The sequence below is a fragment of the Trichosurus vulpecula genome, chromosome 9, assembly GCF_011100635.1.
Source record: "Trichosurus vulpecula isolate mTriVul1 chromosome 9, mTriVul1.pri, whole genome shotgun sequence".
Taxonomy (NCBI): domain Eukaryota; kingdom Metazoa; phylum Chordata; class Mammalia; order Diprotodontia; family Phalangeridae; genus Trichosurus; species Trichosurus vulpecula.
Window position 1 is genome coordinate 8,195,767 of NC_050581.1, and position 72,089 is coordinate 8,267,855.

The window sequence follows — 72,089 nt, forward strand, 5'->3', positions numbered from 1 at the left end:
GCAGTAAATGTCAGAGGTAAGATTTGAACCCAAGTGCTCCGATTCCAGAGCTAGCATTTTTTCCACCTCTCTGCACTGTCTAGTTGGCGCACTCCTTGCCCCTCGTTGCCGTTTCAAGATCTTCCATCTGCCTCCATCACTCTACGGTCTCTCAGCCTCGTTCCGTCATTTACATCTCTTGACCAAGATCCTTGTTGTATGTTTTGTTTTTGTGCCATTCTTTCCCAAGCACTAGGCTGGGCTCCAGATGATTTCTGACTATTATAAAAAAAATCAAATTTGCCTCAAAAGAATAAAAATGGAGGATATTTTTTTTAAAGACTATGCCACAGCTCTGTAGCTAATTCTACATGAAGAGGTTCAGATGTGCTCGGAGCAACGGTAGGATCATGGGACCAAGTACTTGGCCTCCCAAGGATTCCTTTGGAGAGAACAACCCTCATTTGAATGTACAAAATAATCCAAAAGATGATAATAAATGGTCACATTATAAATACCTTGTATTTGATTAAAAAACAACCACCAAAAAACAAACCCACAGAGTTCTTGTATGAATCCTAATTAAAGACAACATCACGTTCAGAATGACCACACTTATAGTTACAACGTTCAGAAACCAAGATCGCTTCTTTCCTCATCCTTTTGAGTGGAGGTGGTCATAGATAAAGGAGTCAGACAGGGGGCGAGTTGGGCGTGCTATCTGAACGTACTCTCAGAAAAGTCACTACTTCCAATTGATTCAGACACTTAACTGGTCTCATTCCAACTTTGCAGATTCATAGATTTATCTCCCCCATCCTTCCCCCCAACACCTTAGTCAAACGTGAATTCACGCATGTGTTCCCTGTCCTCTATGGTGAGTTGGGGAAGGGCCTGTTAAAGGACGACACAGGCCACTCCTTGGTGAACGTTTGCAGTTTCCTCTCCCAGTACATCTTCTTTTTGTTCAGAACCTCCATTTTTATCCTGTGCTCCTCTTCTGCCATTTCACACTCTCTTTCAATCTGCTGGATTTTGGCCACGTGCACTTCGTTCATCTGGATCAGCTGCAGCTGCAAGATGGACATTTGCTGATGGTGTTCTTCTTCGTGCATTTTTCTCAAAGCGCTTTCCTGAGACGCTCTGCTCCGGTAGTTCTTATTGGTGGTTATTCTGACAGCTGAACATGAAGGTTCAGGCTGAGAGGTCCCTTCGCAAACTGGGAAGTGAATTAGTTCCTTCTCCTCCTCGCAGAGTTCTCGATTTGAAACAGGAAAAGGTTCTGAAAGACAGGAACAGAAAACAGACATTCAAAGGCTGCTCTCCCGTATCAATGGGCTATAGATGCAGAGTCCAGAGTGGGAAGGGCCATACCAGAATGCCCTGGGAGAGACGTGGGACAAAGCGAATGGAAGGAATGATGGCAATTCCAAACCATAACAACCAGATCAAATGGATCTCCATAGAGTCTTTCCTTCCTGATATCGAATGCACTTTCGCCAGGAGGAGAAAGTTTAGGGTTTGTTTTTGTGAGTGTAAGGTTTTAGAGTAGAAACAGCTTTCACTGATGCAACTCAGCAACATCTATAATTTATAGTTTTCCCTAAGACACTGAAAAGTTAAGGGGTTTATCCATAGTGACAGGATGCGTCAGGGGCAAGATTGGCACCCAGGTCTTCCTATGGCCAAGGCCAGTCTTGTATCCGTAACACTGCCGTTCATCTTAAATTTTTAACAACCACCACAACGTAACTAAGATTTATACAGAACTTTAAGGACTGCAAAGCACTTTACAGGCGATCTCTTTATAAAGATGCTCACAGCATCTCTGTAAGGTAAGTTATTATCCTCATTTTACAGGTGATGGAATGAAAGGTGAGAGAGGTAAAGTGTCTCACAGAACTAGGAAGTATCTAAGGTAAGGATGAGAACTCGGGTCCTCTACGGGCCAGGCACACCGCTCTATCCATTATGCCGCCTAATGGCCAATCTAAGATGCATTCATTATTTCAAGCTATTAACTAGACGGCCATTTTCTTAATGAAGTAATGAAACAACCTTGGTGGCCTAGAAAAGTTAATACACATTTCAAACATGCGAAATAGCTTCCCGATCATGAGTTATATGACATTGCTATTTGTGAGCAGAATGTCCTAGTGAGAGAGGAAGGAGGAGAGGAAGAAGAGAAATACGTAGACACCACCTATCATATTCAAGATAATGCAGGAAGTCAATAGCAGAGAGGGGTCTTCTTTCCAGCTCCTAATTCCTGGTATATTGAGCTATATCCAATCTAAGCCTAAAATATCAGGAGATGATATAAAAAATGCAGCCCAGTTATTCTCTCGCTACATAGTGGCAGGAGGATCGAGGGTACCCTGTAGTTAAAGAAAAGGGGGGAGGGGAAGAATACAGCCTTTGTGATGTTTGACAACTAAGGAAATAGTAATAGATTAGATCAAAGTTAAAAAAATTACAATTGAACCAAGATATCGCACTATGTACCACAAACAGATACACGACCTAGATAGAAAAGGTCCATCATAAACAATTTAGAAGAGGATAGAGGAAGAAAATTTTTACAATTTACAATTTTCCCTATCCAGGAGGATAAGGGGAAAAAGTCATGACTTAGACAAGGGATGGAGAGGATTACAGAAAATAAAAAGGGGCAAATCTGATTGCATAAAAACTTGTTTTACACAAACAAAATCAATGAAATTAAAGTGAGAAGAGAAACAGTTAAGCGGGGGGAAAAATCTTTACAGAGTTTCTCCAAAAACAGTCTGATATCTAAGATAGAGGGCAGCCAAGTGATGCCATAGTGCATACAGCACCAGGCCTGGAGTTAGGAAGATTCTTTTTCCTGAGTTCAAATCCGGCCTCAGACATTTACTAGCTGTCTGACCCTAAGCAAGTCATTTAACCCTTTTTGCCTCAGTTTCCTCATCTGTAAAATGAGCTGGAGAAGGAAATGGCAAACCATACTGGTATCTCTACTAAGAAAACCCCAAATGGGGTCACAAAGAGTCAGACACAACTGAAAATGGCTCAACAACATCTAAGATGGAACTGATTATAAAATAGAAATAAAACAAACCCCTTATAAATAAATAAAAATACATAAAATATATAAATATATTCTCCTAGCAAGTAGTCAGAGGATATGAAAAGGCAATTAGTTCCCAAAGGAAGATATCCATGTAATCAACAGTCATAAGGAGAAAAACATGTTCCAAATCACTAATAATCAAAGAGATTCACATTAAAACAATTCTTCTATTTCTCAGATTGGCAAAGATGGCAAAAAAGAGAAATGACAATTGTTGGAAGGACTTTGAGAAGACTGACATTTTATTGAATCATTAGTGGTCCAGCCATGCTGGTCAATATTTGCAAGTATGCACAAAAAGCCACTAACTCTGAACTAGAGATACACTAAGCATGTAATCCAAAGAGATCAAAAAAGAGGGAAAGGATCCTTATATACAAAAATATTTGTACAAGCTCTTTTTGCTGTAGCAAAACACACATGCCCCCAAACTGGAAACAATGGAGATGCCCATTAATTGAAGAACAGCTGACCAAATTATGGTATATGGCTGTAGTGGGTTGTTAGCGAGACGTGAGAAATAGTGAAAGGGATAGTTTCAGAGAAACCTGGGAAGAAAACTGATGCAGAGTAAAGTAAGCACAACCAAGAGAACTTGTTTATACAATGACAACACTGTAACAACAGACAACTTTGGAAGACCTAAGAACTCAGTCAATATGATGACCCACCAGAATTCTAGAGGGTTGATGATGGAACATACTACCCACCCCCTGTCAGAGAAGCCCTGGATTCATGAGATGAGACATGTATTTTTGGATAAGGCAAATGTGTGGATTTGTTTTTCTTTATCATTTGGTACAAAGATTGTGTTTTTATTATTTTTTAACTGGGGTAGAGAGAGGAGAGATCTGAGGGACAAAGGAACCTTCCAATAGTTTTGACAAAAAAGAAAAGAAAGAAGGTTCTATGAAGCCTTTTTTAAACTGCCCAGAAGAAAACAGAAAGAAGTTCAGAAGGAAACAGAGGCAGGGCAGCTTTGAAAGTAACATGCTAAATTAATTATAGATTTTTAAAAGCAGGCTATACATAATAAAATCATGATTTCATATGTAATACTCTTTTTGTGTTCTATTTTATACATGGAAATGTTCTTGGGGGTGGGGAGAGAGGAGGGTGTTTGTCAAGTACAGAATAAAAATAAATTCTGACCAAGCACTTTAAAGAGAAAATAAAGAAAAATACCAAAGGAGAACTTTTCAAGTCCATCACAGAAAACGTGCTGAGGAAAAGATTCACCTGTGCGGCAAAGAGTATTATGCTCTTACAGATAAACTAGGGATTCTCCTAGAAGAGGAGAACAAAAGACCTTGTGGACCATCTCTATCCGGTCACTCCCTGCTCTTTGTGAACGGCCATTGTTGACCAATGAAATCACGAGGGTAACATCATGACTTGCCCATGAACTGGATTTAAGTGAGGCAGGTAAAGTCACTAGCCTCATTTTCTCCTCTAGAGTCACTAAAATCCAATGACAAGCAGAAGGCAAGACTACTGGCAATGGCTGGAGATAGGAATACAGTCTTGGGAAGGGGTGAGAGGTCACAAGAAAGCCCAGTTCCTCCATACCCTCCTCAGACACAGTAAGCACTTTGCAAATCTCAAAGCGCTCCATAAATTCTTTTTTTTGTAATTCTTTTTTTCTTATTTATTTAATATTTTGAGTTTTCAGCATTGATTTTCACAAGAGTTTGAATTACAAATTTTCTCCCCATTTCTACCCTCCCCCCACTCCAAGATGGCGTATAGTCTGGTTGCCCTGTTCCCCAGTCAGCCCTCCCCTCTATCACCCCCCTCCCCTCTCATCTCCTTTTCCCTTCCTTTCTTGTAGGGCAAGATAGATTTCTTGCCTGTATACCTTATTTCCCAGTTGCACGCAAAAACTTTTTTTTTGAACATCTGCTATTAAAACTTTGAGTTCCAAATTCTCCCCCCTCCTCCCTTCCCACCCACCCTCCCTAAGAAGGCTTGCAATTCAACATAGGCCACACGTGTATCATTATGTAAAACCCTTCCACAATACTCATGTTGTAAAAGACTAACTATATTTTCCTCCATCCTATCCTGTCCCCCTTTATTCAATTTTCTCCCTTGACCCTGTCACTTTTCAAGTGTTTGCTTTTGATTAGCTCCTCCCCCCATCTGCCCTCCCTTCTATTGTCCCCCTTTTTTATCCCCTTCCTCCTTCTTTCCTGTGGGGTAAGATACCCAACTGAGTGTGTATGTTATTCCCTCCTCAAGTCAAATCCGATGAGAGCAAGATTCACTCATTCCCCCTCACCTGCCCCCTCTTCCCTTCCAACAGAACTGCTTTTTCTTGCCACTTTTATGTGAGATAATTTACCCCATTCTATCTCTCCCTTTCTCCCTCTCTCAATATATTCCTCTCTCATCCCTTAATTTAATTTTTTTTAGATATCAGCCCTTCATATTCAACTTACCCTGTGCCCTCTGTCTATATATATATATATATATATATATATATATATATATATATATATATATATACACACACACACATATATATGTATGTATGTATGTATATATATATGCATATTCCCTTCAGCTACCCTACAACTGAGGTCTCATGAATTACACACATCATCTTTCCATGTAGGAATGTAAACAAAACAGTTCAACTTTAGTAAGTCCCTTATGATTTCTCTTTCTTGTTTACCTTTTCATGCTTCTCTTGATTCTTGTGTTTGAAAGTCAAATTTTCTTTTCAGCTCTGGTCTTTTCACTGAGAAAGCTTGAAAGTCCTCTATTTTGTAGAAAATCCATATTTTGCCTTGGAGCATGATACTCAGCCCTGCTGGGTAGGTGATTCTCGGTTTCAATCCTAGCTCCCTTGACCTCCAGAATACCGTATTCCAAGCCCTTCAATCCCCCAATGCAGAAGCTGCTAGATCTTGTGCCACTCTGATTGTGTTTCCACAATACTCAAATTGTTTATTTCTGGCTGCCCGCAGTATTCTCTCCTTGATCTGGGAGGCCCGGAATTCGGTGACAACATTCCCAGGAGTCTTCTCCTTGGGATCTTTTTGAGGAGGTGAACTGTGGATTCCTTCAATTTCCATTTTACCATCTGGCTCTAGAACATCAGGGCAGCTCTCCTTGATAATTTCTTGAAAGATGATATCCAGGCTCTTTCTTCAATCATGGCTTTCAGGTAGTCCAACAACTTTTAAATTATCTCTCCTGGATCTATTTTCCAGGTCAGTGGTTTTTCCAATGAGATATTTCACATTGTCTTCCACTTTTTCATTCCTTTGGTTCTGTTTTGTAATATCTTGATTTCTCATCAAGTCACTAGCTTCCACTTGCTCCAATCTAATTTTTAAAGTAGTATTTTCTTCAGTGGTCTTTTGGACTTCCTTTTCCATTTGGCTAATTCTGCCTTTCAAGGCATTCTTCTCCTCATTGGCTTTTTAGAGCTCTTTTGACATTTGAGGTAGTCTGCTTTTAAGGTGTTATTTTCTTCAGTATTTTTTGGGGTCTCCTTTAGCAAGTGGTTGACTTGTTTTTCATGGTTTTCTTGCATCACACTCATTTCTCTTCCCCATGTTTCCTCTACTTCTCTAACTTTATTTTCCAAATCCTTTTTGAGCTCTTCCATGGCCTGAGACCAATTCATATTTTTCTTGGAGGCTTTTGATGTAGGTTCTTTGACTTTATTGACTTCTTCTGGGTGTATGTTTTGGTCTTCTTTGTCACCAAAAAAAGATTGCAAAGTCTGAGTCTGAATCTGAGTCTGTTTTTGCTGCCTGTTCATGTTCCTAGACAACTACTTGACCCTTGAGTTTTTTATTGGGGTATAACTGCTTGTAGAGTAGAGAGTACTTTGTCCCAAGCTTGAGGGGCTGCGCTGCTATTTTCAGAGCTACTTCTACACGGCAAGCTCCGCCACAGCAGTGCTCCTCCTCCCCCAAGAACTGCCAACCAGGATCGCAACCCAGATCCAGGCAGGGTAAAGCAGGCTTTGCACTCCCGCTTTAATCCGCCACTTAATTCCTCCCACCAGGTGGGCCTGGGCCAGAGGCCACTGCAGCTGTAGCTCTGGAAGCAGCCTCAGAGGTGCACCACCACCTCTGCCACCCCCGGGGCAGTGGCTGACTGCGAACTCCTTTCACTCTGTCCCAGCAGCTTTTCCCACTAACCTTCTCTGTTGTCTTTGGCGTTTGTGGGTTGAGAAGTCTGGTAACTGCCACAGCCCACTGATTCAGGGCACTACTGCTGTTCCACCTGGCTCCCAGTCTGGTTGGTCCTGGCACGGCCCATGCTGGGCTCTGCTCCGCTCCCAGCTCTGTGCAATAGACCCTTCCCAGCGACCATCCAGGTTGTCCTGGGCTAGAGCGCTTCCCTTTGCTATTTCGTGGGTTCTGCAGCTCTAGAATTGTTCAGAGCTATTTTTATAGGTGTTTGGAGGGACCTGGAGGGGGGTAGGGCTTAAGCAAGTCCCTGCTTTCCAGCTGCCATCTTGGCTCTGCCCCTCTACTATATAAATTCTAATCTCAGTCAATGTGGTTTTTATTCCCACACCAGAAAAGGGCAATGCACCCACTTACCCACACAGAAAAGCTATATGAAACTAGATTCAATAATCCTATAAGAAATCTTAGCAAACATTAAGAGTTATTCCCTGGGACCAATGAAAAGTAGGTATGACACAAAGAAAAGTTATCGATGTTTCATATTAAGTATAAGACAAAGAAAAACTCCCATAATTATTTTAGTACACAAGTGGCAAGACTGTATCCACTACCATTCTTAAAATAGATAGGAATAATTTTATTAATATAGCAAAGAGATCATATTTAAAACCAAGAATTAACATCATACTGCCTAGAAAAGTTCCCCTTTAAAAATAACTACAACTAATGCCTACTAAATACAGTAAAGAAATGTTGATCACAATTATCAGAAGCGAAAAAGAAATGTCATAAATGTAGAAAGAAATAAAAACTTCACATTCTAAAGACAACATTAATATAAACTTGGAAAATCCAAGAGGATAACTTAAAATGACAAATTCAAAATAAATTTAGCATTCTATGTCATTATAATGATTGAGTTTGACTCTAGAAGAGATAAAAATTTGCACTTCCTTTCCTTCTTTGCAGAATAGGGGGGACAGTGGGTGTGGAACCTTGCACAGATCAGACTCACTTGATGTGTTAGGCTGGCACTGCTAAGCTGCCTTCTGTTTTATTATTTGTTAGAAAGGATAGTGAGGGATGGATTTAATATATTTGAAAATGAAGGTGATGTAAAAACAAGAGATATCACTTAAGAAAATTTTAATGAGCAGCAAGGTTGTGATATATAATTAAAAATCAACTGTATTCCAACACACTAACAGCACTTGGATAGAAAATACAATGGAAAAAAATAAATTGGGTGATAGGAAAGATTTAATACTTAGATATTAAATCCAGTAATAAGCTTTTTATGTAAATAGAAACATTAAATTCCAGTGGGAGCACTAAAAGAAAGGATTATTAAATGGAGGACTTACTTTATTATGCCTGGGAAGACTAAATTATTGGCGATTTAATCCAATATCAACTTAAGTCCCTGTGGGAAATTTTAAAGAATATGAAAAATTGATAGTGAAAATTATCTAGAAGGAATAAGAATGCTAAGGAATTTAAAAAGAAAATAATTATGTCCTTGCCCTACCAGACTTCTTAAAATTCTTCAGTGGTTCCTATTGCCTCTAAGATAGAAAAAAAAACTCATCAGCCTAGAATTTAAGACCCTCTATAGTCCATCCCTCACATTTTCAACCTTACTTCACAGTTTTTCCCTTCTTCATTGTCTGATGCCTTTTGACTTTGTTCCTGGAATCTGACAAGCATGCCATCTATGTTGGTATTTATGTTGGCATCTGGGTGGCGCAGTAATAGAGTGCTGGGCTTGGAGTTTGGAAGCTCTGGGTTCAAATATGACCTCAGATGTTTGCTTCCTCCTTGTGTGACCCTTGGCAAGTCATTTAACTTGCCTGCCTTGGTTTCCCCAAATGTAAAATAGGGATAACAGCGCCCACCTCACAGGGCTGCTGTGAGGAACAAAGGAGACAACATATAAAGCACTTAGCACAGAGCCTGGCACATAGTCTATACGTTAATAAATGCATGTTGCTCCGCTCCCACCCCCACGCCTTCAAATCATTGATAAAAACACTGAAGAATATAATATTCAACTACAGACCTCTCTAAAGGTTGATGTCAACCATAGAGAAGGCTTGTTTCCATACTTCGTAGCATATGCAATACACTGCAGATGGGCCAAAGAAAACCACTTTAAAGAATTCTCTCTAAAAGGTAGAGGAAAACATAAACAGCTGGCATTTACGTAACACCTTAAGGTTTGCAAAGTACTTTATCAATATTATCTGATCCTCACAACAATCCTCGGAGGTAAGTACTGTGATTTTTCCCATTTTGCAGATGGGGAAGTTGAGGCAGGCAACCATTAAGTGATTTGCCCAGGGGCACACAGCCAGTGAGTGTCTCGGGTCACATAGGAACCCAGGTCTCCCTGCTTCCAGGCCCAGCTCTCCTCCATCCACTGCACCACTTAGGCTGCCTATTTTATCCCAGCTTAAGGGGGGAAAGATAAATTCATGACTACTAAAAATATGTCGGATGTCTGATAAGCATATTTGGATGGACGTTTCTTCAGTGCTTTGAGAGATGTGTGACCATTCTTACTGTCTAAATCAATGCGCATCACAGCCTCATTATAGCTTAGTAACCAGTTTCAGGATTTACCCTGGTCAAAAAAAATTCAACATTTAGTAAGGTTTCTTTTTTTCTTTAAATTTGGCTAGGCTGGTGATGAGATGGTGGATTCTTGGTCTGTTTGCCAAGTCCACTCTATTAGCATTTCTAGCTTGCCAGAGGCTTCTCCCTATTCACAGGAAGATAAAGTCACCTCTGTGTCAGGACGACGTATTACAGCTGCACTTGAGTTATTTTGTTTTGTATTTTGGGGGGGGCAGGGCAATTGGGGTTAAGTGACTTGCCCAAGGTCACACAGCTAGTAAGTGTGTCAAGTGTCTGAGGCCGGATTTGAACTCAGGTCCTCCTGACTCCAGGGCCAGTGCTCTACTCACTGCACCACCTAGCTGACCCTGAGTTATTTTAACATATACAAAGAAAAACATGGGGGAAAATGGGAAACATATATATATATATATAATCAAAAATACTAATGATCTGTTGGTTTCACTTAACAGTTTGTTATAAGGGATATTTCAAGGCTAGGGTGGGGGGTGGAGTGGGAGGAATATGTTGGCAAATGAATTTAATATACCAAAGCCCCAGTAGGCATCAATTTTAAAAATTGCTTTAAAAATGCCAATAAAAGCTTACTGTCCAAACATGTAAAGTGATATGCTCAATGCTGCCAATTCTGTTTGCTAAGTGGTCAAAGAAAATCCCCTCCTTAGCAGAGAGGTGATGGGTTGGAGGTACTGAATGAGACATACAAATTAAGATAGGAAAATAAGTGGATTTGATTTGTTTGACTATACTTATTTGCTACAAAGAGAGCTTTTATTTTGGTGAGGGGGTTAAGAATTGAGGGAAATGGCAAATTAGTGATAGAGGCACTATAAAAAGGAAGAAAAGAACATCAATGAATCATTAAAAAATAAAGAGAAGAAGAAAGAAGTTCAGAAGGCACCAGATAAGGAGGGCCATATTGGATCTACCATATAAAATTTAAAATATATAAAAGCACACCTACGTAACTATTTAAAAAAACAAAATAAATGAAAACTATGAAACCTAATATTAGTGAGGTATTGCTGGAAGCCATTAACATCAGTTCAGTCTAAGTGACTAGGTTATAGTGATTTATAAACAACAGATGTATAATAAACATTTGTTGGACTGATTCCATAGGAAAATGTGTTCCAGGTTCTAAATAACTGACTTACAAATAACTTTAATTAAAAAAAAAACCCAATACCTAAGTTGAGGCTTTCCAAAACTACATATAAATATTTTCTGACATTATCCTAAAGAGGAAGGCATCTCTGCATAGCTATTTTTTGCTTGTTATTTATCTATAGATATTATATTTTTTAAAAATTTATTTATTTTCAGTTTTCAACATTCACTTCCATAAGATTTTGAGTTCCAGATTTTCTCCCCATCTCTCCCCTCCCCCCACCCCAAGATGGTATATAATTTCATATAGGCTCTATGAATACATTCATATTGAACTTATTTTCACATTTTTCATGTTGTAAAGAAGATTAGAACTGATGGGAGAAACCATGGGAAAGAAGAAACAAACAAAAAAAGAGAGACAGAGGACAAATAATGTGCTTCAATCTGCATTCAGACTCCATAGGTCTTTTTCTGGACGTGGATAGCATTTTCCATCATGGGTCCTTTGGAGTTATCTTGGACAATGGTATTGCTAAGAAGAGATAAGTCTATCAAAGCCAGTCATCGTACACTGCGGCTGTTACTGTGTACAATGTTGTCCTGGTTCTGCTCACCTCACTCAGCATCAGTTCATTCAAGTTTTTCCAGGTTTTTCTGAAGTCTGTCTCCTCATCATTTCTTATAGCACAATAGTATTCCATTACATTCATATACCACAACTTGTTCAGCCATTCCCCAACTGATGGGTATCCTCTCAATTTGCAATTCTTGGCCACCACAAAAAGAGCTGCTATCAATATTTTTATACATGTGGGTCCTTTTCCCATTTGCATGATCTCTTTGGGATACAGACCTAGAAGTGGTATTGCTGGGTCAAAGGGTATACACATTTTAATAGCCCTTTGGGCGTAGTTGCAAATTGCTCTCCAGAATGGTTGGTTCAGTTCACAACTCCACCAACAATGCATCAGTGTTCCAATTTTCCGACATCTTCCCCAGCATTTATCATTTTCCTGTTTTGTCATGTTAGCCAATCTGATAGGTGTGATGTGGTACCTCAGAGTTGTTTTGATTTGCACCTCTCTAATCAATAGTGATTTAGAGCATTTTTCACATGACTATAAATAGCTTTAATTTCTTCCTCTGAAAACTGTTCATATCCTTTGACCATTTATCAATTGGGGAATGACTTGTATTCTTGTAAATTTGACTCAATTCTCTATATATTTTAGAAATGAGGCCTTTATCAGAGACACTGGTTATAAAAATTCTTTCCCATTTTTCTGCTTCCCTCCTAATCTTGGTTGCATTGGCTTTGTTTGTGCAAAAACTTTTCAATTTAATGCAATCAAAATTATCCATTTTGCATTTCATAATGTTCTCTATCTCTTGTTTGGTCATAAATTCTTTCCTTTTCCATAGATCTGACAGGTAAACTATTCCTTGCTCTCCTAGTTTGCTTATAGTGTCAGCCTTTATATCTAAACTGTGAACCCACTTTGACTTTATTTTGGTATACAGCGTAAGATGTTAGTCTATGCCTAGTTTCTGCCATACTATTTTCCAATTTTCTTAGATGTTTTTGTCAAATAGTGAGTTCTCATCCTAGAAATTGGAGTTTTGGGGTTTATCAAGCAGTAGATTACTGTAGTCATTGACTACTGTGTCTTGTGTACCTATCCTATTCCACTGATCCATCACTCTATTTCTTAGCCGGTGCCAAATAATTTTGATGATTGCTGCTTTGTAATACAATTTAAGATCTCATATAGCTAGGCCACCTTCCCCAGCATTTCATTTCATTAATTCCCTTGATATTCTGGACCTTTTGTTCTTCCAGATGAATTTTGTCATTATTTTTTCTAGTTCTTCTATAGATATTTTAATAGCTCAGTGATTACTACTAGCCTTTTGCATTGTGATACCCAGACATTGTTTTGTTGTTTTTTTCCCCAACAATCCTTCCTTCTCCTTAAATGAATTCTTTATCACATACTTGTCGAACAGTTATAATTCTTGGAATTGGGAAGACCTGAATTTAAATCTAGACTCAGACATTTACTAGCTGTGTGTCCCTGGGGAAGTCATCTAACCTATCTACCAGTTTCCTCATCTGTAAAATGCAGATTATAGCATCTACTTCACAATATTGTTGTGAGGATCAATTGAGATCATATTTGTAATATTTGTAAAGCATTTCAAAACCCTTAATGTGCTATGTAAACACTAGAATTGTTATTTCTTTTTAAAAATTTAAAATTAATTTTCTTTTGAGAATTTTTGAGATCCCTAGGGTATTGCTAAAGGTTGGGATTCACTGGTATAAGAACCATTGCAATAAATTTTTAGAAATTTTATTTTGCACCATTTATTAACAGGTATCACTGCAAATCCTCCTTGACAAATGCCCATTTCCATGCCCAGAATGCATTCTGACCCAGTGTACTGAATGATAAAATCACCAGCAGTCCTTGGGTAATTAAATAAAAAATTCTCCCATTTTTGGAAGTGTCTGTAGGCCCTGTAATAAGATGTCACAAAGATAAAGGGCTGCAAACATATAAATCAATACCTTATTCTAGCGTCTGATTCTTTCCCTCTATACAACTACATGGTCCCCAACTCTCAATGGGGAAAATCAAGAACCAATATCATAGTTTATGTAAAAATTGGGAACATTACACAAACAATGCAGATGGCACCCAATGAACAGAGCAAGGGGTAGCAGGAGCATTTATACCTTGGTTTGCTGTGTCAGGATGGTATTCTGACTCTTCCTCCGGAGGACTCTGTAAAAAGTAAATTTGCTCAGGTAGCATGCTGGCAATCTTCTCTCTTCCTATTACCTGTGTGCTTAGAAGTGGACTAACGCTCCTTTTTACCTTCTCTCTCCTTTCATGGGCCATTATCTTTTTGGTCCGGGCCTTGATGTTTTCCCAACACTTCTTCAGTTGTTTGAAATCTCGGAGTGAGACACTCGGTTGAGAATTGTATTCATGGGCGAGGGCTTGCCAGGTCCTCTGCTTAAGTGCAATCGTCCTGGCATCACTTTTCTTACATTCAAGCACATATTTATACTTTTCCACTAATGCAAGCAAGATACTCTTTTCCAATTCAGAAAAGTATTTGGCAGGTTTTATGATTTCGTTGTTTTGCATTTTCTACTCTTTCTCCAGGCGGTAAGAATCCTGTAAAAGGAAGTTTTAAACAATAATTATATGCTCAACTAAATCTTCAACAAATTATTTTAGCCTAATCACAAGTAAAGACCTAAATTTATTATTTTATTTTTAAAATTATTTTTTATTTATTTCACTAAATATTTCCCAATTAAATGTAAAAAAGTTTTTTTAACAATCTTTTAAAAAGTTTTTGAATTCCAAATTCTCTCCTTCCCCCCTCCTTGAGAAGGCAAACAATTTGATATAGATTATATATGTGGAGTCATGTAAAGCCCATTTCCATATAAGTCATACTGCAAATGAAAACACAATAAAATAAAACAATAAAAATAAAGCAAAAAACTATTCTTCAATATGCAGAGTTTATCAGTTCAACTAAATCTTCAACAAATTATTTTAGCCTAATCACAAGTAAAGATCTAAATTTATTATTTTATTTTTTAAATTATTTTTATTTCATTAAATATTTTCCAATTAAATGTAAAAAAATTTTTTTAACAACATTTAAAAAATTTTTTGAGTGCCAAATTCCCCCCTTCTTGAGAAGGCAAGCAACTTGATATCAATTATATATGTGGAGTCATATAAAGCATATTTCTCTATGAGCCATATTGCAAAAGAAAACAGAACAAAATAAAACAATAAAAATAAAGTAAAAAAAAGTGTGCTTCAATATGCATTCAGAGTTTATCAGTTCTCTCTCTGTAGGTGGATAGCACTTTTCATCTTCAGTCCTTTAGAATTGTCTTGGGTCACTGTCTTGATCAGAGTAGCTAAGTCTTTGATCATCCTTACAATACTGTAAAGCCCTAAATTTAAATGTTTTCTTCTCTGCTAAAGCTTCTATTAAATAAGAAAATATATGATATTTTAAAATGTATCCATGTTCAAAATATATCTTTTTAATTAACAATGATAACTTGGCATATGGGGTTTTAAGGTTTATGAAGAATTTTACACAGAACTCATTTTACATACATTTCTTTTCATGTATACAAGAACACTCTAAATTAGGCGCTGATTGACTCGCCAGTAAGTGTCAACAGGAGAGATGTGAACCCAGGTCTTAGTGATTCCAAGCCCAGCAATCTATCTTCTACACTATACCGCATCATCTTGGATTAGTCTTTGTCTGATGAAAATTATTCCTCACATATTACAGCAAATAAAATCAAAGAAGATTCTCTATAATCTTACTAGACCACAACTTTTTTTTAAAAAGAGAGATCATTTTGTGTCATGAGAGACCACTGAATTTAGAATCCCAACACCTAGTTTCAATTCCCAGGTCCCTCCAGAGAGGACATGGGAGTTCCAAAGTTGCTCTAATATGGAAGGATGATGAGTTTTCTGATGACAAGGTTTCTTGAGGATATGATGGAGTAAAGGAAAATAAGTAAACCCGATGGGACATGAAGAAATGGCTGTCCTGGTAGCCCCCCTGTGATGGCAAGCAAAGTGGGACTTTTGGCTATTTTTTCTTTTGGAGTGCTTCTCAGCATGCAGGCAATCAAATGCCTTTGATTGAATCTTGCCTTTGTTTGAATCAAGAGTCTTTGATTGAATCAAGTAACACTGTTGGTATACCCCCTTAAATGGAGGCTTTGAAAGGCTTTTTAAAATTTTTTATCTTCCAGTCATTCAGTCCTTGATCAAGGAGCCAGGGTGTAGTGAATATACCAATAAGATGGGAGGCTTCAGACACTTACCAGTTGTGTGACCTTGGGCAAGTCACTTAACCCTGTTTGCTTCAGCTTCGTCATCTATAAGATGAGCTGGGGAAAGAAACGGCAAACCACTCTAGTATCTTTGCCAAGAAAACCCCCAATGGGGTCATGAACAGTCAGACCCAACTGAAATGACTGAACAACAACCACAACCGATGCTGGCATATGTCTATATATCTATATTTATAGCATCTATATCTATATCTATAGTTACATACATGCATACACACGTGACATGTAACCAATATAAAACATTGTAACATACCATTTGTGACACCTACATAATATAAAACATGAATATAACACACATATAACATATAACAAAACAGGTAAAACAAAATATAGCATCGATAGCGTGAGCATGTGTGATAAGTGGGCAGCACGCATGTGTAATATGTCACTTATTACATGTAGGTAATATGCTACATGTAACTCACGGCTGATAATATGTAAATAATATAGGTGGCAAGGTGGCTGTCCTGGGAGCCCTCTTAAAATGCTGGCTTTGGAAGGAGCTCTCTGTCTTGCATTCAGGTACTCCAGCATTCCTAGCAGAGGGTAACATGGTGTAACACTGACCTTTTCCTTTCTTTGCACTCTCCCTGCAATTCTACAATGTATACTTATCAACCGCTTGACCTGTCTTTTTCCACAGTGGCTATTGCAGATATTTTTGTTTTTTCCCAAACCCTCCACAGCAGCACCCTTTCCCCCCATCCTCAGGCCCTCAGCTCATTCTATACACACACACACACACACACACACACACACACACACACACACACACACGGGCTATTCACTGAGAGCTTCCTCTTCTCCCCTCCTCCTCATCTCACATAATTCAGCCATCTTTTCCCTCCCACTGTCTCCGTCTTTACCCCTGACTCACCCCTTTTCCTTGCCAAGGCAAACTATTCTGTATGACCCCTTGACTCCATCTCTTCTATCTCTCTCTACTGACTCCTTTCTTTTTCCCCACAAACACTCCTATGTCTCCCCACATCCTTAAGAAGCCCTAACTTCATCAAAGCCATACCAAACAGCTACCATCCTGGGACTCTCCTTCCCTTCTTGGCTAAACTCTTTGAGAAAGCTGCCTACATTCCCTGCCTCTATTTTCCCTTCTTGTACTCTCTTCTAAACCCTCTGCAGTTTGGTTTCATCATTCAAATGAAACTGCTTTTTCCAAAGATGCCAGGGATCTCTTAATTGCCAACTCTCATGGCCTTTCCTCAATTCCCAGCCTTGAACGGTCTGCAGCATTTTGACACTATTAATCAGCCACTACTCCCGGATACCCTCTTCTTTCTGGGTTTTCATGGCATTGCTTTCTCCTGGTCTTCTCTTACTGTCTGACTGCTTTTTCTTAGTCTTCTTTGCTAGAGCTCATCCAGATCATGCCAACCAACCGTGGGTGTCCTCCAGTGCTGTGACCTAGGCCCCTTTCTCTTTTTGCCCTATAGAATATTACCTGGTGATCTCATCAGCTCCCATGAGTTCCATTATAATCTGTGCAGATGATTCCTTTATCTATACGCTCAGTCCTGTCTCCCTCCTGAGTTATAGTTCCACATCACTGACTGTCTTTTAATGTCTTAAACTGGATGTCCCATAGGCATCTCAAATTCAGCATGTCCAAAACAGAATTCATTATCTTTTCCCCTTCCAAACTTCTCCATTACTGTCAAGAGACCCACCATCATCCTGAGTCATTGTCTCAAAATCTCTCTCGACTCCTCACTCTCATTTGCTCGCTCCCCCTAGCAAATCCACTGCCAAACCTTTTTATTTCTACCCCCACAGCACTTTTTGTATATCTAGGACCTCATCACCTCACACCTGAAAAGGCCTTTCCACTGGCTTTCCTCTGTGCCTGCAATGTTCTCGCTCTTCATCTCCTCCTCCTGGTTTCCCTCAAATTCCACCTAAAATCACACCTTCTACAAGAAGCCTTTCCTGATTTCCCTTTAATTCTATCGCCTTCCCTCTATTTCCAGTTTATCCTGTGCTCATTTGTGTATTGTCTCCCCTATTAGACAGTGATGAGATCAGGGACTGTCTTTTGTCTCATTTTGTATCCCCAGCATAATTCAGCACAGTAGCTGGCATACAGTAGGCACTTAATAGATGCCTTTTCATTTATTCATTCATTTTTCAGTAGAAGAAGTATCTCATAGATGAAATCACAGGGTCCTGAAGTACTGAAATATAGTATTAATACAAAATGGAAGTGGGAGGAAGTTTAACCACCTCCATATTTTAAAATGTTATAAAGCAACAACTATCAAAACTACCCAATTAAAAAACAGACCAGTGGAACGAAATAAGGATCCCAGAAGTGGGTCCAAATAAATTAAAAGTTTAATATATGGGAAACCTGATGAAAACAAAATTTGATGAAATAATATATAATAAAATGAACCAACTCATGATATTCCTTAAATTAGAAAAATAAGTTAAAATATTAAAACCCACAGCCATGGGAAGAGGTATAAGAAATAGGTATAGTCAGATACTATTGGTAGCAATACAAATTGGTCAAATGTTTCTGTAGAACATGGGTTTTTAATTGCTTTTTGTGTCAAGGATCCCTTGGCTGGCTGACAAAGCCCATGAACCTGTTCTTACAATAGTTTTAAAATTCATTGGAATAAAATACCCAAGATCCCAAAGGAAGCCAATTATTGAAACTGTTAAAACAACCACCACCACCAAGTTCATGGATGGACCTAGGTTAAATACTCCTGCTGGAGAATAACCCAGCAAGTGGTAGAAAAAAGCTATGAATTGGTCATATCCTTTGCCCCAGTAATCTCACTACTGGCTATATATCCCAGGGAAAGTAGCCAAAGGAAAAGGCCCTATTTGTTCAAAGGTGTTTATAGTAGTGCTATTTATCGGACCAAAACCTGGAAATATCCCAGACACCCAACAGTGACAAAATGACTGAACACACTGGTCACGGCCGTAACGCACCTACTAAACTACCACCGAGAACGACAAATGCACCGTCATATGGAAAGGTCTGTGGAATAACGCAAAGTGAACAGAGTAGAACAAAGAACTCTATGTACACAACGACTGCAACCATATAAAAATGCCATTAGCTAAGAAGATGTTGTAGAGTTAGTTAAGAGTTGCTATTGATATTTGAAAGTATGTTTATTTTTTCATTTTAAAGGTCACTAAGTGCAAAAAAAAATCATTTAAAATATCAGAAGCAGAGAAGAAGGAAAAGTTTAAAACAAAGGTAAGGATCATGAGAACATATAATCAAAATAGGGAGGCTTCTTAAGTAACAGAAAGCGAAGAGAGACATAAAAGCTGAGAGACAGACAGAAAGAGAGAAAGAGGGAGAGGGAGAGGGAGAGGGAGAGAGAGAGAGAGAGAGAGAGAGAGAGAGACAGGCAGGCCGAGAGAGAGAGAGAGAGAGAGAGAGAGAGGGAGAGAGAGAGAGAGAGAGAAAGAGAGAGAGAATTACAAAGCCTCTTCCATGTGCCAAGCACTGTGCTAAGCCCTCGGGATACAACTACAAGCACAAAGAATTCCAGCATCTACCCTCAAGGAGCTTATTTTCTTGTGGGAGAAGACAATGAGGGAGCTGAAGAGTGTGTGTGTGTGTGTGTGTGTGTGTGTGTGTGTGTGTGTGTGTGTGAAGGGGAGGTGGGTGGATGGGAAAGAAGGGGGAATAGTTGCAAAGTCAGGAGAGTGGAGTGCAGCTGATCTGGTCCCTTTATCGAAATGGAACTCACCAATGGGAGAGGGCCGCCAGAGGTAGAGGGAAAAAGCAGCTGAAGTTTGGAGGACACAAAAGGGAAAGATCAGGTAAAACAATCCTGAAACAACCAGAACACCTAAAACGTCATCGTGAATGAGAAGAAAATCTCACTTTGTAACCCCAGGTGCTGAAAATCAGAGCAGGCCTTTGTTTTAGGAATTCAACACTGGAAAACACTCAACACTAGCCACTGGGAGGCAGGGGTCCTGACAGGGCAGCCTCACTCTAAAATCAGCAACATCTGCTTTGCATCAAGTAGGTACTTTAATTATGGTTTATTTGCAGGAATATTTAGTATTATATTAACTTAGGGTCGTAGATCCGCCAGAAAGGAAAGACTAAATGAAATGTATTTACTGTCTAGATTTCAATATGGATTGGAATAGGCAATCTATAGATCTTGTCCATCAACACTGGTAAATATATAAGACAGATAATACAATGACAGGGACCCAGAAATGAAAAGAAAAAAAAGGAGTGGGCTGCATTGCTTTTAGGAAACTAGCTTCTCATAATAGCTAAGGCTGATATTATCATTATAAGCACTTTATTGGTGTCATTGTATAGCAGTGAGACCCGGAACACCATTGCTTCAGAAAAATTAAAGATACACATCACACAGACAGCGATGGCAAAGCACATGGCGGGTACGGGCAGGCTGCATAATATGAACAATGAGGAAGCATGAATGAGAACAAGAAGGAAGGATGTCATCAAAGAGACAGAAAGTGACAGAAAGAGATGATAAGCTGGTCACCTAGCAAGTGGGGGTGATGAGAGGCAGGTAGCCAGAGGGATCCACAGGTATCCTCACAATATCAGAAGAAATGGAGGAAGCACACTGGGTGCGCTAGATCTTTGGGAAAACATGGAAGAACCATGCAGAGAAGGCAAGGGAAAATGGGTTGTTGGCTGAATATCGTGACAACATCATGAATCCACAAGGTCATGAATCCATTTGATTATTTACACATAGATTTGGTGTCCGAAGAGATCTTTAAGACAGTCTAGTTTGGAATCGTTTTACAGATGAGGAAACTGAGGCCCAATCAGATCAACCCTCAACAAGGGTTATACAGCTTACTAGAGCAGTAATGAGAATTCTGCGCACAAGAACAGAAGTTTTATCTCTGTATTGAGTTCAGTGACACAAAGCGACTGATTGCCATAGGGTGGTTAAAATGACTAACTCCGAGCCACAAATGAGGCTGACTCAGCACTGGCCTCAGGCAAAATTGTGAATTCCAGACATATGAGACAATCTATGCAAAGGCATGATAATCATGTAAGAGTAACAAGCCAGGTTGATTAGAATAGACTGGGATTGTAGGTGGGAGCCATATATAATGTGGAGGGCTTTGAATGACAAGCTGAAGATTATATGGTTTATCCTGCAGACAATAGAAAGTCACTGAAGATTTTTTGAAGAACTGAGGATGCTTGGCATAGAGAGGGGAAAACTTAGATTGCAGCTTGACATGCAAAAAAACCAATAAATTCTTTACACTTAAGAAGCTACCTCAGGAGGTAATGAGTTTCTCATCACTGAAGAGCTTCAAGAAGAGACCTACATGTAATCCTGTAAGGTCAGCTGCATGACTTAAGGTAGCAAATCCACTCTGCTCTAATAATTTTATAATCATTCTGTCTAGTCTAGATGTTACAAAACTACAAACTTCTACCTGTCTGCTATTATAAGATATCAAGCATAATGAGCACTACCGTCTCACTTCCCCGGCAAATGGAATTACCTTTACGTCAAATGAGACAATATATGTAAAGTGTTTTTGCAAAACTTAAAGCAGTATATGAATGTGAGCTATTGTTATTATCATCCTGATATCAAACGGAAAGGCTAAACGGTTCATGGTCCATACTCACAGAGACATTTACCAATGCCTAGCCACATTTTATGATGCTTTGCTGATTTTATATCAGTTTAGATGCAGTAAAGTATTACTATTTAGAATTATGGGATCATTCTCTAGTGCTTCTAAGGCTACCTTCAACCCACTCTGTATTTATCTTGTGGGTACCAATTTACGTATATGCAGTCTCACCCATTAGAACATAAATTCCTTGAGGGCAGGGACTGGTTTTGCTTTTGCTTGATAACCCCAGCATTTAGCACAGTGGCTGGTTCATAGAACGTGTTTAATACCTAACATTCTGTGGCGACATCATTCATCTCACCCAAAGCATATCTTTATTCACTAGCTAAGGCATCTATCATTTTTCTTCCACTGACAATCTTATGGCCATAATAGTAAGAGCTGACATTTACATCACACTTTAATGTTTACAAAGTCTGAGATAGAATAGACAGACAGACACATACATAAATATATATAATACACGTATAAAAATATATAAATAAGTAAAATAGAAATATATACATGTATAAATAGATTATATACTATATAAAAATATGCATATATGCATATATTTACATGTACTTATATATTTTATATATGTATGCACATATTTACATGGACTTTTATATTTTATATAATATATGTATGCACATATTTACATGGACTTTTATATTTTATATAACATATATGCACATATTTACATGTACTTTTATATTTTATATAATGTATATGCACATATTCACATGTACTTTTATATTTTATATAATATATGTGCACATATTCACATGTACTTTTATATTTGATATAATATATATGCTTATATTTACATATAAATTTCATTTGAACCTTACAACAGTCCTGTAACTAAGTACAACAGGTATTGTTATACTCATTTTACAGTTGAGGAGACAGAGGCTCAGAGATGATAAGTGCCCAGGGTCCAGGGATGTACTTTTAAATGTTTAACAACTGGCTCTCCAAATATACACCACATAATTTTAAGTTTAATCTGCATAATTAACATTTTCTCCATCACCACCTTGAGTCCAGACAATCAACAAAACAATAATGCTGATTTTATAAGCACTTGACAATTTCTAATTTGTGAGTAAATGCTCACCATAAAAATTTAACAACAGGCTTTCAGATGCCAGTACAAGCTGGCTCCAGCACACCCCTGTGAGGGTTCCATAGCTAGTAAGTTTTAAAGACAGATTTTGAAGCCTGGTCTTTCTGATTCTAAGCCCAGCAGTACATCCATGCTACCATCCTAGACCCAGTCTTTCCATACACACTCTGCTCTCTCTTAACTACCCACTATCAGTCATTTTCTTCCCCTACCTCATATTCTACCATTTCCTTTTCTGTGCATTCCATAATTCCATTACAATTACATTATTTCCATGTATATTTGCTTTTCTTTTTTTTACCTTTTCTTTTCCTATGCTACTCTCTGCATTTTTATGCATCATTCTGTTCTTTGGGGAATTGCCGACGATATATGTGGTTGGTTTGTTTTTAATATCTATGTAACTTTGTGTATCTGTGTGAACCAGATGATGGTGTGAGTTGAGGAGCCCTCCCCTCCCCCAAAAATATCTCTTCCAGAAGCTTACTCCAAATACCTGAAATCACTCTATTACTTTTTTGTCCTTGTTGTTGTTCAGTCGTTTGTGACTCTTTGTGACCCCATTTGGGGCTTTCTTGGCAAAGATGCTGAGGTGACTTGCCATTTCCTTCTCCAGTTCATTTTACAGATGAGGGAACTGGGGCAAAGAGGGGTAAGTGACTTGCCCAGGGTCATACAACTAGTAAATGTTTGAAGTAGGATTTGAACTCAGGTCTTCCTTACTCTAGGTCCAGTGCTCTATCCACTACACCACTTAGCTGCATTTACTCTATCATTAAAATCATTCCTTTGGGATAAAAAGTGTTGTCTTTAAAAGAGCCCTGATAGGTAAAAAATGGCCCTGAACAAATTCTAGAGCTGTGGAAACCATGAAATAGCAGAGGGAAGCAGGTCTTCAGCCCAGGAGAGCCTACATGGTCGCTGGGAAGGGTCTATTGCACAGTGCCGGGAACAGAGCGCAGCCCAGCGGCTGCACCAGGACAGACCAGACCTGGAGTCAGCTGGCTGGAACAGGCCTTAGGGACATGAATCATTGAGCTGTGGCAGTTACCAGACTTCTCAACGCATAAACGCCAAAGACCATGGAGCAGGTTAGTGGGAAAACTGCTAGATCAGGTTAGAAAGCGGTATGGCCCCAGCCCTGCGGGTGGCGAATATGGTGCGGCAGTGGAGCTCCAGCGTCAGCTGCTTCCAGAGTCCCTGGCTCACACAGCAGGAGGAATCAACAACAGACCAGAGCGGGAGTGCATGGCTTGCTTTGCCCTGCTTGGATCTGGGTCGCAATACTGGTTGGTGGTCCTTGGGGGAGGAGGAGCACTGCTGTGGCAGAGCTTGCCAAGACAGTGGAGTAGAAGTAGCTCTGAAAACAGCAGCGCAGCCCTAAAGCTTGGGACAAAGCACTCTCTAGTCTACAAGCAGTCATACCCTGACAAAAAGCTCAAAGGTCAAGTAGTTGGCTGGGAACATGGCCAGACAGTGAAAAAGGATGCAGACTCAGACTCAGACTCTAGAATTCTTTTTTGGTGACAAAGAAGATCAAAACATACAGCCAGAAGAAGTCAACAAAGTCAAAGAGCCTACATCAAAAGCCTCCAAGAAAAACATAAACTGGTCTCAGGCCATGGAAGAGCTCAAAAAGGATTTGGAAAAGCAAGTAAGAGAAGTAGAGGAAAAATTGAGAAGAGAAATGAGAGAGATGCAAGAAAACCATGAAAAACAAGTCAATGACTTGCTAAAGGAGACCCAAAAAAATACTGAAGAAAGTAACACCTTAAAAAATAGACTAACTCAAATGTCAAAGGAGCTCCATCCAAAAAGCCAATGAGGAAAAGAATGCCTTGAAAGGCAGAATTAGCCAAATGGAAAAGGAAGTCCAAAAGACCACTGAAGAAAATAAATGGAAGCTAGTGACTTTATGAGAAATCAAGATATTATAAAACAGAACCAAAGGAATGAAAAAATGGAAGACAATGTCAAATATCTCATTGGAAAAACCACTGACCTGGAAAACAGATCCAGGAGAGATAATGTAAAAATTACTGGACTACCTAAAAGCCATGAGCAAACAAAAGAGCCTAGATATCATCTTTCAAGAAACTATCAAGGAGAACTGCCCTGATATTCTAGAGCCGGAGGGTAAAATAGAAATTGAAAGAATCCACCTATTACCTCCTGAAAAAGATCCCAAAAAGAAAACTCCTAGAAAGGTTGTCACCAAATTCCAGAGCTCCCAGATCAAGGAGAAAATACTACAAGCAGCCAGAAAGAAACAATTTGAGTATTGTGGAAACACAATCAGAATAACACAGGATCTAGCAGCTTCTACATTAAGGGATCAAAGGGCTTAGAATTTGATATTCCGGAGGTCAGTGGAGCTAGGATTAAAACCAAGAATCACCTACCCAGCAAAACTGAGTATCATGCTCCAAGGCAAAATATGGATTTTCTACAAAATAGAAGACTTTCAAGCTTTCTCAGTGAGAAGACCAGAGTTGAATAGAAAATTTGACTTTCAAATGCAAGAATCAAGAGAAGCATGAAAAGGTAATCAAGAAACAGAAACCACAAGGGACTTACTATTAAGTTGAACTGTTTTGTTAACATTCCTACATGGAAAGATGATATGCGTAATTCATGAGACCTTTTTCAGTATTAGGGTAGTTGAAGGGAATATACATACATATATACATACATACATACATACATACATATATATATGTATGTATGTATATATATAGACAGAGGGCACAGGTCGAGTTGAATATGAAGGGATGATATCTAAAAAAATAAAATAAAATTAAGGGATGAGAGAGGAATATATTAAGAGAAGGAGAAAGGGAAAGATAGAATGGGGTAAATTATCTCACATAAAAGTGGCAAGAAAAAGCAGTTTTGTTGGAAGGGAAGAAGGGGCAGGTGAGGGGGAATGAGTGAATCTTGTTCTCATTGGATTTGACTTGAGGAAGGAATAACATACACACTCAGTTGGGTATCTTACCACACAGGAAAGACGGAGGAAGGGGTTAAAAAATGGGGGATGATAGAAGGGAGGACAGATGGGGGAGGAGGTAATCAAAAGCAAACACTTTTGTAAAGGGACAGGGTCAAGGGAGAAAATTGAATAAAGGAGGACAGGATAGGATGGAGGGAAATACAGTTAGTCTTTTACAACATGAGTATTGTGGAAATGTTTTACATAATGATACATGTATGGCCTATGTTGAATTGCTCGCCTTCCTGGGGAAGGTGGGTGGGAAGGGAAGAGGAGAGAAAATCTGTAACTCAAATTTTTAAAATAAGATGCTCAGAAGAAAAAGTTGTTTTAGCTTGCAACTGAGAAATAACATATATATATATATATATATATATATATATATATATATATACACACACACACATATATATATATATACATACAAGTGGAAAGGGGATGGGGGGGAGTAGTGGGGGTGACAGAAGGGAGGGCTGACTGGGGAATGGGGCAATCAGAATATATGCCATCTTGGAGTAGGGGGGAAGGTAGAAATGGGGAGAAAATTTGTAAGTCAAAATCTTGTGGAAATCAATGTTGAAAACTAAAATATTAAATAAATAATAATTTTTAAAAAAAGATCCCTGATAGGCTAACACATTTATCCATTAGAACTCAAAAATGGATTAAATTATCAAATTAATTTATATCATCCAGTCCCAGAAAGGGTGCTAAAGGACTGTGAAGCAGGACAGTTAAATTGTGATGGGAAAAGAGACGTGGAAATGTGATGACCACCAGGTGACTTCCCCCAACACAGGCTGCGTGATGTAATGAGGAGGAAGGAGGAGGGAGAAGGGAAAGATACTAGAGTCATTTTCATACTTGTGAGAGAGGGGAAGGAATGTGTGAAATGAAACACAGAATGAGATTTCTGCTCCTAGTGAAGGAAGACTCTAGCTCTGGGTTCTGGTCTTCCATGGTGGTTGCCAGCACATTATCACAGGATTAAACACTTAAATAATAACAATTCTCTGATTGAATGAATGTCTGAAAATGATTCTAAGAGAACTTCTATCCCTTTAGGTCCTGGGGCTCCCTGGGATAGTTTAGCTGGCCTATCCATCTCCTAAACATTTAAAAATGGTCACATAAGTGATGTCTCATCATGGTGTGGAGTGACGTGGGTCTCCTTAGAGCTTATGCCAGTGGAGGACAAACTCTGGCTGGTCCTACTCAGCTGGAAAGGCTTCATACCTAGCCAGGTGACTGAATAATTGTATGTAGGTTGGACTTTTGAGGCCTGATATAGCTAGAGATGCTCATGGGCAGAAGCTTGGCCACTAGGTGATCAATTTTTTCAGCTCCAACAACTCCTAAAGACCATTTACTCAAATAATGAAGGGTTGATTTGCCTTAGGCAAAGGCAGTACCCAATTCCATAAAATCATATGCCCTTGAAATATTTAAGTATTTATATGTGAGAGAGCTGGAGAGGAAGCAAAAAGGAGACCAAAGGCCACTTAAGAAAATATGCAGAATGGAGATAAGTTGTGTCCTAACGGACCTCAATCTCCAGACTAGGCCAAGAGGAACCTTGGTTGTCGGCCTAGCTAGTGGGTCCTAAGACGTTATGGGCCTCCAAATGCTATACTCTTTTGGAATACTATACGCTTTTAGAGTGAGAACAAAGAATCTCACATCTGACTCAGGTACACATATGCCTTTTGTTGTTGATACTGTTCAGTCATTTCAGTAGTGTTCAACTATTCATGACCCCATTTGTGTTTTTCTTGGCAAAAATACTGGGGTGGTTTTACCATTTCCTTCTCCAGCTCATTTTACAGACAAGGAAACTGAGGCAAACAAGATTAAGTGACTTGCCCAGGATCATGCAGCTAATAAGTGTCTGTAAGGCTAAATCTGAACAGAGGTCTACCTGACTCTAGGCTTGATGCTTTATCCACTACGCCACCTAGCTGCCCATTACAAATAAGCTTTGCTTTATTCCAGAGGTGTACTGGGACACTGTAGAATCCTTTGAAACTGAGAATGTTAAATGCCCCAAAGAAATTCACTTTCTAAAAGTGCCCTAAAATTTTTTTCTTAACTGGAAGAATCCTTCAGTTAAACAAATAGTTCCTACTTTAAGTTTTTGTATCAGTAAGGCAAGATTCATGACCTCAAGGATGACCATGAACATGCCTGTATGGCTCAGAATCACAAAGTATGAAAATTTCTCTAGGCAGAAGGCAGAAAAAGTATAACATTTATTTAGACATCAGAGGATCATATCCCAAGACCAATAATTCCAGTTCGATACAGCAGTAATTATATTTCAAAACCAGTAAGCCCACCTCAATGTAGCAACAAGGAAATTATAACATAGTATTATAGCAAGGAACCAAGTCATCCTGTAACCTTCCTCCCTGCTGGGGCCTCCCCATAAACACTCATGGATCCTAACTGTTTGCTTGCCTGCATTCTCTCCCCCCTCAGTTCTCTGGTCTCTGCAGCTCCCTGGTTTCCACTCTCCACTCCATGCTCTTTCTGCACCTCTGTCATCTCGGAGTTCTTACTTCTCTTTGGGCTGGATTCTGGCTCTGATTTCTGAATTCTCAATGGCTAACTTCTGGTGCCTTTTTAGAGCCTGAGGGCTTCACTCCCAATAAGTAAAAGGGTGTGGGCCTGAGGCTTAGCATCTACTTAGCAAAAGGGTGTGGGAAAGATTTTTAATCACTAGCACCACATCATATATATTGTTTCCAAGCAATGACGCTTGATTTAAACAAAGGCAAGACTCAAAGGCATTTGATTACCTTAATGCTGAGAAGCGCTCTAAAACAAAGGACAACAAAAAGTCCCACTTTACTTGCCATTAGTTTTACACTTTGTTAACCTCATTTTAACGTGTCAGGTTTTCTTTAGTGGGAGATTACTGCTTTGAATTGTTTTTCTTAGTCACCTGCAGTAGTCTGGATGGTATGTTATGGTCAAGTGAAAATAAAAGGCACTAGAGACTTAAGAACTCTAAACAACGCAAGGACCATGATTCCAGAGTGTCTGTGATAACTCATGTGCTACCCACTTTCTGGCAGAGAGTTGATGGCCTCAAGACACAGACACACAGAGAAACACATTTTAAAAAATGGTCAATGTGGGAATTTATGTTGTTTGACTATGTATATAGTCAAGGGGTTTCTTCTTCTTTTTGAGAGAAAATAAATGCTTGATTAAAAAAAAATTTAAAAGGCATCAAAAAAACTTTTTTTAAAAAGCACACTTCTACATTCTAAGACAAGGTTAAAGTCAATCTAGAGCAGTAAACAATCAGTCATATCTTGAGTGATTAATTTCCTTTATACAAAGTTGGCCATGTTCAAAAAAAAATCTTCTTAACTCGGTGAAGAAGTTACTATTGTTTGTTAAACTTCATCAAACCCTAAATCAGCCAATCCTTTCTGACTCCACCTTCCTCCTCAGTTCCAGATACTGTCTTTAGCCTCATCTGACATTATTGTAGTTAGCATTTAATAATATTATTGTATAATAAATCTCCCTTAACACTTTCTTACATCCCCTATATTATTATTATCTGATCATGAAGTTTCCAACAAAGGGGCATCACTGGAATGCATTCCTTTTGCTAACAGAAGAAGCAAAGTTTAAGTAATGCTGTAACTTTTCATTTTGAAAAATATTTGAACACAATTTTTTTTGGATTTTAAATTCTCCAGTTGCATTTATTCAGCAGCTTGCTGCTTGCGAGGCAACGGGCTAGGGTGCTAGGTTTATAAAGCCATCTATAAGATGATGTGGAAAGCACACTGGTTCTGGAATTGGGGCATTTGGGTTCCATTTCTGGGATGGTCACTTAACTATTTATGGTAAATTACATAGGCCTTAGTTTCCTCATGTGTAAAATGAGACCTCCAAGTTCCCTTGCATCTTTAAATCTATGGGCTTATAAAAGACCAAAAAAATGAAATAATCCCTGCCCTCAAAAATCCCCGTCTTGATTCTGGGCTGGATGTAGTCAGACAAGTAAAAAGAATGCCGTTTAAGGAAGGGAAGCGCTGGAAACTTGGGGGAGGGGGTGTTCTTGTAGGAGGTGGTGCTTGAGCTGAACTAACTGCCTGACTTGTCTCCATTAGTTTCCTAAAGTTGAGATAATTTCATTCTTCCTGCTCAGCTGCCTTAGACCCTGAATCTTTCCTTTGACTCCACATTTTGTAACGGATCAGGCACATGGACGGATCGATAGAGATACTTATCTCTATTTTCCACCTATGTGCTCACCTTTAACACCCCCCCCCCCAAGTGGGGCTCCTATATCTTTCACAGAGTTGGGAGCAGCAACAGTCGGAATGTCATGGTCTGGGGACAGCAATGAAAAATCCCCGAGAGACAAGACAAAGTCTCAAGGTGCCAGACCACCAGCAGTTGCTTCCAGGGGAGCAGGCCATCCTTGGGCTCTTTCCGCTCCCCTACCAGCGACCCTCAAATCAAAGTTGGAAACAAGATCGCTCCACCAACTTTTTGGGTAACTTCATCCCGGTTGTTGGTTCCTAGCCGACCACGAGATCCCAAGTGTCCACGGCTACGCTGCCCTCCCGGTCACTGGGATTGCTTTCGGTAGGTCTAACTGAGGGCACACAAATCACTGAACACGGGCTACTGAGGCTCCTCCGGAAGGTAAGAGCAGGCCTGGCCCTGCTTACCCGGCCAGATCACATCATGGGACCGGCGTCCAAGGGTCCCCGAGTGCTTGGGGACGTCTGTTGTGAAAATTCACGGTTCCCGTGCTAGGTGACCACACCTGCCCTGCGGTCTAAAACACAAAGTCGGATGCCTCAAGTTCTTGTCTCCGCGAGAGGGAGAAGGGAGCGGGGACTTGAAACAATCCCTCGTTTTGCAGCCACTCTCGGTGACACAATGTTGCCAGGGCATTCAGGAGGGAGATGGGCGGCAGGTTAGCCCCACTCTCTCTGCGTGCCATTCCTGGGCGGCCCACCCGCTAGGCTATGGAGGACACCGAAGGCGGCTCCGCTCCGGAGTCCCGCCGGGAGGGAGGCGGGGAGCCGGCCCGCCGGGAAGAAAGAGGTAAAGGGTGAATCCTACCTGATACCGCAGTGCATCCGGCCCGCAGCGCCGCGGAAGCTGGGGGTGGGACGGGGTGGGCCGGGATGGCATGGGGCGGTGCGGGGAGGGGGAGAGGAAGAGGGAGCTCCGTGCCGGCCTCCCCGCTCACCTCTTTTCCTCCCCCTTCTTATTGCAATGCCACAGAGCGCGCAGCAGGCTTCCAGATTGACAAAGAATCAAAGCACCACCCACCGCACCGGCGGCGGCTGGCCCACGGGAGGGGAAGCGGCGTGGTCCGGAAGCCGGGCAGCCCGCACGGCCGCTTCCTCCGGCCGCCTTCATCTTCCCTAGAAGTGGGCTCCTCGGCCCTTCCCCAGCCGTGCCCCTCTGCTGGGAGCCGCGCAGGAGCCCAGGAGGGACCGCCGCGGATGAGCCGCAGAGCGCAGCCCTCTTCCCCGGCCTAGCCCGCCCCCCCAACCCGCCCGCTCCGGGGGCCTGGAGGGGCTCTAGCCGCCGCGGGGCGCGGGTTCGTGTCCGTTGCACGGGCCGGGCGGCCAGCGAGGGCTGCCTTTCTGCAGCTACCGAGGGAAAGGGCTGGAGAGAGAAGCCGAGCGCCGCTGGCTCTGCAGCCGGACTCCATGCATAGCAGAGGTGCAGAGAGGCCTGTTGGTTCCCTCCGGGAGATGTGCCGACCTGGGGAGAAAGCAGCAGCCCTGCCCGCCCCGCTGCCCGCAGGGCCGGCCGGCTGGCAGGCCTCGGTCACCTCGAGTCAAGCATTTGCGTGCAAAATGTAGGCATTCCTCGCTCGTTTTTTCACTTACTTGGAATTTTCTATTGTTACATCTGGAGGGAGAAGAAAACCGCTTCAACTTTGAAGTTTCCACGAAAAGAACACACGCGTTCCTTCTTTGTGATGTGTATTTAAAGGCTGCGTTTCATCGGCTAGGCACCAACCTCACTCCATAGGTGTTTGCTGGCCCGCTTGGGTTTGTAGGCCGGATGGGCGGGCAGCGTGTCTGACCATACCACTAACTTTGAGGATGAACACCGGACCTTTGCTTTTCTCAACAAGGATGGTGTTTGGGGGCCACTGATTTGTGTGATCTGGGGCAGCACCGACACTGCCTTTGTCGTGTTAGTGGATGGGGAGGGATGAAAAGTTATCTCACGGTCACACTTTTTCGGATCTCACCTCCCAAACTATAGCAATCCTCTCCTAAATTGTCGTTGTTCGGTGGTTTCAGTCATGTCCCACTCTGTGACCTCATTTGGGGTTTTCTTGGCAAGGATACTGGAGCGGTTGGTCATTTCCTTCTCCAGCTCATTTTACAGTTGAGGAAACTGAGGCAAGCCGGATTAAGTGACTTGCCCAGTCACAAAGCCAGTAAGTGTCCCAGGTAGAATTTGAACTCAGGAACAGCAATCTTCCCGACTCCAGGATTGGCACTCTGTTTACCGAGCCACCTAGAGGATAATACTATTTATGTTATCTAATTTACAGAATTATTGTGCAGAAATGATTGTACAAACTTTAAAGAGCTCTGTAAACGTGAGTAATTATTTGAAGTTTGGCAGGATAAACGAGTCCTCACGGTTCCTGTTGCTACATTCGCTGCTTGCCTGCCTGATCCTACCCTGAGGACCGAGGATAGGTCTCATTTGTGGATTTTCTTGCTAAAGCTGTTACTTAGGATCTGACCACCTCCAAGCAGCAGGCCAGCATGAGGAGGCGTGGATAAATTATAGTCGGTCCTAGTTCAGGAAGGTAAAATTACAGATTCATCAAAGTTCTAAAGTATAGTTTAGAGATAAGGAGGAGGCCTGTGATTTCACTGGTATCAGGAACTCCTGAGTGAAGAAACTCCCTTTATCAATGCAGGCTGGCACCTTCTCTCCAACTTAGAGACTTACCTGTAGATCACTACAAGGTTAAGTGGCTTGTCCAGGATCACAGAGGCAGTAGCCTGTGTCAGAGACAAAATTTAGAATCAGATCTTCCTGGCTTAGAGGCTCTCTATTCGCTAATCCAACATTAATTTTAATCCAACATTATATTAGTTTTAATTTATCTTTTTAGGAGGGTTAGGCAATTGGGGTTAAGTAACTTGCCCAGATCACACAGCTGGTAAGTGCCCGAGGCCAGATATGAACGCAGGTCCTCCTGACTTCAGGGCCTGTGCTCTATCCACTGTGCCACCTAGTGCCTAGGTTTATTTTGTAGCTCCTTCTCATCCTGAATGGTGTTAAATGAAACATTTTATTAGACCATAGACTCCTGGAGGGCAGGGTCAGTCTTTTTTTCTTCATGTCTCTGGCATCTAGCATATTTCCTATAAGCTTTAATAAACGTCATTAAATGTTTACAAAATATCATCAGGATGAATTGCTCCTTCCAGTGACTTTGTTGTAGCCTTTGCTAGAAGCAGCTTGTGGGACAGTGTCAGGAGTCAGGAAGACCTGAATTCAAGCCCAGCCTCTTAACCTCTGTATTCCTCAGTTTCCTAAACTGTAAAATGGGGATAATAAAAGCAACTGCTTCACAGGGTTGTTGTGAGGATCAAATGAGAAAATATTTATTTAAAAAAAAAAGCACTTAGCCCAGTGCTTGGCACACAGTAGGTACTATATAAATGCCTATTCCCTTCCCTCTGGTTTTCTGCTGTATGAATCAACGACAAAAGGTTGGAAGTGTTGCCTGTATGCTTTCCCAGAGGAGTGATGATGTCAGGGGAGGCTTCACTTGTCTGTATGGGTCTTTGGGATCCCAGAAATAATCTGAATCAAATAGGATGACTAGCCTATGAAAATAGGTGACCCCCCACAATGCCTTTGCCCTGGCTAGAGAATTATAAGAAAGGAGAGATCACACAGTAGCTGACGCAGGACACTCGAGTAAGTATCAGGACTGATGTGTTTAGCTCCTCGAAAGCTAAAGCCACCTCCTTTCCCACACCACTTCTGGCCAAATACCGGCAACATTGATTTAGTTCTGGGTATTAATCCAGGCCAGGCATATTTACTCCCTCGTTGAGCTCTAAGGCTTCACCTTTTGGGAATTCATCAACATCTGTCTGATTCTGGGCTTCTTCCAGCTATCCATGTCTTCTCCAGGGACCCAGGCAGAATGGGGAAGTGAATGAATGAAAAAGCATTTATGTGCTTTGCCATGCACTGATGGACTGCGGAGGTACAAAAGGGAGGCAGTCCCTACCCCAATGGGGAACTCGACACAATAGGAGAGTGATGACCAGGGAAGAGATTTTTGATCTAAGGCAACCACAGGGATTGTGAAATTGACTGCCACAGGGCAGTCGATTTTCCTGCCCTTTTCAGTAGCAATGGTAGTATTGATTTGAGTACTCTTTCCAGAGCAAGAGGCAGAAAATGTTAATAAATGCTTGTTAATTAATTGATTTATCAGATAGCCTCCCCCCAAGAAAGGAAAGAAGGAAAGTCTGGGCAGCTGCTTGCTGGTTCCTTTCAGTGCACCCTCCTATCTCAGGGCTCTAGCCCAGCAGGTTCAGAGGAAATCCTTGGGGAGGGTGCTGCCTGTAGCCTAATTAGGCTCCCCTCCCCCAATTATACAGCTATGCTGTCACAAAGTTTGACTTTCTGACGGTTGCTAAAAGCAGTATCCCCTCAAATCACTCAAAGCCATTGTATGTCACAGGAGTGGGGAAGCTGAAGCCTCAAGGCCACGTGCGTGGCCCTTTAGTGCGGCCCTTTGAATTCAAACTTCACAGAACAAATTGCCTTAATCGAAGGATTTGTTCTATAAAACTTGGACTCAGTCAAAAGGCTGCACCCAAGGACCTAGAAGGCCACATGTGGCCTCATGGCCACAGGTTCCCCACCCTTGGAACTTTAACCAAAGAAGGAGGAAAGGGAAGGAATGGGAAGCAGCCGAGTTGGCATCTTGATCCAGAGTTTTGTTACCTTTCCAGTTTGACAAGGAGGGAACTTTGAGACTTGGATCCAGAACTGGAGGAGAGTCCTTCAAAATTTGTCATTTATAGAGTTAGGACTTCCTGATGTAGGTTCATTCTTTGTTTTTGTTTTCTTTTCAAAACTGAACCCGATTGTAATTGTACTTAAAATTTGTGCACATTTTTATAATAACCTGTACCTTTTGGTATTTGGTACTATTAGAGAAAAATCTTTGAATTCAGACCTACTTACAATTTTTATATCATTGCTTTGGTTGTTTTCTTTTTTAAACAAATCTTAGTTGTTTGGTCCAAATTTCATGAAAGTTGTATAAAGAAATAAAGTTTTGTGCTTATATTTTTTTAAACAAAGAACAAAGGGCAAGACCTAATATTTGGACTAGGGAAAAAACCCTTGGCTGGATTCCTTCTCCTTTGGAACCTACCAGTCCTTAGAGCCTTGTCAGTGATAGACTTGACTTCTTCAAACGAAGAATCTTCCTACCTCTAGGGGTTAAGTTCTTTGGGAACTCAGGAAAAACAGCCAGGTGAGTAGTGCTATGATGCCAATTAGTGATTAAAGACCTTTCCCACCCACTCAGCAGACCTCAGGTGGGGCCAGTTAAGGGAAGCTTGATTAGAGGTTTGTTTGTAGGCAGGTCTACTCCCTCTACTTACTAAGCACTAAGCCTCAGGCCCACACCCTTTTGCTGATTGGGAGTGAAGGCCTCTTGCCCTAAAAAAGAGTATATATACCCAGAAGGTAGCCATTGAGAACTGAGAATTCAGAAGTCAGAAGTGAGAATTCAGAACCCAGCCTAAGGAGGAGAAGTAAGAACTCTGAGATGACAGAGCTGCAGAAAGAGTGGAGTGGAGAGTGGAAACCAGGGAGCTGCAGAAAACTGAGGGGGGAGAGAATGCAAGCAAGCAGACAGTTAGGATTTGTGAGTGTTTATGGGGAACCCCTAGCAGGGAGGAAGGTTATAGGATGACTTGGTTCCTTGCTTTAATACTGTGTTATAATTTCCTTGTTGCTACATTGAGGTGGGCTTACTGATTTTGGAATTTAATTACTGCTATATCGATTTGGAGTTATTGGTCTTGGGTTTTGATCCTCTGATGTCTAAATAAATGTTATACTTTTTCTGCCTTCTACCCAGAGGGTTTTTCATACTTTGCAATTCTGAACCATACAGGCATGTTCATGGTAATCCTCGAGGTCATGAATCTTGCCTTACTGATACATTTGGGTTTTCAAAGCCGGGAGGCTCCATAACGGTGACCCAGAGTTTCATCTGGTCAAATCACATGACACTCTTCCAGTGAGTGAGCCTCAAGCAAAATGCTAACCTCAGAGTATATATACACTTCTTCGGGGTCAGAGGGCGTCACAACTATGCCCCAAACCCTTCCTGTGACATAAGCAGGTCATCAAAGACTCCCAATTCAATCAAAGACTCTTGATTGAAACAAAGGCAAGACTCAAAGGCACTTGATTGCCTTAGTGCTGAGAAGCACTCCAAAACAAAGGACAACAAAAAGTCGCATTTTACTTGCCATTACAAGTGCCCATAGGCATGAAAGTATATCTATTTTTAACATTCATTTTCTGCACAACTAGACTATAATCTCCCCAATCTGAATTACATTTGGAAAGTTCCTATGATTCCTGTTTATTGTCTGATTGCAATCTGTACCCCCTCTAAAACATTTTAGGGACTTCATTTCCAGCAAACTGCCAAGGGCTCCCTGAGTCTGACCTCTCTCTCTCTGGCTCTCTCTTTGTCTCTGTCTCTGTCTTTCTGTTTCCCTCTCAGGCTCTCTCCCTTTCCATCTCTGCCTGTCTGTGTATCTCCTACACCTCAATTCCTGACTTTGTTGTGCATATCTAGTTGGCCTCAAACCTTTCTAGCCATGTCTCAAACCCTGCCTTCACCAAGACTGCAAGAGTGTAAATTAAAACTACATTTGATTTAATTGCATTTATGTGCCTTTCTCTCACTTCCTGCCTCCTCAACCAAACTCTGGGCTGTCTAGGGTTAATGGAGATTGGCTGAACAAACTGGCACGTGAGCATAACAGACTGTTATTGTGTTCTAAAAAATGATGACTATGAAGAATTCAGAGAAACATGAGGGAACTGTATGCACTGAAGCATCGCTAGGTAAGTAGAACTAGGAGAACAGTATATATAGGTGGATGACCATAATGCAAGTGAAAGTATCACTGATGAAATAGAACCCTTAGTCCAGGAGTATAGATGATGAAACACACCCTACTCCTGTCCATAGAGCGATGGGCACTAAGTGGAATGTTAGATCAGGTCTGTCAGGCTTTTCTTTGTAAGGGAGGGTTACTGAGGAAGGGGGCAAGATGCAGAAATATGTAGAAAACAAAAGGCATCAATTAAATGTATTTTTTAAAAAGTGACAAAAATAGTTATCTATTTTAATGACATGTTGCCAAAGAAATGCCGCATTCCTCGTTTCTGTTAATAATGGATAATCTACCAGCTTTTTTTTGAGAGAGGGAAATATTTCATAAAAAGAGTGATTCTAGAAGTATATCTTGCAACAAAACATAATATAGAAAAAACTTCAAAATAAAAAAGGGAATATGTTAAATAAATGTTAAATATGCATATACATACGTACATACATACATAAGCTCACATATATATAGATATAGATAGATATGTGTCACTTTCATAAAACGTTAGAGCTGAAAAAGAAAGTAGCCACGATGTAGTCCAGCCTTTTCAGTTTTGTAGATGAGGAAACAGACCCAGAGATTTTAGGTGACTTGCCCAAGAACAAGCTGTCAATTAGTGCGAGCATTACCCTTCCCCCTGACTGGCATGGAGGTAAATCAGGTTGTATGGCAGAAGGATCAAGCCCCACCTCCTGCCCTGTTCTTGATTTTGTGACTTCATGCTTCTATTACTATTTAATAGTGATCATGACTCTTTAAAAGAGATGGAACTTCTCTTCTTTCCAGGGGCCTCCTCGGCCTAAAGCAACCTACTAGGAAATGGATTGTACAAGTTAGAAGTGGTCTTTTCACCATGGATATCCCTCTCCAAGACCTGCCCTCCTTTCTCTTCTCTCGTTGGTGAGTTCCTCTTGGAGCCTTTATTTTATACCCTCCTGGCTGCCTGGCCTTCCTTCTTCATCCAGTTCCCAGCCCTGTTCCTGACTTTCTAGACTTCAGAACCATTGCTCTATGACAGGTACTTTCTCTCCCATCCCCTTTTCAGTTCTTTTTTGTGTATGCTCTTCTCCCATAAGAATGTAAGGTCCTTGAGGGCAGGGACTATCTTTCTTTTTGCTTAAATTTGTATCCCCAGCTTAGCACACTGCTTGGCATAGTGAATGCTTAATAAATGCTTTTTCCTTCCTTCCTCCTGAAAAAATTCCCATCCCCATCCTCTGTAACACTGAATTAGATTCTGCAAGGGATCCATTTATCTTAACAAACACACCTGAGAGATAATGAGGGCAAGAGGAAATGTCATCAATTGTTTGGTTTACAGGTGAATTTGTTTAATCAGCTTATTTTCTAATAGCTGAGATTTAATAAGAGAAAATGAATTTTGTTAGGGAGATTTGGGAGCTGTGTGAGGCAATTTCAGAGTGTGACTCCTTGTCGTCAATGATAGCATGCCAAGGGAGGGGCTTTGGGCAAAGAGAAGTGAATGTATGGATGGTGAACAGGAAAAGGAGGTAGGAAGTGAGTGACAGTAAATATAATTAAGTCCAATTAGACAAAATATTATTCAGCAACAACTTGGCGCATGACATTGTCCTGGGTGCTGGTACTGCAAAGAAAAACATAGAAACTGTGGACTCTCTCAAGAAGCTTATTTTCTAAAAACAGTAGTACTACATACACATAAATAAATTAAAATTTTATACAATTTCAAGAGGAAGAGAATTGCTGAGGTCAGTTAAGTCTTCATGTAGGAGAGGACACCTGAATTGTGCTTTGAAGGAAGCTAAGGATTGTAAGAGAGGGATGATGATGATGATGAAGGGCCGTAGAATTTGGTCCTCTGGGGATCTTCGAAGACACCCAGTCCAATTCTCTCATTTTACAGAAAAGTAAACTGAGGCCCAGAGGGGTTATGTGACTTGTCCACAGTCACACTGCTAGTAAGTGGCAGAACTGAGTTGCAAACTCAAATTTTCTGATCCTGAATCCAGTACATTTTCTATAAGTATATGTGCCAGCTGTGAGGGACCACCTAGGCCGAGGAAAAGAGATGGAAGTTAGAATATTGCATGTGGTAAACAGCTAATAGACCAGTTAGACTAGAAAAGAGAGAATCTGTGAAGAGGAATAATAGAAAATAAGGTTGGAAGAGCAAGTAGTACTGAGGAGAGCTTTAAATGCCAGCCAGAAGATTTCTTATTTTATCCCAGAAGGAAATAGAAGCCACTGAAGAATTTTGAATAGGACAGTGACATGATCAGATATGTATTTTGTTTTTGATTATCTTTTCCCAATTATGTGTGAAAACAATTTTTAACATTCATTTTTTAAAGTTTTCGAGTTGGAATTCTCTCCTCCGTTCCCTTCCTCTGTGGGACAGTAAGCAATTTTATATAGGTTATAGATGGACAGTCGTGCAAAACATTTCCACAGATATGTGTTTTAGACAAATTAATTTGACCCCTGTGTTTGCTTTTTATTTTGACAATAGTGGTGGGAGGATAGTGTGAGGGACAGATTAATAAAAAAAAGAAAGATAAGTAGTTGAAAAAGTATTATGTTAGAGAGACAATACCCAAAACCAAGCCTACTCAACACATTAATGGTATTATTATAGTTATTTTTATGTTAGAAATATCTCTGTGTTATATAAATTTTATTTGATGTTTAAGATGAGTTTTTATGGTAATGAAATTGTAATAGATTATTAAAAATTCTTTATTATAGATTTGACAAACATGAATATTTCCTTATGCAAAAAGCAGAAAACAAAAGGAAGATTGTAAACCATGACTCTATTATATAGTTTCTTTTCTTAAGTGTATATTAAAATTACCATGATAATACACACTGCCCTGCTTGTCTGTATCCCCTTCTGAATTTCCTTTTGTTCTCTTCTGTGTATTTTTAAAATGTTTAACTGATACTCTTCTATTTTAAAAATCACTCTCATTAACTCCCTTCCTCCCCGTGACTTTTCCCCAAAATGAAAGTTTTCTCTTATAACAAATAAATATGATTAAAACAAAATAAATGCAAAAATTATCCATATTTGAATAGTGCTCTACAGCATCTCTGATTAATCCTTTCTCTGCTAAAAGGCAGGAAACATACTTGTCATTGTCTTCAGGAGTCCTATTTGGTCACTGCAGTGATTAAAGTTTTAAGTCTTTAAAAATTGTTTTATTTTGCATTATTATTGTCATTATATATGGTTTTCCCCTGATTCTTCTCACTTCACCCTTAATCAGTTAATACAAATCTTCCCAAGCTTCTCTGAATCCATCCCTCTCATCATTTCTGAAGGTGTAACAATATTCCATCATGGGGGTCTGTGTGTGTCCTGCTGCCTGGCCAGGGACCTGATTGGCCCACACTGTCCTCAGGCTTCAGCACCCGAGGGACTGTGGAGGAAGAGCCGGGCCTGGGTCTCAATGCTGGACCAGCACTGCCCCCCAACTATAAGAGAAGTAGTTCAGACTCATCATCCGGTGATGAAGACAACGATTCTCCGGAAAGGAAGATTCTGAAGAGGAACATGACACGGGTCCAACCCCAAGAGCAGAGAGAAGAAATCAAGATGAAGATGATGATGATGATGAAGAAGATGATGATGATGATGGTGGTGATGATGGCTTTTTTGGGCCAGCTCTTCCTCCTGGATTTAAAAAGCAGGATGATTCTCCACATATACCAATTATAGGTCCTTGTATTACCACCTTGTTTAATAACTGAGCACAGAAGACTGGGGAAAACAGATGATCTAGGAGTACCAGCGTCATCATCTTTCATTTCTGAGGTTGGGAAAAATTGAATTTGAAAAATTAATATGAACAGTGCACTCTGTGCTCTTTCACATTGAACCTTAACCTTACTTCATAGTCATTTCTGTATACATTTTATCTTTCCTACTAGACCTTTAATCACCATGAGGTCAGGGACCATTCTAAGCCATTTTTGTATCCCCCAGGTGTTAATTTTATGCTTAGTCTTTAAATAAGTAAAGAGCTGTAGTTCAGATTATGCTCAACAATTTCCCATTTCCACTAAGGACAGGAAGGATTTAGGTTAAAGGTAAGATAGAATTTCTGACTAGATTATTAAGTACTGGAGTGTGTTACAAAAGAAGTTGTAAAATCTTCCTTGACTATCTTTAAATATAGGCTGGAGACCTATGTCAGATAAAAGCAAAAAAAAAAAGGCATTTTCTCTGCCCTAAAAGACCTTATAATTGAGCTGAGGAGATGAAAAGATGTGAAAAGTTAAATAATAATAAAAGAGAAATAATAATTTAATATTAATAAGTTCTAAAGAGTTTTAAACAAGAGATAAAGTTCTACTTGGAACCATTTGGATAAACTAGATCACAGGTATCACACTCGTGGCCACAAAACTCTTAGTGCTGCCTGAATCAGATTAAAATGTAATTGAGAAATACTCAACCAAATAAAAATATATCACAACAAAAAAGTAATATTCCATTCCATCCCACTACCATAATTTTCTCAGCCATTCTTCAACAGCACACATATCATGGACACATTTTTTTGTGTGTACAGCTTTTTAAAGAGACTTGTAACATCCAAATCAGGCCTCAGAAGACCTTTCTAAATTCAAAGAAGACAAGCAAAATAATCATTAGATAAATCATGGAATCTTGGGTCCTTATAATTAAGAGTGATGGTAGAGTTCATCCTTGCCTGAAGCATGAAAGTATTCTATCACATCCTAGACAAATGGTCATCTAACCTCTGCTTAAACATTTCCAATGATTGGGGTCAAGGTGACTCATTCTATTGGTTACCTTCTAACTCTGACCAGTTGGAAATTCTGCCCCGCGGCAGAACTAGAATAAGTCTAATCCATCTTTCACGTGAAAAACTTTCACAAGTATTTGAAGACAACGATCACATCCCTTTACATCTTCCCTTCTCTAGGCTAAATATCCCAACTCTTCTAATGAATCCTTATAACACACTGTTTCAAATGACCTTACCTTCCTGGTTGCTGCCTTTGGATTTGATCTATCTTGTTAACATATCTCCTAAAACATGGCAACCAGAGATTTCTGACACTGCAGAATAAATAGAAAACAGGAAAGCAGCTCCACTAAGCACTCTGCAACAGAACGAGAATATGATGTGAAAAGGATAACAAAAAAAATCCTTTAAAAATAATGAGATATATTTGGAAGTTGCTTTGCCACTTGATAACTGTCCCAGGTCTGATCTTCCTCCTGTTCCCATCCCCTGCTACACAGGGTTAAGATGGAGAGGGGATCAGGAAGAAGTACAGGTCACACTTGTGTTAAAGGGGGAGAGGGGTCTGTGTCAGAGAAGGAAGAAGGTTCCAGAGTTGAAACTTCAGCTACTAGCCATCACTGACTGCCCCAAGCCTGACGTGAAGGGTATTCAAGTAGGGAATAGAAGAAGACACTGAGGGACAGTCTGAAGAATGATAAATCACAAGGGAAACAACAGCCTCAGAAACAGGTCAAGAGCTTTCAGCTTCTGGGAGTAATTATCAAAGCTTCGCCTTCCTTTTATCTCATAGGAAAAGAGATTACAGATAAGACTACTCCTTTGCAACTACCTTCTCTCCTGCAGGAGTGGTGGGATCACCTGCCTCTCAAGATACTGACTTGAAATAGCCCTAAAGGAGTCATCGAGAGAAAAACAAGACAATAAACTTATCCTACAGATAATAATCAAAAAAAACCTCCAAACTCCTTTGACAAGACAAACTTGCCATGAATGAAACTAAAAACTTCAATACAAGAAATGATGCAGATGTAATGAGTGCCATCGTACGAAGCATCGTTAGACTTGCCGTTCCTGATTCTAAGGAATTCCAGTCATGTAGTGACCCAGTAATGATGAAAGCACTTTTTTTAGTAGTGAGGCATAAATGTAGGGAATACACACACACACACACACACACATATGCCTCCTGTAATATAGAGCTTCATGTCATTTTTTTCCTATGGTATCTCACCTCTTACCCAAAGGTGTTGTATACATTCTGGGCAGGTAACTCAGTTGGGATCTCTGAGTCAATGCCAATGGTCCCTTCTCAATTCAATCAAGGAAGCTTTTTCACATTTCATAAAGGAAAAACAAGGTAAAGACATGTTTTGCTCTTAATTGAACATGTTGTATTTTATTCTTTATTATTTACCTCTTACTTTGAGGAAACCAACTCCCTTCCCCCCAGTAAGCATCTTAAGCATCATGTAAAGATGTGGGCGAGAAAATAATATAATTAATCGGATTTGCAACTGGCTGAATGACTAAAACAAAGCAGTAATAGTAATAACAAACTGATTTAGGAGGCAGCTAGGTGAATCAATGGATAGAACTCTGGGCCTAGAGTCAGGAAGATCTGAGTTCAAATTTGACCTCAGACACTTACTAGCTGTGTGACCCTAGGCAAGTCACTTAACCTCAGTTTACCTTAATCCACTGGAGAAGGAAATGGCAAATCACTCTAGTGTCCTCGCCAAGAAAACCCCATTGACAGTATGATCCAAAAGGTCATGAAGAATTGAACATGACCAAACAACTGAACGATGCCAATGAAAGATTGCTTCCTAGACACAGTCCCAAGGTCTTCAAGTAAATGCTGAATGGCCCCTTGTCAGTTATATTGTAAAGGGAATTCGTGGTTGTGTGGATAAGGCTAGATAGTTGCTGAGGTCCCTTCTGTCCCTGAGATTCTTTAATCATGGAGTTGTCTGCTTTATTTGATTTTCAAGCGTCTGTCCCATTTGTTTTAGTTTGGTAATACCTGCCAGAACTTGGGTTCAAGTGACAAAGCCTTTGAGAAACCAGAGTGATTTTCTTATTACCAAGAGTCAGACTAGGACATTTGTAGAAAATTAACACTTTATATACTTTCTGGAAGACGAGAAGATGTTTGATCACTTTAGTGAATGGCTCATCAAGGGTAATGCCTAGTTGTTGTACTAATTCTAGTTGTTTCTTTTTTTCCCATGCCAAGTAGGAGCAGATGGCATTGACTTTACTAGATGAGGAAACTGAGATCCAGATAAGTAAAACAAAAGAGGTGGAGGAAAGGTTGTATTAATGCAATAGTTCTGAACATTTAAAAAAAATCTCCATTCTAGCTGGGTGACAAACCCCATCGATGCCATCACAACTGAGACTCAAATAAGACCTTTTACTTCCCTCCAGTAACCGCCGATCTTCTCTCTCTTTCCCACTAGTTAGTTGCAGGAGGGAAGGGGAATTACAAAACTGCAGAGGGGATAGACAAAGAAATACAGACTTGCTCTTCAACCCAACAGGATACTAGGGAGAGCGGTAGTGTGAGGCGGATTGAACTGGTTCTCAGTTTTGTCATTAGCTGTGTGATTTTAGGTCCTTTTAACTCTTTGGGCCTTACTTTCTTCTTTGGGAGTAAAGTGAGGAGGTTATAGTAAATTCTTAAGGTCATTTCAGGTTTTGAAATGCCAAAATTGAACAATTTTACCTAATCAGCTATCCTCATGGAGAAGGATAAAAGAAAGGTGACCATGTACTATAGTTGAAAGGGAGTGGCTGTAGATTTCAGAGAGCCGGAATTCAAGTCTAGCCATTTTCTGTTTGACCCTGGACAAGTCACTTACCATCCCAGGATCTCAGTTTTTTCATCAGTAAAATGAGATGGCTGACCAGATAGACAAGGTGGCCCCTCTTGCCAAAGGCAATCAAGCCCTCTAGATCCATCTTCTCCACCCCTGAGATGCCCTCTCAGTCATTCTGTCATGAGAAAATTTCTCTCTGCTCAATATCAATGAATTATTCGGCAAAAATTTATTAAGTGCCTCTCTGTGCCAAGGGGGAGGAGGAGGAGGAGGAGGAGAATTCTTGCTGTCAAGGAGCTTACAGTCTATTTGAGGAGACTACATATACATATAAGTATATTCAGAATAAATACAAAATAAATTCAAGGTAGTTTGGAAGTCAGGGCACTGGTGGTTGGGGAGGATTAGGAAAGGTCATTGTTTGCTTTTCATTTTTGAAGAGGACCAGTGACATCATGGGGCGATGTCCTAACTTGCATGTGAATTGGATTTAAGTGGCACAGAGTTACATAAGGTCACTAGGTTCACTCTCTCTTCCAGAGTCATTGAAGTCTAGTGACAACACGAAAGTCAAGACAACTGGAGATGGCCCAGGATTCAGTGGATGACCTTGGCATCTTTGACGTCAGACCAAGCTCTAAGCATTCCACAGAACCCACTTCAACTGCCTTTGTGGCCGTTGGAACATTCTGCCAGGGGGAATGTCTTCACATGCTTGGGGCAGACACTCTACTAGCTTACCAACGGGTTTAAGGCCCATTGTTTATCCTCAACCTGGTTTCATCTGTTTTTCCTCGGTCAAGTAGGAGGTAAGGACCTGAGTTTAAATGTGACCTCAGACATTTACTAGCTGTGTGATGCTGTCAAATCGCTTAACCTCTTTCTGCCTCAATTTCTCATCTGTAAATTGAAGATAATAATAGTGCCTACCTCCCAGGGTTGTTGGGAGGATAAAAATGAGATAATATTTGTAAGGGGCAGCTAGGTGGCATAGAGGATAGAGCACAGGGCCTGGAGTTAGGAAGACTCCTCTGCCTCAGACGTTGACTAGCTCTGTGACCCTGGGCCAGTCACTTCACTCTGCCTCCATTACTAATCTGTAAAATGAGTCAGTATTTCTGCCAATAAGACCCCTTGAAAATTGGATAAGTTTTTGATGTTAAATTTTTATCAAATACCTTTATTTCAACAATTCCCCCCTTAAATTGTATCACTTTTTTTCTAATTCTAGTTGAATTGATTTATACTAAAGCTTTTTTTATTATAAATATTTCAAGTTACCTATTTACTCTTTTAAAATGTCATCTGTGTTGTGTCTGGTTATAATTTTTTCCATATCTATAGTTGTGAAAGATGTAACTGTGCATTCTTTACTTTTAAAAATAGTGTCAAGAAGACATATTGTGAAAGGGAAAAAAAATGAAGAACCAAAAAATGTGTCCATGCATTGACGTTACATGTTCTGGTGCAGAGGTATCAAGTTTGTAGCTCGTAAACTGACAGCAGAACTCCAGAGAATGGCATGAGCCAGTTTAAAATGTAATTGGAAACTGTCTAATCAAATAAATAAAAATAGATCACAATACGGATGATGCTAATTTGTGGTTTTCTAAATCAATAAGTGGCCTATAGGGGTCAGTTTCTATTTGAGTTAGACTCCACAGTTCTAATGGATTAATTCTGCCTTTAAAATAATTACTTGTGTTTTCTTCCAAACCTGAGCTTCAGCATTAAATTTCTAATGCCATTTCCTTGGTCTTCGACAAAAGATAAGACAGTAAGATTTTAAATTTTAAAATATATTACATAAATGTTTCCACATAATTCCAAATACTTGAATTTTAAGTTATTTTCTTAAAATATGTAACAATTTTTAATCATGTAACTAATTATTCATAAGAAAATTGTTTTAGACTTTTAGAGAAAAATTCTCTTATATTTCGTAGTTAATAAATAGAGCTTTCAGAAATAGAATTGATTTCTTAAAGATTTCTCTTCAGGATGAGTCTCTGGTGAGCTCATCTCTCCCAGCTGTAAATATTAATCATCTTCAGGAAATATATAATTAATATATAATATATGGTAATTAGAGGTAAATAGAGGTAAATTATAGGTAAATAGAGCCATTGGGAATATTGATTGGCAGAGAAGAGCTTTTTAGTGAACATTCTTTTCCTCTTTAGAAAATTATTTTAAATGTTGCTTTGTTAATAACTAATTTTTTGTCTGCACTTTTAAACAAGATCAGCTTGACAAGAGAGGAAGAAGATGCCTTAGAAATTACTGGCACTGGTAAGTAACACCATATAATATGATTGCTTTGGGAAGATTAAAGAAAACACACAATATACAGATATTTTCTGAAAACTTTACCAACATGTTTGTTCTGAGCACAAATGTCTATAAATAATGGTGACAACATGCAAGAATTACAGTTCAGCTGTGTTAGTGTACCCTCTCAAGGGAAAAATAAGACTTTTGTTGTGGTGCCCACAGAATAGCAGAGAAATCTAGCAGAGTTGCTGTTTTGATATGGCAATAACGTGTCAATAGACCTTAATAGCTATCAATAGTATGAGGGTGAATGAACTGGAGAATTGATGGGTGAGCTCTTTGCATTCTGCATTGGCCATGGGGAATACAGACAACTAGAGAACACATGTGGAATACACTTTCAAAAGAATGCTGATACACACGCAAAATTAATTTCATTCATTTTAAATTCCATTATGAAAAATGACTTTTTATAAATTCAAAAGTGTCTAATTACTCGTAATAAAGGAGAGTGCACTTATATTTGTATATCCCATCAAAATCCGCTTGCTATGTATATCTTAAAGAAAGGCTATGTTACTAGAGAAGTATTCTTTCTATAGGAGTTTTGGAAGAACTAATCAAAGAATTTCAAGAAATTAGCATTAAGTAATTATGTCACAGTATTTTCCAACCCCAAAGTGTCTATATTAGTTATCTACTTTTCAAAATAATTTTACTGGGTACTCCTGGTAAATTCAGGTACTTTGTCTGAAGCTCCTTTGAATAAAAGAGAGAATCATACGGTATGTTCAATTATCCGCCATGTTTGAAGCTTTTCAAAGTAGCCGAACTGGAAAGGGTTAAGGGTAAAAATCGCTCATTGATTCTTGATGCAGTAGAGTTCTATTTCTCTGTTCAGATAGTAGATTGGAATGAGGAAGTTAGGGAATGAAGATGAGAGTGGTGGACTTAAGAAATAGGAATAGGGCTAGAATTTTTGCAGAAATTGAGAAAAGTACAATAATTCTCATTCACTATGTGATTATCAGCATTCAGGTCCAGAGAAGAAACTTAGCTTCTGGTGAAATCTGCGCATAGTTAATGACGTGTCCAAGTGTGACTGATAGATCCATTAATGACTGAGAAGGCAAGAAGTAGAGATAAGAGCAGAGTTTTTGTTTCATAGAGCCTAACCACCAAGAGCCATGGAACTGTTCATCTGGCTGTTACTGATAGTTTGGGGACCATTACTGGACCACTTCATTTCTGAAGAGTAATGTTACCTTTGAGAGGGGAGAGATAGAATATACTAGAAGCATAGTCTGGCAACCCCAGACAGTTATCGTGCATTTACCCATGGTTTATGGGATAATCAGTCAAATAAGCGTTTATTAAGCTCCTTCTATGTGCCAAGGATTATGTTAGACAGAAGACAAAGAGAAGCAAAATAGTACATGCTCTCCTTCTGTTATTCATTTGTTTTAGTCATGTCAGACACTTTCTGACTCCATTTGGGATTTTCTTGGCAAAGGTACTAGAGTGGTTTGCCATTTCCTTCTCCAGATCATTTTACAGATGAGGAACTGAGGAAAACAAGATTAAGTGATTTGCCCAGGGTCACATAGCTAGTAAATGTCTGAGGCCAGATTTGAACTTAGGAAGATGAGTCTTCCTGACTCCAAGTTCCAGTGCTCTTTTAACTGCAGTATCTAGCTACTCACATGCTCTCTGGGAACTTACATTATAAAAGGGGAGTCAACATGTACATGTATATTTTTATATGAAACATATACAAAGCAGATAGAGAGTAACTATGGAAAAGGCACTAGCAACTTGGGGGTTGGGAAGAGAGGTATGACCAGGAAAGGCCTCAAATAGAAGGTGGCACTTGAGCCAAGTCTTGGAGAAAGCCAGTGATTTAAAGAGGTAAAGATGAGGAAGAAGAGTGTTCCAGGACTGGAGAACAGATTGTGCAAATGTAGAGAGAGACAGAAGATGAAGTGTCCTGTATGAAGAGCAACAAGTAGGCCAATGGGATTGGATTGTAGGATGTGTAGAGGAGAGTGATGTGAAATGCCTCAATGCATATTTGACTCAAGAAGTGTTAGGAAGCCACTGGAGTTTATTGGTCAGGGTGGGGTGGGTGATGTGATCAGACTTGTGCTTTGGGAAAATCATTCTGGTACTTCTGGTGTGGAAGATGGCTTGGAGTGGGGAGGGAATTGAGTCAGGGAGACCAATTAGGAGACTCTTGCAGAAGTACAATTGAGAGGTGATCATGGCCTGAACAGGGTAGTGATCATGTGAGCACAGAGATGATGTGGAGATAGAAATGATAAGATGTGGCAATTGTTTGAATAGGTGAGACTTAGGAGTAGAGGATGACACTGAAGTCATTAACCTGGATGACTAGAAGGCTGGTGGTGCCTTCGACAGAAATAGAGAAGTTCAGAAGAAGGGTGAATTTGAGGAGAAAGATAATAAGCTCTGTCTCTGGATATGTGGAAATACCAAGGGGACTTTTGTGGTTGTTATTGTTTAGTCACTCAGTCATGTTTGACTCTGTGACCCCATGGACCACAGTGCAGCAGGCCCTTCTCTCCTTCACTATCTCTCAAAGTCTGCTCAAGTTCATTGCTTCCATGACAGTAGCTATCCATCTCAACCTCTCCCATCCCCTTTTCCTCTTGCCTTCAGTCTTTCCATTTTTCAATCTTTCCATTTCCCCTCATTTTTCCAATGAGTCCTGTCTTCTCATTATGTGGCCAAAGTATTTAAGCTTCAGCTTCACTATTTGACCTTCCAGTGACTAGCCTGAATTAATTCCATTGGGACATCTAGTGTTAAATAGTTTGTAATAATGTACTAGAACTCAGGAGAGAGAGTAGGACTGGATATGTAGGTCTTGGAGTCATCTGCGTGGAGATGATGATTCAACCCGTGAGCTGCAATGAAGTCATCAAGGTACAGAGAGAAAAGAGAAGCAGGCTCAGAACAGAACCTTGTGATACACACAGCTAGCAAAAAATTATATGGATGACGATAGCACAGGAGAATGAGATGGAATGATCAGACAGGTGGAAAAATAATCAAAATCATATTGTAACTCCTCTGTAGGGATAGGAACATCAAGGAGAAAGAAAAGAATTCAAGTGGGGAGCGGGAGCAGAAACTTGGGAAAGGTAGGGAAAAGAAAGTCAGAGAGGTATATGACAGGACCTGGCATTAGATCTTGCTTCTGCATTTACTGCTGGTGTGATCTTGAGCAAGACATCGAATCACTATGATCTCAGTTTCTTCAATTGTGAAGTGAAAGAGTTAGACTGGATGCCTTCTTCATTCTCTTCCAAGTGTCTGTTGATCCAAAGTTTAATGTCAAAAATAAGACCACAAACAAAGCTTTTATACCTGAACTTCTCATTAAAACTAGGGTCGAGGTAAAGGCAGAATAATGTGGTGAGAAGGTACAAAGATAAATTTCTTCTACTTCACGATTTTGCCTAGTTACGGCACGATTTGTGTCTCATAGAATTAGTAAGTTTGACTCCTGTATGGTGAACCATCTCATCTTGTTGCTGAACTCAGTGCAGAGGTAAATTTCTATTCACATTTGATTCTCATAATTGCTAACTTAGCTATGTAACTACGGGAAGGGGTTAATCTCTCTTGGCCTTAATTTCTTCATCTGAAAAATGAGGTGGCTGAACCTGACGATTCCTACTTCTAAATGATCTTTGCAGGTATAAAATTCTGTGAATCTCTAATTAGCAATTGCTCTAATTTATCATTCCCATTTTAATTGCTAAGATTGGGTCTCATTAATATCTTGAAAATGTAGCTTGCAAGATAAACCTTGGTTCTTGTTATTTCTAAACTTTGATAAACCCAGTTAAGACATTGATGGCACTTGGAACTTCTGTTGGAGAATCTTGTCAAGGGTTGGCTTACTGTTGCCTTAGAAATATAATTATTTAATTTAACTATCTGTAAGTAACTTTTGTATATTTACATGTAGGGAAAAATTATTCAGAATAATCTGAGTTTAAACACTTCTGCTGATGTGGTTTTCCCCCCTTTTACCACTAGTTAAAATCATTGACAAAGTTTCTCATTATGGTAAATTAATTACACATTTTTCAAACATTGTGATTTCTATGACAGTGAAAATTTGGAGATGATCTTAACATCTGCTCTAGAATATAGAATGTTTCTCAGACCTTTTACACTCCCAATGTAGGGATTGTATCATCATTCCATTAAGTTTCTGCTAAGGAGCAACAGCCAGAAAGGGGAAAGCAGCTGCAACAAATGCAAAGGAATGAGTTAATAAATTTGGGAATGGGAGAGTTAGAAAATTTATCTCCAAGACTGCTCTATCTCTTTATGGTTCTTTAAGGTATATCATTCATGTTTAATTTTTTTTCCTTCACTTTGATATGGCAGCTCAGCATGCATCTGAGCTGAGTGTTCATTTATAATTGTCATCCATGATATTAATTGTAGGATGTTGATTTTGTCTCTAGGTAATCAGTTATATTCTTTTCTTTTAAACTTTTTTTTTAATTAATAAACATTTATTTTTTTCTTTCTCTCCTACTGCCTTATACCTTTTGAAAAAGAAAAAGAAAAAAAACCTCAAACTAAACAAATTCCTGCATTGACTTTGTTAAAATGTGTATCTCATTCTGCATCCTGAATCCATCACCTCTCCACCAGGAAGTGGGTAGCATGGCTCATCATAGGTCTTTTAGAGGTATAGTTTGGTCATTGCATTAAAGAGAGTTTTTAAGTCTTTCAAAGTCACATATACTTTGTTGTTACTGTAATTTGTATCATTTCATACAAGTCTTTCCAATTTTCTCTGAAACTGACCCTTTCATTATTTCTTATTAATGGAATAATATCCTATCACATTACTATACCGCAACATCAATAATATTATAATTAAATGTTGTTCATAAGTTAATGGAATATAATTTTTATTTTATTTTTTATTAATGGAATAAAACAAGCATTTCCATAATGTAGTACAACAGCAAAGATGATTGTACATGAAACTACAAATATACTATGCACAACTTGCTATTCCTTTCAAATATACAATAAAATTATCATGTAAATTTCTTTTTTTCTATTTGGCATTTGACATGTCCAAAAATCTATACCCATCCTGAGTCCATCACCTCTCCGTCAGTAGGTGTGAAGTATGGTTCCTCATTAGTCTTCTGGAGTTGGAGTTGGTCATTGCTTTGACCGGAGTTATTGAGTCTTTCAAAGTGGAAAATGCTTCTTTATTAAGGCATTCAACAGACCCAGTCCTTGAAGAACAATTCCCCAGGATCTATGGATTGTGTGATTATGGAGAAATTACACAATGCTTTGTTATATTTATTTGATTATATTTTATCTCCCTTACTAGATTGTAAACTCTTTGAGGACAAAATAACCACGTTCAGTAGAAATAATGAATCTCGTGTAATGGTCATGTAATTTGAATTCTAACCACATGTTTCCATTGGGCTTTGTTTTACATAATTATAATTGAATAGTAAAAAGTTGAATACTTGCAGCCACTTCAGGGGTTTCATTATTTGAAGTAATTAGGCTGTAGCTGTAGAGCTTTGGACTCCTTATCACATCTAATTCCATGTTTCTTTTCATGCAGCAGGTACTAATTTTTAAGTGAATGAATAGAATGAGGAAAATGAATATAATGATGATGGAGAATAGAAAACTAGTTCCTACTTTCACTCAGGTTAAAGGTACAATGAACTTTCAATTATAAATAAACAAATATTAAGATATTGTTCAAGTCACAAAGAAAGGTAAAACATAGTATCCTTTGCTAAAGGAGCTTACAACCTAGTTGGGCAGATAAAAAGTGCGTGTAAAAAACTAAGTTACAAGGTAATATAACTGAAGGGTTTATAAGTGATCACATGTAGTCACCTTGAATGACTGTGGCAGAGATAAGTGTGCCATTTGGTGGAAGTAACATAGAAATCTTGCCTTTAAGTGAGCTAGGACAAGGAGCCAACAAAGTAATGACAGTACCTCATTGAGTGGGACAGGGTATCGACCAAGAGACATATATCAAACCTCCAAAGGGGTATACTAAGAGCTAACATTAGAGGTAAGCTGGTAAAAATGGTCAACAAACAGCTCTCAAAAAATGGTGCCCAGGATACACTGAAAATTTTTTTTAATTTCATTTTTAAAATTGTCAGTTCATTTTTTCTCCCTTCTCCCTAGCTCCCAGGGGAAGTAACAATTTTTTTTAAAACAACTTGTATTAAATATGCATAGTCAAGCAAAACAAATTCTCATGTTGGTCATACCACAAATGTGTGTCTGAGTCTATCACCTCTCTGATCAGGATATGTTGTAAAGTTTAATCTGCATATTGACATTTTCTCTATCACTTTCTTAAGTTTAGACGATTACCAAAATGATAAATTCAGCCCTGATTTGCAGCATTTGCTGATTTCCTAGGTATAAATGCTCACACTGAAAATTTAACAGTTTGTTCTCTTGAGAAGGTATGAGCTGGCTCCAGCACACCCCTGGCTAGCATTGTTAAAGTCCTTTATAATTTCAAAGCATGTGGCATTTTATTTCTCATAATACCCTGTGAGGTAAGTAGCTCAGGTGTTTTTATCATCCCAATTTTAAAGATTAGGAAAATGAGATATAGAGAGGGGAAGGAACTTGCCCAAGTTCTTTCAGCTGTTGAATGGTAGCAAATCTAGGTTTCCTGAGATCGTAGTCTGGCACTCACTCTGCTGTACCATTCACCTTCATGTATAAAGCCATAGTCAAAGAGAGTTAGGAAGAAGCTAAAATTGGTCCTCCAACTGTGAGTAGAACTATTAGAGGCCTGATCAGGAGCATTCAGAGTTGTGGTTACTCTCAGTTGTTTTTCCTTTACTCTTTTCCTCTGATTAAATAATTTTTTTTAAATATTTTTTTTATGGCTCTAATTTTTTCTTTTTTTGGAGGGGGGAAGGGCAATTGGGTTTAAGTGACTTGCCCAAGGTCACACAGCTAGTAAGTGTCAATTGTCTGAGGCCGGATTTGAACTCAGGTCTTCCTGACTCCAGGGCTGGTGCTCTATTCACTACACCACCTAGCTGCCCCTGATTAAATAATTTTAAAATGAATTTTATTGATAACTTTGTTCTTACATTTTTCACTGTGTTACTCCCCTTTCTCCATCTCTTATAAGAAAAAAATAAAGAAAAAAAAAAGTTCTGTGAAACTAACCAACATATGAAAAAAGCCAGATGTTAAATGCAATATTGCACAGCCATGGACCATTGTATCAGCAAGGCGATAATCACAATATAGATGATAATTGTCAAAATGCCTATGTGGTTCTGTATCACAAAATATACGAAACTCTTCACGTAGAAGGTAGAAGAAGTAAACCATTTATTCAGACACCAAATAACCAGATCCTATAACCAATAAGTCCACAACATCACAGCAGAGAACCACTCCATCCCACAGCCTTCCACACCCTGCTCAGGCCTTCCCACAAATACACTCACAGCCACCACAGCACAGCTATCACACGTCTGCTCTCTTTCCCTCAGCTCTAACTGTTGTAACTACTCTCTCAGCATTTCCTGTGACACAATTTCCTTTTCCTCTCAGCAAGCTCCTCCGACCATATGTGACTTAGGCTTCCTGTGACATAAGCAGGTCACGTGGCATATTAATGGGTGGGAAAGATCTTCAAATCTAAATTGCTATTACACCATCATAACCCTAGATTATAAATATTGGAGCTATGGTAGATAATTATAATTCTAGTTCTATGCTTCTTTTGAAGATAAGCAAGGCAAGGAGCAAGCACACAGCCATGGTCTTCTTTTTGCTTCCCACAAGAGGGGAAATCTCAGTCTATCCTTGGAGATGGGGTAAGCCACATCACAAAGCAGATATCTATCCATGACACACATAAGCTGAGTGGTGTATTCATATTACACAGCTACCAACCACACATATCCAATAGTTGTATTTGTAATCCCAATATTCAGCACAAACCTGGGGAAATGGTGCTTAAATAAATGTCTTATCTACTGTTCTATAGTTCTGACAGCTACTACTGCAGACCTAATTGAATTGCTTCTGGATCATCCATTACCTAGGCATTTGGAGCAGGGCAAGGTGAACCTACGTGACAGGGTACGCCCATCACGCCAGATTTAGTTTCTTTTGCCATAGTCAGGGAGACAGGGAAGTTGAGCTAAAGATCTGGGCCTCTTAGAAGAGGAGCAGAACCAAAAGTTTTGTTATTATGCAGAGCTGAAGTCAAAAGAGCTAATGAGTAACCAATACCCTGAGGGAGGAGAGAATCTCTTCCTTAGGTGTAGCAAAGATTCCAAAAGACCAGGATGCAAAAACTTGAGAGAAGGGCTATGCTAAATCAAGGTTCTATGAAAAGAAATAATTATTTAATATGGAGAGAAACATATTGTAGAATCATAGGGTGCTATCCATCCTTCTCTATCCTGATGAAAGAGATAGATACAAGTGCTATTTCAGGCAGCAGTAGACTGGTACCATCATTTTTCCAGTTACCCAGTCTAAAAAATTTAGACTCTAAAAATTTAGTCATCTTTGACTCTTCCTTTTCATTCGCACTCCAGAGCTAATCAATAACCAAGCCCTGTTGATCTTTCTTTCATAATGTCTCTTATATCTTCCTTTTTGTAACCATTCATTTGGTACTTTCAGTTTAATAATCATTAAGTGCTTATTATAGGCCAAACACCATAATGTTATGTAGTACTGTAACCTTTGTACCAGGTCACCAGGGACATGAAGGACCTACCTAAGGTGTTTTTCAGGGTAACAGTTTTTGCTTTTTTTGCTCAATCCCCCATCTCAAATCTTGGGAACCTATTACCAATCCTAATAGCTAAATCATATACCTGGGAAATCTTAATACCCACCCCCTACTTGTAAGCCATCAGGCCACAATGCAGCAAAGACTATATTTGCTGAAATAAATCAGAAATGGAAATAGTTATTATTGTAGGGGTTATAGAAAGACAGGAATGCTAATGCTTTGTTGGTGGAACTGTAAGTTGATACAACCGCTCTAGAAAGCAATTGTGAGTTATGGTAAAAAAGTGACTAAAATGTCCATATGCTTGGATCCAAAGCCTTATGTCCTAATGAGGTCGATGATAAAAAGAAAGGCCCTGTATAATATCACAATATTTATTGCAGCTCTTTTTGTTGTAGTAAAGAATTGGAAACAAAGTAGATGCTCATTGATGGGGAAATGGCTAAATAAACTGTGACACGTGAATGCAATAGAACATTACTGCGTTGTTAAAAATCATGAACATAATGAATGGAAAGAAGTATAGAAAAACTTACATGAACTGATGAGAAGTGAAGAAGACAGAAGCAGGAAAACAATATACACATTAACGACTGCAGCAAAGTAAATGGAAAACAACAAAACAGTTGCGACTGAATTATGTGAAAGGTATGAGAAGACACCTTCCTCCATTCCTTTCCAGAGGTGGAAGTCCATAGCTGTAACAGCAATTTATATTTGAAGATCTTTCCCACCCCGTAATAGGCCGTGTGACCTGCTTACATCGCAGGAAGCCGAAGTCACGTGTGGTGGGAGGAGCTTGCTGAGAGGAAAAGGAAATTGTGTCACAGGAAATGCTGAGAGAGTAGTTACAACAGTTAGAGCTGAGGGAAAGAGAGCAGACGTGTGATAGCTGTGCTGTGGTGGCTGTGAGTGTATTTGTGGGAAGGCCTGAGCAGGGTGTGGAAGGCTGTGGGATGGAGTGGTTCTCTGCTGTGATGTTGTGGACTTATTGGTTATAGGATCTGGTTATTTGGTGTCTGAATAAATGGTTTACTTCTTCTACCTTCTACGTGAAGAGTTTCGTATATTTTGTGATACAGAACCACATAGGCATTTTGACAATTATCATCTATATGATGATTATTGCCTTGCTGATACAGATGGGTTCAGAATAAAAGCTGCCTCTTTGGTTGCTGTTATGGGAGAGCAGTATTTAGCTCACTATTGCAAGTTTAACTCCCACCAAATACTAGTTATCTAGAAAATCTCCCCAATAGCTAGTAAATATATCAAAGTGAGCCACTAAAAAAAAAATTGGAGAAGAATTCAGGGTTCATTCATGTCCTGTAAACATATAAAGTACATCTAATTGTGAGACGTCTATAATATTGGGTGTCCATATAAAAATTTGTTCTCTATTTAAAGCATGGCCCCAACAAAATAATATCAAGGACATTGACTAATAGAAGATGTGGTGTTTTTCAAGGAGAGAGTTTCATTCCATTATGATTCCACCCAGCCTTAAATTCACTACCCCTACATGAGACTTCCAAATTAAAGAGAAAGTCTAACCAAAAGACCTTATTAATCACTTGACATGCATGGATGACAGAGAGTATATAAATCCACCATAAAATACATTATATAGATCCTTCATCTCATAGAATATCTCTCAAAATATTATTTGGACTAGATAAATATGGAATTTTTAGCATATACCAAGGAAAGATAAATATTGAAGGCTTCAGACTTCAATATGGAGGGTATATAGTAATGATAAATGAAGACAATGCCTACAAATACTTTGGTCTGCTCCAGGCAAGGCACATTGAGCATAAAGATAACAAATAGAAATCTGTGACTGAATAGGCCAAGATGGTAGCATCCTGAAACAAAGCTGAATTAGGAATTAACAAAGCAATTAACTCATGCTATAATAATCTTAATGTATCATTTCAGACTAAAAAGGGACCATAATAGATCTGGCAAATATCCTAGCAAAAAGTCATATAATATTAACAAAATACAGTATCTTACTGTAAGCAGTCCTGGAACGATGAACACTGCATCGTCAAAAAGAATGAAGAGTACCGATAGATATTCTTCTAGCACATCAGTCAGTCATTTAGCAAGTATTTATTAAGAGCCTTCTACGTGACAAGCACCATGCTAATTGGGGGGAAACAAAGAAAGGCCCCAAAAAATAGTCCATGCTCTCAAAGAGTTCACATTCTTATGGGAGAGAACATGCAAACAACTGTGTACAAACAAAATGGAAGATACATTGGAAATGATCTTAGAGAGAAGGCACTAGCGTCGAGAAGGATCAGGAAAGGTTTCTTGTGGGACGGAGATGAGAAGAGAGAGAATTCTACGTGTGAAGAACGGTCAATGAAAAATGTGGAGAGACTGGGAAATGGAGTGCCTCGCGTGAGGAATGTGAAGGCGGCCAGTATCATATGATAAATATGGAAAAAACCTAAAGAAATACTCTAGAACAAACAAATATCATTTCATTAAGTAATAATATGGAGGTCTTCCGGATTTCAGGCCCGAGTTGATGACTTAGCAAGACGGCAAGACTATGAACGACTTAGCTATTCTCAGCAATATAATGATCCAAGACAACTCTGAAGGACTTAGGATGAAAAATGCTATCCATCCGCAGACAAAGAACTGATGGTGTCTGAATATAGATTAAAGCATATTTTTTAAAAAAAGAAGCTCTTATTCTAATAGGAATTAGAGCTCATATGCACAGTAGATCAGTGTGGACCTGGGTGGCATTATTCTATATGCTGGGGACAGAAATATTTTAAAAAGAGACAGTCCCTACTTCAAGGGACTTACATTCTAATAGGGAAGACAATACATATGGAAGGATGATTGGTTGTGGAAAGATAGATAGAAGGGGGAAAGGATACTAGTCCAGTGTGAAGGGTGCTAGTTCAGATGAGGAGGAGCAGTGAGGCAGGCAGATGGTGAGAAGGCCTTGGGGGATGGCTAGATGGGGTGTGAAGCTGAAGTGTAGTCTAGAGCCAGCCAATTGATAGAGTGGGCTGTCATCAACTGGGGTCTGGAATCCAGTTACTTGGTACGCAATACATTTCATTTTGCATCAGCTCATGTAAGTCTTTCCAGATTTTTCTTTTTTTCTTTTTAAAATATAATTAATTTTTTTATTTTTAGTTTTTCGCACTTACTTCCATAAGATTTCAAGGTTTAAATTTTCTCTTCCTCCCTCTCCTCTCCCTGCCTCAAGACAGCATGCAATCTAATATCGACTCTCCTCTTAAATTCATATTAAACATATTTTCACATTAGTTATGATGTAAAGAAGAATTAGAACTAATGGGAGGAACCCCATTTGGAAAGAAGAAACAAAACAAAACAACAAAAGAAAAGGAGAGCAAATAGTATGCTTCCATCTGCATTCAGATTCCAAAGTGCTTTCTCTGGATGTGGATAGCATTTTCCATCATGAGTCTTTTGAAGTTGTCTTAGATCCTTGCAGTGCTAAGAGCAAAGTCTATTAAAGTCAGTCATTGCACACTGTGGCTGTTACTGTGTACAATGTTCTCCTGGTTCTGCTTATTTCACTCAGCATCAGTTCATATAAGTCTTTCCAGGTTTTTCTGAAGTCTGCCTCCTCGTCATTTCTTATAGCACAGTAGTATTCCATGACATTCATATATCACAACTTGTTCAGCCATTCCCCAATTGATGGGCATCCCCTCAATTTCTAATTCTTGGTCACCACAAAAAGAGCTGAAAAGCTTCTTAAGAGCAGAGATTGTCTTGCTTTTCTGTTTGCATCCCCAATTCTTAGCCCATGATCTTGCAGAGTTCTCTGGATCAAGAAAGTACTTTACCAATTTAAATGTTTACCTAGGATGGTTTAAGGCAAGAGGAAAAATAGGAGATTCCAGGAGACTTAATGAAAACTTGTATTTGTATTTCACCACATAATTGTCTCAGATTTTATGACAAATTCTTTTGCAAAAAAGCAGGGTGTGACCATTATGTGAAATTTTTTTTTAATTGTGCTGGTATTACTTAAAAATGATTTATTACTAAACTGTCTTTGGTGCAAGATTAGGATTCACGGAATACACAAACATTTCTTCATCGATTTGTGGAAACTCGCCTGTTTTAGGACCTCTAAACATGCATCTAGAAAGGTTTATGTTTTTTAGCTTGTCTTTTAGTTTCTGGCAGTCTTGCACCAACTTTTCATTCACTAAAAACCGTGTTTCCACAGCTTTGTTTCCACACTGTTCAGCAAACACGATCACTTTCATCTTGAAGCACACCAAATAGTTTTTACAATAACCCGTAATCAGAAAGAAATGCTTTGCACATTAATGTATCCCTGGCGGACCAATGTACAGTTTAGCTAGTGTGAGAAGATGCAAGTCTTACCATATCATGTGACTTACTCATGGCAGCTTTTCCTGCCCACCTGCTCTCCTTGCACATATGGCTCTTCACTGGGTTGAGTGACAATAACATTAGTACTGTAGCGCTCTAAACAAACCACACAAGTTAGCTTTTGGAAATATACTGACAATGTACACAAGCTAAGAATTCTAGGCTCATGGCATGCTGGATAAATGTGTATTCATATGCTACTGGTAAATACATAGCTGCTCTTCCCTTTCCAGTTTGATTTCTTTTTTTTTTTTTGAGTTTTTGATTAAATGGGCCATCCCTTGATTAACTTCTTAAAGAGGCCTATTCACTGAATAGGCGTTACCTCACTCAAAGTGATAACCTAAAAAGACTTTAGCCTAAAAAGGCCAAGGTCTCCCAATGCATCCTGGGCCACCTCCAGTCATCGTGATGACTCTCTGGCCACTGGACCCAGATGTCTCTGGAGGAGAAAGTGGGATTGGTGACCTTGCACAGCCCTCCCTCATGGAAATCAAAGTCAACTGCAAGTCATGTCATCATTTCCCTGATGTCATGGTCCTCTTCGAGAACGAAGGACAAACACACAACCTTTTAAGTGACTTGACAAACAGAATTATACCATGTGACAATTACACGATGAAAAGTTTTAAGCTAATTTTTGGACTGAAAAAACAAGGTGCACCAATTATGTGGTGGCGATGATTACACAACTTACCTTTCATTTCTTTAAAAAGGAATATTTCACTCCTGGAAATCCTTGAGTCTCTTTACCTTGTCTTCTAATAGACACATAAAACTAAACTTTAAGCAGACACTTGGTTGTGAAAGAAAAGCAAATATCCCAGACTCAGTATGGGTGATTTTAAAATTTTCTCTTTTTATTCGAAACGAGATGCTCCATCCTTGCCTTTCTTCTAGTATCTCCCAGAGAAGTGATGCATCCAATTGCCCATTAGCACCTCAACACCAGCGTGGTCACTCTGCTTCTGCCTTGTTAGCGCTCTAACAACTATATCCAAATTCTTTTTCCTTAGCTCATCCTTTTCTCTTTTCTTCTTGTCTTATCAACTTGTCTTATCAACTATCTTCTTCTTGAAACCTTTTCCTACTTCTTCAGGCATATTTTCTCCTCCTTTAGTTTAAAGTCTTTCTGCTGTTCCTTTTTCTCCTTAGGTCCTTCACTTTCTCCATCTCCTTCTCCTTTGCTTTGTGCTTCTACACAGACTTCTCCCAAGGAAACCAGAAGTAGAATGTGAAATGTCTTTAATTGAAGCATTTAAGATGTTTGCTTTCTGCAAATTCATTAATTTTTTTCTAGCAACTGATCAATTTTTCTCTGGAATCCTGTAAAGTATGTATATTCTCTGTTATTTCAATCTGTAAATTTATGTCTTTCAAATCCAATTTTTCTAATATTTTATTCATCTATAATTTCCTTTTTGTTTACCTATTGAATTTGTCAAATTCTTACAGAAGAATATAAAAGTACCATAGAATTAGTGTCTTCCTATGGAGGTCTTTTAACATTTCAGTTTATTTTTCCTTTAAGAACTTAGTTGTTATGCTATTTATTTGCATTCAATACTGATATTATCTCATTAAAAATGATGCTTTTAATTATAATGTAATCTTCATGGCATTGATGGGGTACTTGGGTACCTGTGCTCAGACCCCAGTTCCAAGACCATATTTCTCCCTGGCCTCAAAACACCATCTCTGACGATTTCTCCCCAGCCCAAGGGTACTATGCCTAGCAATGACTCATGAGTGTGTCCCAGCAAAACACTTATCTTTCTTCCTGGTACAGCAACAAATGGCACCTATAGGAATTATTGGTTCGAACTGGCTTCGTACTGGCTCATAAAGATATTCAGTACCCGCCAGACTATCTATACCAACTCCCTACTTCATTATATACATACTGAACTCTTCATTATGTGTATCCTAGACTTAAGACATATGTACACTCCCTAAATCTATCTTGTCAAACAAGACATTGATTAGTGGCAGACTAGGCAATCCTCCGTTGGCCCTGACAGCTAGTTAACTTAGTGATGTAGCTGACCTAAAAACCACACCTGTTTTTGCACCGCCCCCTCCCCCACCCATCTCCCATTGTGGGCTTTTCCTGGTGAACTCTGCGTAAAACGCCTGCACAGTAGATAAAAAGTACATGTTCCTTTAAGAACTGACCACTCCTTAACCACTCCCTAATCTCATCCTGCATCACCTAATTAGCATACTTGGCACATGTTTTTCCTATATAAAATTTAACTGTGCCCCTCTAAGGTCGCAAGTTCTTTAAGAACTTTTGCCCACTGAATAGCATAACAATAAACCTTTGCCAACTTGACTTAAAGATTGCTTGAGTCTGTGAATTCATTCCAGATGACTCTGCCCTGCTCCCCAGTCCTTGAGGGGTCCCTGAACCCCTCAAAATTGCATTAGTATCTATAATTACCATAGTATTACCCAAAATCATGATTGTAAGTCCTGCTTTTTTGTATTTAGCTCAAACATTTTATTTCATTTCTGCACTTAGAACTCATATGAGTCCCTATGCTTTAGATAGATTTTCATAAGCAGAAAATTAGTAGATTTTTGTTTTTGAATCTACTGTATAATTAATTTCTCTTTTTTTGATGAATTAAGCCCATTAACATTCAAGGTTATAAATGATGTTTGTTTGTTTGTTTTCTTACATTAGGTCCTGTTACATCACCTTTTTTTTTTGGCACAATGCATCATCTTGTCTGACTTGTTTTTAATAGCCCAATCTTCCTTCCAAAGCAAACACAAAGTTCCCCCATGCCAATCACAGCTAAAGTTTTTTTTATTTTATAACAATCTAATCTTAACCACCACTCCCTTTACTCTTCCACTTCCTACTTATACCAGAACTATGTCCCAATGTAACAGGGTCTTAGGGTTGATTACCTTATATGCAGCCTAGGTGGAGTTGTCACCCTTCTCTCTGTAAAATGGATCATTTACCTTATTTACAGATATTGTGTAACTCTGGGTGAGTGACTTGAACTCTATCTTAGTTTCTTCAACTGTAAATTGGAGGTAATAATAGCACCTACTTCACAGGGCTGTTGTGAGGATTGTTATAAAGAAGACCCCAGACTCAATTTCAGAGTTAGCGTCTGAAGCCTTTTTTATTATATTGGAGAGGCTGAAGGACTTCAGCTCTCACAAGAAGCGGACACACCGCCTTAGTAAGGGAGAGTATGTCGAGCACAGAAGCAAGAACAAGCTTTATAGGGTTAGTAACTGTAACTCCTCCCTTCTGGATCAGGATTGGTCCTGGTCCTTCTGGTTACAATTTTCCTTCTACGCCCGTTCCAGATAAGTCCTTGATATGTGCCCCTGCCCTGGTCATACATCCCGTCTTCACTTAATGAGGTCCTAATCCTATGCGGGGCAGGGAGGGTAACATGCATGAGGTTCATTAAGCGTGCTCAGTTACCAGACAGTTAACCCCGGCCGGTGTGAGCCAGTTTGCCTAGGGCCCCTTAGTTTGTAGTTTCCGAGCCCCTTCCATTTGCCACTGATTGATCAAGACTTTTATCTCAGCAGCCTCCAAGTTGTCACAAGGTTAGGTGCCCTACGGCTCTGAGTGTGTGGCAATTGAACTTTGTGTATGTCACTGTATATATATACACATACATACGTGTGTATGTATATACATACGTGTACCTCACAAGGATCAAAAAAGATAATATTTGCAAAGTTCTTCGCACAGTGCCTCGTACATACTAGGTGTTTAATAAAAGCCTATTCCCTTACCTTTCTTCCACCCCCACCCCCATTTGTTGTCTCATCCTGGGTTCCAAGGCTTTTAAGGTGTATGTTCTATTATCTCACTAATTACCAAAAACTCAGACATTTCTCTCTAATCAATTCACTCTAAGCTTTCACCTCAGTTTATCAAAAAATATTTATTAAATAAACTGGGGAAACCTCCTTTTCCACATGTTGCTGCTCATCTCTACAGCAAACCCCCTAATCTCTTAGGCTTAGATAAACATTAGGGTTAAAGACTATACAATTTATTAGTGTGTGGGACAAATGACCACTGGCTCAAGTGAAAAAAACAGAGATGTCTCGGTTTCTCAAGGTAGGAAAAAAAACCAGAAGCTTTATTTGATCAAGTCTCGAGAATTGGGCATCTCCCACTACCAGGGCGGAGATAGTAGTGAAGAGAGGCAAGGGGGAGAAGGCAAGCAAGGGGATATATATCCTTGTACAAACAATTCTAAGAAATCCCACCCCAGAGGCTGGACCCCTGTCCCCATTTGCAGGGACAGGTGGCCTCACAATCTAACCAGGAATAAGTTTTACCCAATACCAGCACAGAAACTATAGAATTACCTTATAGGGAAACTTTTATGTTAAGATGGTGGTTTGTAAGTAGGCTAGGGGAGGGAGAGAGGGGAATGTCACCTGATTTCCCCGAAATCATATGATTTACAGGAAAACAAAACTTAGGTCTAGTGAGGTTCACACCCTAACTAAATTTGTACTATTTGAGTATCACCTTGCCTGAGTTATTCATAGGGAAGCTTTCACAATCTTGTATTCCATTCACAGCTGAGGTGACATCTATAAATCTAAAGAAGAAGGGGGAGAAAGACATTCCTAAAGGCTAAATAATCAGATTCCCACAGACTCAAATTTATCCCATTTCCCTTTTCTCTAAATATTGATTCTCAAACATTTTAGATATAAATACATATATATGTATATACATATACCCTGTGAAGTCTTCACACTTTATTCTCTCACTACCTCACACATTAGCAATTCAACAAATAATAAAAAACAACGACAATAATTTACAATGTATCAGTTGTGAGAAAAATCACACTAGGCACCTCAATCAAGAGACATTTATTAAACACCTACTATATGCCAGGCACTGTGCTAAGTGCTAGGGATACAAAAAGGGGCAGAAGACAGTCCCTGCCTTCAAGAAGTTTACAATTAAATGGGGGAGACAATGTGCAAACATATATACAAAACAACTGCTATACAGTATAATTAGGAAATAATTAATAGAGGTAAGGCACTAGAATTAAGGATTGAGGAAGGCTCCCAGTAAAAGATAGGATTTTAGTTGGGAATTAAAGGAAGCCAGGGAGGCCAGTAGGCAAAGTGGAGGAGGGAGAGTGTTCCTAGGCATGAAGGACGGTCAGAGAAAACCAGGAGATGGAGTGTCTTGTTCATGGAACCACCAGGAGGCCAGTGTCACTGGATTAAAGAATGCATACTGGGAAGTAAGGTGTAAGAAGATTGGAAAGGTAGGAGGGGGCTAGGTTAACAATGCCTAAGAGGACATTTTGCTCCTGAAGGCAGGAGAGCCCTTGGAGTTTACTGAGGAATTATATATGTGTGTGTGTGTGTGAGTGTGTGTGTGTGTATACACACACACACGCATATATATGTATGTATGTATGTATGTGTATGTGCATGTATATTTTGCCTGGTCACTTGAAGGGAGAAGGAATAGTGTCTTTCATCCATGGCATCCCATCAAATTACAGCCTCAATACGGGGTGGAAAGGGAAATGGGATGAAGTTCAGGTTCACAGTAATCCTGATGCAGCTGAGGAGAGGGTCTAACTAGACTTCTGCTTCTGTAACACTTCCTTGGATAAAAATTTTGCAGGAGATACAATGTGATTCCCAGAATAAGGCCACATTCCCTCCTTATGGTTCTAAGGGTACCTAAAAAACCTTCCAAAAGGTGACGAGGTCCGAGTTGGGAGAGCTTGGTTCAAATGTGAAAGAATTCACTTAGATCTTCTCTGTAGCCAAGGGGATCTTTATTGACGCAAAAGCAGCGGGCCTGAGATTTAGCAAGGAGCTAAGTAAAAGGTACTGATGTAGGGAAAGAACCAGACTTATATAGACAAAAAGGTAGACAGCCCATAGGGTAATTTAAGGGTTTCTTATGGGGGTGGGAGATTTAAGGATGGGGTAAGTCTTACAAGATAAGGACACAAGATAAGGGCGATAGGAAATTTTATGACCCCGAGTGGGGGAGACAAGGAATTTTATGGTTTCGGGGTAAGGGAAAGTTAGGTGGTATTTCAAGATAAGGGGAGGAGGCTTTAGGGCACCATGGAGAGAACAACTCATTCCCTAGGGCACCTTTGTATCAAGAGACTTTAGGGCATTTCCAGGTTAGAGGATAAACTAGGAAAAAGACAACTCAACCCTTAGGGCACCTTTGTATCAGCATCAAAGGTACCCGAAAAGGTAGGGGTGATTATCTAATGCTTTCAGCTCAAGACCCCAAAGTATACTTTCCTCCAAGGTTATCAGTTAAGAATCACTTTAGTCAGCCAGTCTTAAGTAATTTTTAGAAAGGGGTATTTACTAAGATGGCATAGTAATAACAGTTGGTATTGTGGAACGTTTTATACCATTTTATATCATTTTTGTAATTTTAATAAGACTCAGGGCCTGAATTAATTAACCAGAAGAAAAGCCTGATCCTAACAGTCTCTTTGTTTTCTGAGTAAGCTCAGAGATGTCTCTATCTTATGTCAACAAACCCAGATGGAGCATTCCTTTCCTCTGTCCATGGCCACTAAGGGTGAAAACCTTGACTCCAGACACTATCTTGAATTATGTGACTTTTCCTTATCTTAATATTTTATGGGCATATACTATGTTATGGAATGTTAATGGCAAATTAAACACAGAGATCCCAGGTTGTAATTCCAATTGACACTTTGTCAACTATCCTGACTTCTTGTATTTATAATCTATTCCATTAAGGAAAATCCTCTTCTTGTATCATGGTTAAACATATATGGGGATCATAAAAGTTAGGTAACACAGACTTGCTGAGTCTGCTGAAAATAATGTATATAAGTTTTCTCATTCCTTTGTTCAGACACTCAGATTCAGGTCTGACTCCATGCACACATGTATGTATCCGCTAAGTTTAAAGGGAATGAATAAATAAATAAGTAATATGAATTTTTCTATCACCTAGCTTGTTTGTTTCCTTCAACCAACTTTCAGGTTTAACAGTACAAACCATTTTCCCAAAGGTCTGTGACACAGTCTTTCACAAGTACACACAGAGTCCAGGGGAAAGTGGGCTCAGGCTTGTGGCAGAGTGGTGATCCATTGCTCCTGGTTCCTGGAAGTCCTTTACTCATATTTGTGAGCTGCTCAAAAAGTTTCCCTAAATCAGTAGTTGTCAAAGTTTTTGGTCAAAATCATTGAGGACCCTTCCCCAAAGAACTTTTGTCTATGTGGGTTATATCCAAAGGTGTGCTGGAATTGGTTCAAACTGGATCAAAAGAGGGGATTGTTATATTTTCAGTATGAGCATTTACATCCCAGAAACTGGCAAGTGCTTCAAATCAGGGTTTGATTTATTGTTTCTATTGTTTAGACTTAATTGATAGAAAAAATGTTAGGAATACAGATTAAATTTAAAATTGTGTTTTAAACATTTACCAGCACACCCCTTGGTATATTTATTGATATTGACTATATTAGAAATTAATATGTCTTATTATCATTGTGAAAATAGTTTTGACCTTGTGGACCCCCTGAAAGGGTCCTCAGGAATCTCCAGAGGTCCCTGGATAACACTTTAAGAACCATTACCCTAAAGGATGGTGAATGTATGTGCAGTCCGTCCTTGATTCCCAATGTAAACACTGCCGTCAGCTGATCTGGGGATTGTACTTTTGTTGTAGTCGTCATTTGTCATTCGTTCTGGAAGAGGAGCATCATGGCATCAGAGAGGTGATGCCTTGCCACGCAAGTAACTTGGATTTAAGTAAGGGTGAGGGCGCTGTGCAAAGTCACCAACCTCACTTTCTCCTCTAGAGTCGTCTGGGTCCAGTGGTGAGAATATAGATCTGAATGACTAGAGATGACCCTGAATGCAGTGGGAGACCTTGGCCTTTTTAAGCTAAGGTCTTTAATAGGTCTCATTCTGACTGAGGCAATGCCCATTCAGTGATCAAGGATAGGTAAGAAATGAGGCAGAGAATGGCCTCTTTGTCTAGTCAAAAAAAAAAAAGAAAAAAAATCAATCTGGGAGGGGAATTAGGCCCAAGTGGGGCTTGGCCTACGACCTGTTGCTGGCCAATCAATGAGAACCAGAGTGGTTTGGGTTTAAGGCTTGATCCTTAAGAAAAAGAAAGTTTCAGAGATCAAAATTTATATTCCTTTGGGAAGAGAACCTGCAGATAAGGGTATTGGTACCTTATGTGGAAAGAGAAAAGAGGAGAAAGGAGGAGAGGAGAGGAGACCAGAGGAGAGGAGAGAAGAGAAGCTGTGTTGTCCAACTGGCCAATTTCAATTGGGTCCCCAGGGGGCAGCTTTTGTTTCTACCTACAGAGGTAGTTGTTTGTCCTTTGTTCTTGAAGAGGACCATGATGTCAGGGAGGTGATGCCATGACATGCAAGTGAATTGGATTTAAATGAAGGAGGGCTGCACAAAGTCAGCAGCCTCACTTTCTCCTCCAGAGCCATCTGGGTCCAGCGGTGAGATGAATGAGTGACCTCTTTACCTAGTCCAAAAAAATCAACCTGGGAGGGGAAGACCCAAAAACAATTGCTATTTACATTTATCATGGGGATTGTACTAGGACATTGACAGAAGGATCTTCTAGACCCTTTGAAGCTCAAAAGGTCCTCCTTTGGCCCAAGTGATAGAGAAGAAGGAGAGCTGACCAAAGCTAAAACCAAAGCTCTTCTTCCTCACTCCACATCCCAAGTGTTTCTCCCTCAGGAGTCTGCTAGGAAACCATGCTGTGCTTTTACTACAATTTCTCAAATGACATCTCTTTCTTGATAATTTATAGACTACCCCTGCTGCATGGCCAAGTTTTCTCAGCCTATCTGAACACTATTCTAAAGTTCAAAGGATTTTTGCTCTTAGTCTAAAGCCTATGATTGTTTGGGCATCTTATCACTCACTTTAAGTGGGGTGAAGTCAGCTAAAACCAGTTTAAAGCAGTTCGAATCAGTTTAAACCAGGTCAGACCAGTTTAAACAGTCTAAAACTAGTTTAAACTGGCTAAAACTAGTTCAGACCAGTTTAAACCAGCTAAAACCATTTTAAACTGGTTAGTTTAAATAGGCTAAAACCAATTCAAACAGGTTCAGACCAGTTAAAACTGGTACGCTGTTGTGTTCAGTTGTTTCAGTTGTGTCCAATTCTTTGTGACCCCCTTTGAGGTTTTCCTGGCAAAGATACTGGAGTGGTTTGCCATTTCTTTCTCCAGCTCATTTTACAAATGAAGAAACAGAGGCAAACAGGATTAAATGACCATCTCATTCTTTACTAAAGTCATAAGCTAGTGCCTCCCTCTGTAGTAGAGGTAACCCTGATTTCTCCAATGCTATGCCAGCAGATGTACCACCAAGTTAGAAAGGCTTTGTGTAGAGGTTCAGTAACAGACCATACATCTGTTATCTCAGTTAGGTTAAGAAAAGTTAGGAAAGATTCTTCCCCCAAAGGCAGATCATCTGGTGATAATTTTAAGGTATAGAGAGATTGGGGTCTGCATTACTGAAAAGAGTATCCACACATGGATCCTTGAAGTATTATATTGAAATTGTCCTCAGGAGTTTTTTTATGGTCTGGAAACAAAATTCAACTCATCTGAACCAAAAATGTATTGATCATAATCCTTTACTATTGGCGTCTATTTTAAAAAATGATACAACTTTGTTTTCTAAAGTATTTCTGTTACTTAGCCCTGTGGTTTTTCTTTGCTGTTGCTGTTGTTTTTAGAAAAGTTAAATTATGTTTTAATTCTAATTTGTGATATGAACAGCTTCAAAATTTGACCATTATGATAACTGTATAAGAAATTGCCCAAAATATGCTCTCTAAAAGTAATTTTTGGTATAATATGTTTAGAGAAATTAAATTGATTGTAGCTTACTTTTATATTTTGTAAGTTGTATGTTTGAAACCGTAGACTGAGGCACAATCCAGTTAGAAGATAAAAAGATTAATGAAGATTTTTGTGATTAAAAGCAATTTTCATGAAGGGATACGTTTTTTACTTCCTTTAGATTTACTCCTTTTTGGAGAACCTTAAGTGGCTGTCAAGTATATCTGTAAAACATGACCTTTGCTTTCAGGAAGGCTAAAAAGGGCTCTTTTCTAATCCTTAATTTTAGCAAAGGGATCATAGAAATTTTCCCTGTCTTCATGTTTCCTGAAATATGTTTATTTAGTCAATATTATAGATTGGAAGCCAAAAGACCCAGAATATGAACTTTTATCAGTTTTCTTTATGTTCCTTTAAAGTACATTTCTCCTTACAATTAACTCTTCTTAAATATTAGATTATTTTGATTAGATAGTAGTTCATTGATAATAGTAAAAGTTAGAACACAAAGCAGAATCATAATCAATCAGTAAACTTTGTGCCTCCTATTTGTCAGGCACTGTGCTAAGCTCTGGAGATACAAAAAAAAAAAAAAGTTAAAAAGTTCCTGCACTCGAGAAGCTAATGGGGGAGATGACATGCAAACAAATACATACAAAGCAAGCGATATACAGGATAAATGGGAACTAATTAATAGAGGGAAGGGGTTGAGGAAAGCTTCCTGTAGAAGGTAGGATTTTTGTTGTGACTTAATGGAAGCCAGTGAGGTTAGTGGTGGGAGTGGAGGAACGAAAGCATTCCAAGCATGAGGAACTGCCAGAGAGAATGCCTGGAGCCAAGAGAAGGTGTATTTTGTTCATGAAATGGCCAGGAGGCTGGTGCCACTGAAATGTAGAACACATGGTGGGTAGTAAAGTGTAAGAAGATTTGGAAAGGTAGGAGGGGCTAGGTCAGGGTGGGGAACCTGTGACCTCAAGGCCACAATTGGGCTGGTGGGGCTGCACTTGGGAACCTAGAGGGCTACATGTGGCCTCGAGGTCAGAGGTTCCCTACCCCTGCTTTAGGTTATGAAGGGCTTTGAATGCCAAACAGAACATTCTGTATTTGATCCTAGAGACTATGGAAAGTCACTGGAGTTTATTGTGTGGAGAGCGGTAACATAATCAGACCTGTGCTTTAGGAAAATCACTTTAGTGGACAAGCAGAAGATGGATTGGAGTAGGGAGAGACTCGAGGCAGACCCACCAGCAGACCATTGCAGCAGCTGAGGCATGAGGTGACGAGAGCTTACACTAGAGTGGTGACAGTGCTAGAGGAGGAGAATATGAGAGATGTTACAAAGGTAAAATGGACAAGCCTTGGCAAGTCAGATTATTAGATGTGGGGTTGGGGGGAAGTGAAGAATCCAGGATGACTCCTAGGTTGTCAGCCTGAGGGACAGGGAGGATGATGTTGCCCTCTACAGTAATAGGGAAGGTGGTGGAGGGGGAGGTGTTTAGAGGGACAGATAATGAGTTGTGTTTTGGACATACCCAATTTAAGATGTCTACTGGACATCCAGTTGGAGATGTGTAAAAGGCCATTAGAGATGCTAGATTGGCGGTCAGCAGAGACATTGGAGCAAGAAAGGTAGATTTGAGAATCATCAGCATAGAGATGGTAATTAAACCCAAGGGAGCTAGGAGATTACCAAGGGAAGTAGTATAGAGGGAGAAGTGTGTACTCTTTTCACACTCCCTAACTATGAGAAATAGCAAGTTCCTTTCCCTTTTTCCTCCTTTGTACACTAATGTATTCCTTAATCCCTGGTTCTTGCTATATGCTGCTACACTGCTGTAACACTGTTTGCTTTGTCTACTTTCCAGGCAATAATCTGGCCTACCCTCCAGCAAGCTGAAATATGATTCTAGCATTGGTTCCCATCATTCTTCCCCTCCCCCCATCACCCCCAGCCCATAAGGAGAGTCATTTAAAAAAAATTCAGTTATAGATACAGATAGGTCATTTAATATAAGGTTTATGTTCTGATAACTTTCATGTCTTCATTATAGAACCTGAATATGTCATTGAATATCATTCAGAAGAATATTTATCTGGTTCCTATGAATGTCAGCTGTGCAAATGTCAGAATAGCTTGAATAATATGTTTATGCATGTTTTTGGAGGGAAACACAGACTACCATATCTGGTAATTCAGTTCTAAAGCAACAGTGTCCTTTTGAATGATAATTACT

At 39.5% G+C, this 72,089-nt stretch overlaps 1 protein-coding gene across 1 annotated transcript; it reads right to left on the reverse strand.

Moving 5' to 3' along the window:
- Positions 1-549: 549 nt before the first annotated feature.
- On the reverse strand, positions 550-30,832 carry MSANTD3 (Myb/SANT DNA binding domain containing 3). Its single transcript, XM_036737634.1, has 3 exons — positions 30,778-30,832; positions 13,736-14,183; positions 550-1,261 (listed from the first exon to the last, which is right to left on the reverse strand). The coding sequence occupies exons 2-3, from the start codon at positions 14,151-14,153 to the stop codon at positions 852-854; spliced, it is 828 nt and encodes a 275-aa protein (XP_036593529.1). The 5' UTR covers positions 14,154-14,183; positions 30,778-30,832; the 3' UTR covers positions 550-851.
- Between the last annotated feature and the right edge of the window lie 41,257 nt (positions 30,833-72,089).

Coding starts and splice junctions, on each gene's coding strand:
- MSANTD3 (XM_036737634.1), bottom strand. CDS start 14,153: ATGCAAAACAACGAAATCATAAAACCTGCCAAATACTTTTCTGAATTG. Junction 1,262..13,735: donor TCCTGACACAGCAAACCAAG/GTATAAATGCTC, acceptor CCTGTCTTTCAG/AACCTTTTCCTGTTTCAAAT.